Source organism: Coturnix japonica, chromosome 11 (genome assembly GCF_001577835.2).
Source record: "Coturnix japonica isolate 7356 chromosome 11, Coturnix japonica 2.1, whole genome shotgun sequence".
Classification (NCBI taxonomy): Eukaryota; Metazoa; Chordata; class Aves; order Galliformes; family Phasianidae; genus Coturnix; species Coturnix japonica.
Genome location: NC_029526.1, coordinates 13,569,688 through 13,632,084, shown reverse-complemented (window position 1 = coordinate 13,632,084; position 62,397 = coordinate 13,569,688). Strand labels below are relative to the sequence as shown.

Genomic DNA, 62,397 nt, shown 5'->3' with positions numbered 1-62,397 from the left:
CCAGGTAATCTAGGAGAAAGCAGATGCTGGTGCTGGGGAGCATTAAGCAGAGCAATGATAGAACAGGGAGAGGAATGTCTGAGTGCTGGGACTTATCCAAAGTGGCCATTGTCCCACGTCTGCTTCAACTTTCCAAAACAGGTTTATTTATAGTGATGAGAATTGTGGGGACATAAAAAGGAAGTAAAGACGAAGTGCATTATGATTACATCAGCTTTTGAGATGAAGCAGTGACTCAGTGCGTGCATTTAAATGTCAGCTTCTGCTCTCATTCAGTTGTTATCCCCACCTAACCAGGACGTGTGGTCTTTATCTATGAAGATGTAAGCTGTATGATGCACACGATTTTATCCAGGGATATCTGAGGGGTTACTCTGCGGCTGGGGGGGTTTGGATTGAAGTATACAGATGTATATACATTTTACTTTAAATATCAGGATCCAAAGAAACAATAATAACAAGAAAATGGAGTTGTAAGAGTTTACTTCAGTTCACGACCTTGTGAGTCTGCCTTCAGTGTGCCCTAATGGAGCTCAATACAATTTTATTAGGCAAGCATTAACAACCTTTCCAGACTCTGTGATTGGCTTTAAGGCTTTGGGAAAGTGTGGGAGCTAAAAAAAGCTCCAGTTAAGACTGCAGTGGAAAAGCAATAAATAAATGAATAAAATAAGAGACCTATCTTGTTCTTTGGAAGTGAAAAAGACCATTCAGTTCATAGTATTGAATAATGAGGCTGGAACCTCACAGAGGTGAAGGTTCCATCAGTTGTCAGCACTCCTTAGGCTCAATTTGTTTTGCTCATCACTTACACATACTGAAGAAAAGCTGCGTGACAGCAGTGTTGACCTGTCACAAATAAACACGTCAGAGACCAGATGAGTCTGTTCCAGCTTAGTGTAAAACTGAAAACCCACACAGAAGGGTTGTGAAAACTGTCCGCTCTACTTTTCAGATCAGAGCTCTTTCAGAAGACCAGATACCTGGATAGGAATGACATTTGCTTGTTATTTTGTTCTCAGAAGAAAACTCAAATAGCAGGCACTTTATTTGCATCAGCACAGAATATCTCCTCTACATTTTTCTCTTTGCAGTGCTCTGGGCTGCCTTAGATTTATCATTACTCTATGACCAGGTGTGTGGCTGGGATAGAACCGAACCACTCACCTGCTTTTGCCTGCAAAAAAAAGTCGAGCACTTTAAGGCAAACAAAGCTTCCAAGTGTCTGTTCTGTTTAGACATGTTGCCGCCTATTGACAGAAGTGCAGGTCAAGAAGCCAAGACCACAAAGTACCAGTCAAAACCAGACAACAAGTTAAGTGTAGATGCCACATTCAGTGATGCCACTTCAGGAGGGGATGTTGATCCATTCTAGCAAGTCTAATTGCTGTTCTACAATGTATGGCTTTAAAACGGTAATATGTAACAAAAAGGTTCACTCTGTTTAAACATAGCACAGTGAAAAGAAGAGCTTGTCAATAAAAGCCGACTGTATGTGGAACTGAGGAGCTGTGAACAATCCAGAAGCCATGAAGCAATAAAACCCCCAGCACTTGATGTGCTTGATCCACATGACTCTGAATCCTTGACTTCAAAATCTTCACAAATACTTCCACCTATGAAAGACGCCACTTCCAAGGACACTTCAGACCCCTCTTAGAAGGATAAAAAGGCATTATCTCTCAGAAGGTGCTCAGTGGTACTTCAGTTGAGATTGCTTCCCGCAGCCAGGATGCTAAATGAACAGAGCAGGATAAAAAGGGAGCTGACATCATGAATGATAAATGAGGGGAAATGCAGCAATTCATGAACTACCACAATTTTTCTCCAGTCATATAGAGGTCACATTCCTGCAAGAAGATCCTGAGCAGTTATCCTGGGACTGTGCTCTTACATCACACAGAAGCATAGAGGCCATTTCTAATCTTGTTGCCTCGAAAAGAAGCAGTCGTCCACCGTGCCTGCATGCAGATTCCACACAGAAAAATAACAGTACACAAAACAGGATATCCATGGATCTTTAGCTTACAATGTCAGGAATAGGTATGTTGAAGTCAAGGAAGGAAACACACCAGAAATACCGGTGGTTCCACTACCTCCTGGGCCATTACCTTCCTTAAAGCTTCACCACACTGCAAGAGCTGCACTACCATCTAGACTGCATGGACATTTCTATATTGCATTTTCATGTCTGTAGTTTTTAAAATACCACTAATAGCTTCATAAGCTGGTGAATGCCAGTTACTTTCACATAGGTTGCTTTTTCCTGATCATAAGATAGATCTATTTGAGCCTTAAACAGCTTATTCTGGGGATGAAATGCAGCCTCTTCATTCAGATTCACTTAGAACAACTGCCATAGCCTACTATGGGGATGAGGTATTTGATATTGCTGGTCACTGAATCAATGTCTAACTTAAAGCACATTCTGCTCCATGGTGCATTTAATAATACTCTGACCTTAAAGTCCTAGTGAGCTTCACAGACAAACACTGCTGGAAGAGCCTGCTAATAACTAACATAGCTCTACTGTTGTTTCACAGGTAGAAGGTTTGCACAGAGATGCCATCAGGTATGAACAAAGCACCCCCAAAATACAGCTGAGCAAACTGGTTTGGAGACTTGGACCAGTCAACCAAGTTTACAAGAAATGAATTAAAAACTGATTACAATTTAATTTCCAGCAAGTCTGCTGTAAGAAACCCATTTTCCAAGGAGGGGAACGTTTCTAGCTTACTAAAGCAAACCTTCCTTTGTGCTTCCTTCATGGAAGGTTTGAAAGAAAGGGATACTGGACAAAATAAATGTAAGAATATGCCAAGAAAGGAGGGAGGAAGGTTAACAGAAGGCACCCAGAAAGGCTGCCAAGTAAAGGCCTAGAACATAAAGATAAATTCACAGCATGTGATAAGGCCTAATTAAGTTATGTGACCTGGAAGACATTGGTTTTTTTCTGCCACAGGAAACAGCAGCTTTTGTTTACAATCAGATTCTCTGAGGAATAAAGCCATTACTGCCTAGGGAAAGGAAACAAACTTAAGTGCTAGATCAGTTGGAAGGGTTTCCTGTATTCAAGGTGCCAAAAACACCCAACAACCAAAACCCCCCCCCAAAAAACAAGCAAAAAGGAACTGAAAAACAAGCAAAAAAACCCCCGTTGTTAAGTGTAAAAATACAATGAGACAACACCTGAAAGTTAAATCAGCTCTTTATTATGATGTCCAAACCTCTCAAGGACTGATTCCACAGGACATATCAAATCCTGGAGCCAGAAAGAAAACTTGCCTCTCCTTTCAATTGTTTTGATGGAACACAGTCAGCTTGCCAAGATGCAATTTCTTTAGGCAAAGGAAATTCAGAATCTGAGTGCAAATGGGTCAGGGGTGCTTTCACTGCCAACAGAAGGAATAACAGTAAATTCTCATCAACACCAAACAAGAAAGCATTTAACAAATGGGTGGAGCTTTCCTGATTTCTAAACAGCCATAATCTTCCTCTCAAGCTTAAGAATCTGTCCTGCCTTGTAGACCATCCTGACACCTCTGAAAGCTGCATGAGGACAGACTGTTTGAAGTGTCTGACTGCTGTCTGCAGGGCAGACCTGCCCTGTCTGGTTTTGATTGTAAGATTCCTGCTGTAAGTTACAAAAACTTTACTAATTTAAAAGAGATCTGGCTTTCCAAAGATTAGATGTTACGGAGCAATGGGTGGTACCCACTAACAGGCACTGTATGCCCTACTTGTGCTTCTACAGAAGATCACAGCAGAAAACAGAAGGCAAAAATGGATTGAAATTCACTTTATTCCAAAATATGTATAATTTACAGGACTAAATAAGTGCTTCATTTGTGAACACAAGGCTTCAATGCTTGTGTGAATAACTTACTAGTAGCTCTGCATAACAGTTTAGTTTCCAACATAAGGAAATATGAATCAGTATTTTGGCACAGTTGTTTTTCCTGCATGCATTAACATACTTAAAATGTTTCACAATTGCTAGGACAACATTCTTTCTTTGGGATTGTCACTTGTAAAACAGGTATCAGAAACGAATACTTGCTTTTCTCTGCTTATTGCAAGTTTATTGGCTTAAATAGCGAGAATCAAACATGAACATCCTTTGAAAACCAGATTTGTCTGCTAGATCAAAATCCCACCAGTGATGAGAAGAATATTTTAAGGACATATCTCAGCTTTATTAACTCACACATGCTTTGGGAAAGGCTCACCCATGAGATGTATTCCTCATCATTCTAAATAGCTACAAGTTTAAACTAGGTCATTATAAGGTTTTGAATTCTGTAAGTTGAAAAAATATGGCTACTTTTATATTTAGCTTTATTTTTATCATAGATGCACTTGCAAATACCTTTAAAACAGTATTGTCAATCTAGCTCTGCATGCAAGTGCCTGAAGCATGCATGTAAAGCATTACTCATTGTGAAATGGATACGTCATGGCTGACTTCATCACAAGCCATCCACCATACTCCATTGCTAGTTATGTTGAAGATACTCCTGAAAAACCAGAATGAGAAGTGAAGGACTTGTGTTATTTTACTAGAGATCTGCAGCTCAGTCAGGAATTTCTGCTGTTTCAGGCTGTCTGATGACATTTTTTCAGTAAAGTGGAAGAGTCACACACATCAAGACAAACATCAACCTGTCTGCATGGCAACACAGAACTGAACAGTGTAGTTCCTTGATGCTGCTCACTGCGTAGCAATGGCACTTTAAACAAGAAAATGCAGTTATGCTCTAACCAGCAAACCCTTTTAGCACCCATTTGGATTCACGTGAACCACAGAAAGAAACAACAGATCAAATGAAAATCCATCACAAGAGGAGGAACAAAAGATGCGTGTTTGCATCATGCATTGAAGCAGCTTGCTGTTCAACAGCCCTATCCTCATAGTGTTCAAGTGAAATTGTTAAGGAGGTCTGTTTACAGTAGATCTATTATGAACACGAGCATAGCAGCACCTTCAACCAAACAGGAATGAAAAAGCTTACAACATAAAAAATATTTTGGTGTGAATGTATTTGAAACTGTAAATTGCACATAAAGATGATGTTAAAAAAAAAAATAAAGTAGCCAAAAGGAAGCTGTACAACCTGGTAATAAAGGCAAGAGAGTTTGGTTCAACTCTGAGTTGTCATTTCAGTAACATTTTGCAAGTCTAGCACCTTACTTTGATTCAATATGGTTCTATTGATCTTACTTATCCTGCATTTGAAAGGTTATTAAAAAAAAAAAGTCAAAATCAAACAACCAAAAAGCCCTGAGGACCCAAAGATCCCAATCCTGCCAATGCTTACATCTTGTACTCAGCCACACAGAAAGACCAGCCTGCATCTGACTCAGCACATGACTGTGTGTTACCAGGATAAAGACTCAGAACAGTGGAAGGCAGTCACTTTTCTTTGTTGCCTCTGCACTCTCAAGGTATAAGGCTAACAGGGAAATTGAACCTTTTGTTTTCAACTGAGAAAATGGGTGAGTCAGTCTTGGAATAAAATGTGGAGTGTTAGTTACATACATTAAGTTACAGACACTGACTTGTTTAAAGCTGGACTTTTTTTTACAGCTTTTAAAGTTAAACAGCTGCAAGTATTGTTTTCCTCAAGATTCCAGTCCTTTGGAAGTGAGAAGTTTCTAGACACAAACAGCTTTGCATAGCTAAGATTCCGGAGCATTAATACATTGACTTTAAACTAGCAAGATCTCTTAGGCCGCCATTAAGAGCCAGAGGAAAGATTCCCTCCTTTCCCAAAGCAGAAACAAGCTTTTACATCCATGGTTGTAGAAACAGACACAAACCTAACTCCAAATATAGAAGAAACTCCATCTATTGTCATACAAACACACATAGAAGGCAACAAGACATGATGTAAGACAGAACTCTATTTTTTTTTTCTCTTTTTTTTGAGGGCTGTTTTGTGCTTCTCACAGAACGTGTGTCCTACATTTACTTGTTTCCCTTGTTAAAATTTTCACATACCTTGAAAATGGAACACAGTTCACTTTTCTAACAGTGTTCTCTCAGAAGCCAAAAGTTTCAAGTACACTACTCAGCTTTGCCCACCCATGCACAATAACATCCAATGGGGGATAATATTTGTATTCTGTATTTTGACAATACGAAGGAAATGCACAAGTCTACCACTAATCAGACTAATTAAACTACTAATTGAGTTTTAGAATAATATTTACAGACTTCCAGATCAAGAGCTAGCAATGGCAGCGTAACTTAATGAAGCAGGAAAAGCAAAGAGAAAGCACAAGTAATATTAGTATCACTTCCAGATAAAAGTTTGTGCTATGAGGTTGTGGACAACCTGATGTTACTTCTCATATAGCGGCTCAAATGGCAGCGGAGGACACAGAGGAGAGAATTAACAAAACAGTAAGTCACTACTGACCAATACTTACAACAGAGTCAGTGCCTTGAAAATCAAATCAGAGACAAACTGCAGAAAAAGGGAGATAAGTATCATTTTAGTACTACCAAGAAATAGCTCTCAGAGAAGTTTATTTTGAAAACAATGCTCAAAATAGTCAATTACCCATTTAAAGTAAATTGTTTCACTTTTAAGAATAAGTAATATTGACTCATGATATTTCGGACCAGGTTTCAGTAGCTTTCCTGTGGGATCCAGCAACTATAAACAGCCTGATTGCAGCCTTTGCGTTTGCAGAAAAACATTTAATATATCCAAACTGAAAGACACAGGGCACCAGCGTAGGATTCTGATACCTATCAGATACTGTGTTGAATTAAGTATGGCAATTTAAAGAGGGGTGAGATGAGATAATAAAATCAAAAGGTATTGCTCATTTTCAAGACAACAAGCTAGTTGTGTTGGGTGAGTAACTGCACTCCCATATCCTCGAGCTGAGGATATGAAGCTGTGCACAAAGCATAGCAAGTCTTTGAAAACTACAGCTGAGACATCTGTTACTGGTGGGACGCCTAGTAAACACATAACCAGTACATCCAACAGCAGAGGAGTAAAGCCCGGGAATATGACATAAAGATGTTTCATTTTTCAGTTAACGTAATAGAAACTAAAACCTGTCCAGGACAAAACCAGAGGCCTACATTTCTGCAGGCACTACAACAAGATAAGAATCAGTTAAGGCCAAATTCCAGCATACATTCACAACCGGCTTTGTATTCTTCCATGTCAATACATCTGCTACAAGCACAATACGAAGGGTAAAATAAACATACAGAAATCCAAGAGGTCACATGTTTGTCTTTGACAGATCAGTCCCAGTTTTTGATTACAACTCAGAAAACTTTCCAAAAGCTGCAGGAAGCACCTGCTGCAGATCAATGTGCAAAAGCAAAATACATCTTTTCTGAAAGGGTTTTTGTGAGCACATCTTCCGGCCTTGTTGTATGCAGTTGAGTTTGCATCAGTTCTGGAAGCTGAAATCCAAGTATAGGTAAAGAATTCAGTTTCTCAACTTTGATGGTTTTTGTTAAGGTAGTGGAAATATAAACCATTGTGACATTTCCCAACTTACATCTTTGTGGAAACTAGGGGGATTTCAGAGAAAACAAACTATTCCAGTTTTTGAGGCACAAACATCGTAACATTTGTGTCTTACAGTAAGAAATAATTCAAGCAAATCCCTTCAAAGAGTTTAAATTACTTTAGTCCCATTTATGACACGAGCTAAAAGGACATCATAACAATTTTCCAAGTGATTATGCATTCTAAGCTCTTTTTCTACCCTTCAATGGGCATTAGTAGCATCTGGGAAGAACAGCTACTGCTTTCTACATATTTTGCAGATCATTGGTATTCCATAATTCAAGTCTACATGTATCTATGGCTGTTGGACGGGTGTTCAGAACACTGCAACTTAAACAGGAGAAAGAGCTGTGAAGGCATAAAGGAAAAAACAATACGGCTTATTATGTTCATACCAGACACTAAGCTCCTAAAAAACATCAACAGAAGTAGCTTACACTAAGAGAATTCAGGGAAGCATCTGAATTGGACAGGGCAGGTTTTGGTCTAGCACAGTGGAACCCTATACATAAGCCAGAAATAGATATACATGGAGATATACATGGGACACTTTCAAAAGGTTCTTCGGTTTAAATGAAGCAGTTTGTAAAGAAGATTGAGCAAAAAACATAGGCACCACAAACTGTTTTTTTAAGGTTCAAATGTACATTAACATGTTTTGTCCCCCTCCCAACCCCCCCCTTATGCACATATAACTTATATTGAAGTTACATTTTCAGTGAAGTACCTTCAGCATGAAAAGTCTTTTAGGCCAACCGCACACAATAACTACATTCAACAATGTGAAATGGGTTACTTGGTCGATGCATCTCTCCCACCCCAATAACTTAATTTCAAACCACAGGAAACAGTTCTGTTGCACAGCACTCAATGACTGGGCTTGTCAGAGCTCTGAAACAAGGAGCACAGCTCTTCACAGGTCTGTGTTTCTACTGAACTGAACTGGGACTCCATTGTATTCCAGGCTAAGTCAGCTAGAAGAAAGTCATCCATTGCTGTCTGCGTCTCGTTGCTGGTAAGGAATAAATTCCCAAGATTCTCAAAGCAGCTATCCATAGTCTGTGTTTCAGCACTACTGAGCTGGACTTTGCTTTCTATGTTCTGATTAGGTACGTTTTTAGTGGCAGGATATACTTCTGTCTGGGTTTCTGTATCTGATGAGTCAGTGCTCATGGAGAAACTAGACTGCTTCAGAATACTCCCTAAAGGCAGATGGGTATTGCTGTCCAAAAAGAAATTCAAGTCTGTCTGCGTCTGCGTATCAAACATCTCCAAGCCTAAGAAGTTAGAATTTCCTCTGCAGCTATATGATTGAGTGGCACTATCTGAAAATAAGAAATCAGTTTGAGTTTCGATGTCCAGTGACTCCAAAACTGGCTCAGAGGGCAGGGTACCAAGCTCACTCTCTTCAGTCTGAGTTTGGATATTGGATGCTGAAAAGAACTCTTCAATGTCAAAGTCTATTCCAGTGCTCTGTGATGAACCAGATGGCAGATGCGTGTCAGCATTAGAACTAGTCTCAGACAAAAGGCCACGATTATCCAGTGTCTGGCCAGACATGTTTCCTGAAAAGATATTTTCCAGATCACTTAGCAAGTCCATTGTCTGGGTTTGATTATCCATTGTATTTTGAGGTGGAAGTATATTAGCCTGGGTACTGAAGCCAATAAGAGATTCAGACTTCACTGTGTCTTGATTGAGGCTCTTGCAATTACTCCTTTGCAGCAAGGTTTGATCTATGTTTGTAGTCATTAAGTTATTTTCTGGAAGTTCAATTTGAGTAGCAACATTAAATGACGAATGAACATTTTCAAAGATGTCACTGCACATTACAGCCTGGTCCATTTGTGCTCGTCCATCAATAGAATCCTGCGTCCTACTGGTTTGAGTCTCTCTAGAAATGCCACATGTTGGAAAACAAGCCTGACTAAAATCATCAGTCTGAGCAGCTATGGATGAAGTCACTTTGGAAGCAGGCAGCAGCGTCTGTGTTTGTACACTGATGGGTAACGAAACCTGTGAACTAAATGACAGATCTGTCTGAGAACAAGAAGATACAGAAGAATCAGGAGTCCAGGCTGCAGCTGGTACAAAATTTTGAGAAATATAAGATAAGTCAGTCTGTACATTTATTGAAGAAATTTTATTCTTGTGACAAACATTCCCCAGCTCTTGTCCTGGGCTATTTGACGTAACCTTATCCAAGTCGACTTGTACACCAGTACTTACTGCTTCATTATCACCAGAATTTGTCACTTTTGAAACTGGCATAGTATCTTTAAATACAAGTGTTTCCGCCTCCAGTGCTGGAATCAGAATTCCCACAGATTGAGGCAATAAATGAACAGTACTTACAACTGAACCTTGATTATCAACAGCCACTACAACAGGCTTGACAGAAGAATCTGTTGCGGATACATACACAGGCAAGTGAGCAAACTGCATCACTGGAAGTTTAACCAAAGCCACCTTGGGCTTTGGCAAAAGCATCTTGGGTGTACATTTCGGGTGCACTTGCTTTGTGAAGTTAGAATTGCAGGAACCTTCAAAAGATGCCACTAGTTTCACTTCAGATGACTCCAGCTCCTGAGTCCCAGGGTTATTACTGTGTGTATCGACGAATGTTTTATTTCCTTTCTCTGCCAACTGCTGATTATGTACAGAGGTTTCCATTTTCCTTTTCTTACTAGGAGGATCCCTGTGAATATGAGATTGATAATTTATGTTCCCTTCAAGCACAACACATCTGCCTTCCTTTTTTTGAGTCACTGCATTGCAAATATAAACTCAAGTCCCAGATGAGGCTGTATAGGACTAATCCTGATTATAATAAAAAGATCTCCATGAACTCCTGTTTTGTAAAATTTCATGCCTTACTCTCCCATTAAAAAAAAAAAAAAAAAAAAAGGTTTCTGCTTTTATGAAGATCTATGTTCTAAATGGAGGTTGAGGCTTAGAGGTTTTCTCCCCTTTAGATGTTACACACTGATCTGAAGACAGTTAGTCCGTGATTTTGATGCTAGCTCAGACTGAGCACTGACAGGACAGGTTTACAAAACTATTGTCAAGTAAAGGTCTCTCACAGAAACCAAGGACATAATTAAGTTCTGTGTGAAGGAGCACTAATTTTGCAGCAGCTGAACCTCCAAGGAAGATAGGTTATGTCTCAGGAAACAGATTGTCCTTTATGAAATACAAGTACATCTTAAAACAACTATCAATCAAAACATGCATTAAAAAAACCCAAAAGAATCCGCTTAGTAGCAAAGTTGACTAGGCTATACAAGAAAAACTCAATTGCATTGCACACCACCATTACCAGCCATAAGCATTTCCAAATCATCTCTACTTCCACAGAACTGTAAAAGCAGTTCCAACAAGAACCACAAACATTTATGCCATGCAGCAAAGTGTCATCAGTAACTTGCTGATGGAACTTTTTGGTTTACGTACAGGGAAAACTGATGTTATTGATTAGACAACTGTCTTTGCCTGAAACAAAACAGAAACTGCTAAGAGCAACAGAACAAAGAAATGGCAAATTGCTTTATAGCTAAAACAATATCTGCTAATCTCAAACATTAACAGAAAAGAGACAGAAAGCCAGTATGTGGGGGACAGAGGGCTCAGGGAAGCATACGAGTAGCAGTACTTAATTGCTTAAATTTTACCTGTGTTCCGCAGGAATTTCATGTCCAGTTCTGTAAATATGAGACAGTAATGCCGGTCTGCTGGCATAGGGGCACCCACAAGTACACCGGAAAGTCTTGCCACAGTCCTCTATATGCCGTTTCAAATACCATTCTGTACCATAGGAGTTACTACATTTATCACATTTGTGCTTCTTTTCAGCATGCATCTTCATAAAGTGCTACGACACACAATGAAAAGTAAACATCAGCCTTCAGCTAAGCCATCTCTAGGGAAACAATATTTGTATATTTTTCTTTAGCTGTTGAATAGCACTGAAAAGCAGGATTAGAATCTTTTGAAATGTCTCAGTAGGAAGGGCTGCCCAAGATGGAGCGCAGGCAAGAAGTGGAATGTAACAATTAAAGAGTCTTTATTTGCACATACTTGGTGTGTACACAAAGTTCATGCTATGTTCAGCTCTCCAAACTACGAGAACGAACTACTGGGAGGCTCCTGATCATGTCAGCTCTCTATCAGCAGCTTCCACTACTTCAAAGTGCAGATACAAGTTTGTGTGTCCTGATAATATATGAATTTTCTTATAGTCCTTGTCTTACTGGCTAGAGAGGAATCTTGCCAAAGACTGTAGCAAGTCTATGTTGCAACACATAGATACTCCTGAGGATCTACTACTGAGCAAACAGTATCGAGTCAACAGGACGACTGCAGAGTAACCAGCAGAACTTCTGCTTTTCAGTTACGGCACCACATAGCATTCATCTCCTATGGTCCAGGCTTCCACAGGTGACAAACAGAAGTATGTTTTTTGATCTTTCACAAAGAAACACATCTTAAGTATTTTCTTAATCAGGTATCTAGTAAGCAAATGTATTTTGATAGTAAAACAGAGAGAAACTGTTAACCAACCATATACCCACGTGGAGCTTCTGCACATACAACCCCAAGTCCTATATACATGCTGTGGACTTGCTCCTATCTGAATGTGAAAGCATGCACTCTCTAGAGTAAAGCCAGTCAGGAACAAAGCGGTATGAGATTAATGCTGTGGGAAAAAGGAATACCTGTTTTACAAGAGAAAATTGGGAAAATGGCCTGTTTGGTCCTCTGGGGCAGCCTTCAATCGGGCAGCAGTAGAATTTCTGTGGAGTTTTCAAACCCTTCCTTATTGGTGCATTAAATTTTCCATCCTAAAAAACAATAAATTGAGAAGCTGACAACAATTTACAGGTTTATAATTAAAGGCAGCATTCGGAATACACCTCAACTTTGGCTCAATTATTTTATACACCTCAATGAGTTGAAAGTACTTCAATAAACATCTGGGAACTTATAATGGAATTTTCCACCTCTATGGATTCTATCTTCCAAATTCATCAGAATTACTGAGTGAAACCATAACAAGCTCCATGGAGTTCTAGTAATGTACTATCTACCTCCTCCAACATATTTGCTCGAGGCTGCAAGGTACACCCATCTATTGCATTATTTGAGCCAAAAACCTTTTCTCACAGGAAATCAGGTCACAGAACAAAATTCACCCAGTCTACAAAACTAACAACTGCCAATTCTGATATTCCAAACATGAACTTATCTGTGCAGTCCAATAGTATGATACATACAAAAATGCAATAAAAATGTATAATATACCTCACAAGAATTATCACGTGCACACAGCAGAAGAAAGAAACATTAAGTGACTCAAAGACAACTGCGAGTCTTCAAGCCTTCAGGAGGAATAAAAGATTTATCCCTTTAATCAAGGCTGCATTCTACTCTCCAAGTGCAGATGAAATCACTTAGTAAGCAGCAGTTTAAGTTATTTAGAAACACGTGAGAATTTATTCCAAGTGTACTACATTTAACATTACAATCTAATAAGTGACAGGGAAATATGTTCAGGCACTCAGCAGATATACCACAGCCAGGGTTAAGAAATGACTTCAGTACGAAGGTGCGGAATAATGCCAAGTGGCATCAAAACACGTAAACGTAAGTAAGATGTAACAGCTGGAACACAGGTTTTCCAGGTGCAGATCACAACAGATCTGCTGTGACAAGTCGAGAAATTCTGTATGCATACAAGCAACCCTAAGCAGACACCATCCTTGCTTTGACTTTCTTCAAAGCCCTCCTGGCTCTACCTGGTAAATCACATTTCAGGCATTCTCACAAGTCCTTTCTTTGTGTGTCTGATTTTATTCCTCGCATTTCCACAATGCCTACTGACACCGTTGCTGGAGGTACTTGTTGCACTGACACCTCACAGTACAGCCAGTTGCACTGCAAGGAACACAAACACCTGGGGCTTGTACCAACATTAAGGAGGAGCAGACAGCACCAGGCTGTGCTACAGATTTAGCCAATGTGATCTCTGTGATGTCTGGCTTCCCTGCAGCAGGTTTACTCTGTCTGCTGGGTTAACTTAAAACGGTACTTTACATTAGACTATAGGCAACCTCTCATAACATCCCTGGGAGTAGGAGGTGGTAGCACTGAGGAAAGAAATCCACTTTGCCTTACTATAAGAACTACTGTGGCTGTGTCACATTCGCATTAGGTCACTTACCCAGAGGACAAGCTGCACACTGCAGTCCAGCACTGACTGCAGACTCCTTGCTACCACAGGAACCTATGAATCCTCTCCCTTACATTAATTCCTCTAGACTCAAATTTAAACTGTGCAGAAGCCTTCCTCTTCTCCCATAAAACAACACAGACAAAAGATATTAATATTCAAAAGTTTTCAAGCCTAATATATTAAAGTGCCGGTTTCTAAATTAAATGCCACTGTTCTCATGTTCTCACTGGCTCAGTTAAGCCAAGAAGCAGAAAACACACAGCTAGAAATTCTCTCTTAAAGGGAAAAAGGCCTGTATTAATTCAATTCCATCTCCTTCTGGAGACACATAGTAACAAACTTACATTTCCATCTTACTTTAGTACCTTCATTCTCCCATTCAAGACACATACTGAAGACACACATAACACTGAATATGTTTTACCTAAAAGACAACACGGAAAATTTGATCTCCCTTTAGCCTTGGTAATATTCACCTTCAATTACGGTGTTCCTGAGAAGCTACATGCAACCATGTTTCATATGGTTGAGGATCAAGCTAGACTTAGTGGAAGGGTGCAGGAAACACATCACAGTTACACAGGGCACGAGGAAGTCAGCTCAGAACTGCTTAAAGGGAAGCATTTCCTCGCTCACCTTACCTGTATAACACACTGCTGCTGTGCTCACAGCATCAGGGGCTGCTGCAAACACTCAGAGCAAGTTCAAAACTGCCTGCTGAACCTGTAGGACCACTTTGAACTACTTTTGTGCCTCTACCATACACATATATATGCAAGGTGTAATGTACATCTAAGACAAAAGTTGTTAGCGCATATTGTGTTTCTATTCAGTTTTTGCATTTTTTGTTTTTTACTGTTTTCAAACGGGAATCGTAATGCTGAAATTCACAGCAAACACTAACGAGCACAATTAAGGTGAATATAAAAACAACACAACTAAAGATTGCAAGTATCCTCCAGACCGTTTCCTCCTCACAAACGATGGGCTGAAACGTGCTGCTGTTGATTCCGTCCTTCACCATTTCCATAAACAACAGTTAATTGTTCACCCACTGTGGCTGCTCCTTGCAGCCAAGAACTCTGTGCTCAGAGCTCTCCACAAATGCCATTCTCACCCACACCCCCTGCACAGTGACTTGGAGAAAAATAAGAGCAACTTGCAGCCAGGCCATCCCCAACCACAAGGCTGCTCAGCTGCGGCTCCACCCGCCCTCCTCCCCACACACACACAATCACAGAATGACCCGGGTTGGAAGGAGCCTCAAGGATCATGTAGTTCCAACCCCCCTGCCTGGCAGGGCACCAAACATACACCTTTACTAGATCAGGTTGCCCAGATCACAGGTTGCTCACACACACACGCTGCATTTTCTCTGTAGTGCTGTAGTAACGAAAGCTTCTCTCCAAAATGGCACCCACAGCTTTTTGTTGTCGTCGCTCAATGATATTACCAAGAATTAAAACAGCTGGAGGACCCAGCAGTAGCCGGGCACGGAGCGGCCTGTCAGCTGCTGAACCTCCCAAGCGATAGAAAAACAAGCGATACACTGAAGGGAAGAACAGAAATCGAGTCCTAAACTTTGTCCCAGCACAGCTGCGATGCACAGCGGCACATAAAGGACAATATTCCACACACAGGTGTGGTGCGATCCCCCCGACCTGCGCACGGTTCTTCATGTGGATTTAACGACCCACCCCGTCATATTCTCCCCCTCACAGCCCCGAGGACACCCCCCAACCCAGCAGCTCCGACTACGGGCCGAAGCCGGGCGCCCAACGGGTCATCACCGGGGACAGGGCGGTACCTGGAGCCGGTGGGCCTTGCTGAGGTGCATGTTGAGGGCCGGGCTGTTGGGCAGCACCTTCCCGCAGCCGGGCACGGTGCACAGGATGTTGGTCCTCACTTGGGACAGCTCCGTTACCGAGGGCCGCACTAGTTCGCGAGCGGGCGGCGGGTCCCCCACGGGTGGTGGTGGCTGCCCCGGGCCCACAGCGCGCCGCCCCGCCGCCGCCATGTTGATGTCAGGTGCTCGGGCTGCGCTTCCGGGGGTGGGGACATGGAGGGGACGTCACGGAGCGGCCCGGCCTATAGACTATATTGTGTGCACCAAAATGGGCTGGATCAGGGAAATCAGGACAAAATTCTGTAAGATGTCTTAATTTACACGTTTATTTACAGTTTTGATATACGATAGAATTCCCACACAGCTTCCCCAAAGAGCTTTGCCACTAAGCTTGTCTCTATCAGCATACCATACACACACACAATATGCTTCCAGGTAGCAGAGTTAAGAATTAAGTACTTGTTTGAGTCTTCAGTGCAAATTAATCTCATAAAATAAGAATAATGCAGGCAGTTACACAGAAATATCTACATAATTAGTTACTATTATTTACTATTTCCCAGCCCTAAAGAGCTCCACTGCAGAGCTGCCATTGGCACAAGTGGATGTTGCTGTCTTGCTCCTGCAACCCTTGTGTCCCCAGGCTCATGAGACAGACATTATAAAACACAGACTATTGTGTCCCTGTGAGCTGCTATTTCATAGATACTAAGAGCAGGAGATGGGATTTTAAAAGATTATCATATTTATTACTGGCTGCCACAGATAGTGAGTGAGAACTGAACAGCCTGCAATGCTGCATGGAAATTTCTTACTGCTGCCTATCAGAGTCTCCCCTACACCCTGCCATGGTCTTTGAATGTAATCTGTATCTATAAAGACAATAGCACACCTGGCTTGAAGTGGTAGTTCCACTTATTTCAATGGGGCTATTCACATGTTCAGGGTGTGTGTTGTGTTTCATCGCTGTCCTGCAGCTGAAATCAGGCCACCTCCAGTTATGACAATGAACTGATGTCTTACCATCCATACCAGGCTTTAGCACCTGACAGATACAAGCAGTCATCTCATTTAAACATTAAATACTCGTGATTGCTGTTTAAAATCCACAAACAGTGACGTTTTAGTTTTTAAGGGCTAACCCAAAAGCCAGGAATAAAAATAAAGGGGGTTTACCAAAGAATGAGGTTGTTTTTAAGATCTGTTTTAAAGGTGATTATGGATTAAGACCAGTAATAAACGCATCGTGTATTTTGATATAGAAACATTTCTATTTAAGTTAAGGGCTCACAAAGCTTCCTGGAAGTAAAGACTTCTTCTCTCTAATTTTAAAGTAATTCCTGGCTTTTTGTGGAATGCATGTAAGTAGTGGGGAAAGCGGTGCATCAGCCAGACCTGTAGAGACAAACAGGTAATTACAGCTTAACTCGGGCAGCCTTCACCTTTCACCATTGCCATTTAATTGAAAACAGAGTTTGAATATCTGCTATTGAAAATAAACAGGTACGTATTTACACATTACGTTTTAGAGGTAACGATTTCATTCTATTTATTTCTATGTATTTCCCAACCGTGCAGGTTCTTCTATGCAATACATAAGCTGAATGTAAAGCGATTTAAATGTTTAACCACAGATTTCTCATCTCTTTTGACAGAGCTGGAATACTCACCTGCTGGTGCCAAGGATTTCAGTGATTCTAAAAGATGTGGACTAGAAAACTTGACCAAGCATCGGAATGGCTCTTTTTTCTCCAAAACATCCCATTTAGGATCACTTTTAAACATCGTCTCAAGCTGTTAAGATACAATTACCAGGCATTATAAGCTATGCATGCATTTTATGTATTTATTATTCAAGTTAATGTGTAAAACTAGAGAATCGTTTAGGTTGGAAATGAAATTGCATTTGCTCTGTGCCATGATACATCCTAGAAGAGCTTTACAGCCATGTGCCAAATAGCTTGTAGAACAATGAGGGCAGTTCCAGCTGCAATGTTTCTTTATATGGACATTTATACATACACACATATAGATACAGATATTGTTTAAAATAATCTCCCAACAACTAACTTACGTTTAAGCTCAAAATGTTCTGGCTGATTAAAGTTGAACGTGGAACTAACCGTTGTTTTGAATGTTAGAATATTTTCAAACAAGCCTGACTTAACTTGAGTTCCTTCTTCAAACTGTTTGAGTATAGAACAAAAGGCATTTGTAGCCAACCTGGTAATAAAAACTTATTTTACAAGTTCCAGCACAGCAGGTGTTTATGGGTCTGCTGTTATCTCTGAAATGATCAGTTAGGTCTGAACAGGCAAATTGTAATGTAGTAGAAGAATCACTTTTTTATTCCTTAGTATTAATGTGATTCTAGTTGGAGGAATATCCCGTTAATAAAATCAGAGGGTGCCACCATGTGGTAAACAGTCCTCTGGTGAAAGAGGCAGCCAGTTCAGTTATGTAGTAAATCATTACGAGAATCCCAGATACATCTGCTCATTAGAAAAGAAAATTGGTGCGTCATTAAATTCTTGTGCTGTATGTGACATGATCTTCAAATGTACCTCAAGCAACCCTGAGTTCTGGTGCTGGTTTAAGTCTAACAGTTAAGCCTAAAGCAGTGCTGGTTTAAGTCTAACTTTGTTACAAAACTAAGTCCACATGTTGGGCTCCTAAGCACAAAGGACTGAAATAAGATCTGACCAAATCTCAGTGCAAACAGGCTTCTTAAAACTACTCTTATCCCACTTAAAATGTCCTCCCTAAAGTTTGAAAAAATGCCATCTTTTTACATGCGAGTTTATGTAGCTGTAACTCGATTAAAATTATAGGAAAAAGCAAAACAAAACTTGTTGCATTCACTACCTTATATTGTGCAAAGTCGAGTTTGGGTTGGGGACCAGCACCAAAGCTTTCCTGATTCAGTCTGTGTATTCTTTCTTTCTCACTTCTGTTTTCATCACATATCTTTAAATCCACTGCAGGGTAGGGAGAAAAAAAAAAAGGAAAAAAAAAGACAACTCTCAGCGAGTACAAATGTTGCATTTGTTGATCAGGTGAATGCTCAAAAAATTATGGAAATAGTAATTTTTAAACGATTCATCACTATCTGTGTTTGATAATTGGTTGCATGACATACACTTTCAGTTCTTACCAAGAAAGGAAACAAGTTGATATGACAGAAGACACTGATCTTTACTTATTTTTAGTTTCATAAATGCATGGAAGGTCACGAGGAAGCGTTCATATCTCCTAGTGACATCTATATTATCCATGGGTGGATAATACATCAATATAACACATGCATTTCCTATTATGAATCTCATTTCATAAGGCAGAAATATACAGATACACATTTTAAAGCACAATTCTTCCAAGTGAGGACATTCACGCTTCCATTTAATTTAAAAACACACATACCATTTTCTGTGAGTACATTCCTTTCTTGTAGTGGATAGTTGGTTTGGAAGTTCTAAACGAGAAAAAAATGAAAAGGAAAGAATATATAGTTGTGTTTTTAGAGCCTTTAGCTGCAAACAGTTTTCTAGATTTCATTTTGCGTTCTGAAAGTGAGTGGTCACATTTTTGATAAGTACTAGACTACAAAGCCCAGCTTTATGGTGAGAAAACACCCCCCATCCTATGATACATTATGCGGATGAACAGAGTTAAGTGTCCATTCTAATACCTCCCCCAATTATTACTCTAAGAAACAGTGCCAAGAAGTCCCAGGAGTGAATTGGTCAGCCACACAGACTAAGTTTAACCATCCAGAAATAATAGCAAACAGTAAGTGGCATATCAAGTAATTACATCACCACTGTAATGTTACCTTAAGGAAAAGTTATCCAAGCCAGTGGTTCAGTGCTATTGTAACTTGATGATCTCTTGAAAGAGTGGAGTTTCCCCCTGGCAGGGGGCCTGAAATAGAAGCAAGACTCATCTTTGGATGTACTTGTGAAGTGGCTCACCTGGCTGTACTTCTTAAACACAATATCTTTTAGGGAGTTTAAACAATGACCTCGAAGCTCCATTTCAGAGATGTCGTGGTAATTGGAAGCAACAACCATTGCCTTCAAATAAAAATTGAAATTGTTTTAGCATGAATGTTAATAATCACTGTGGGTATAATAAAGACACAGTATTTATAGACTTTGAGATGTTTTGTTTCATAGGAAGCAGCTGCTTTTTAACTAGCAGGGTTTTCATGTTGCAGAGAATTATTAAGGCTTGGTTAACATACAGAGCCTTCCCAGGATTTAGTGAATAATCATACAGCCTTATCAGTGCCAAAACCACAAAGTAAACAGATTAATAGGATCATGAAACTACTATTATGACTATCTATGAAACAGACACAAATAAAAGACTACCAACACTGATCACCACAATTCTGTAGAAAAAGCGAATTAATAGCATTGCTTGCTGAGCTCATACATTTAGTTAACAGCACCATTTTAATGTTCCTCAGCTTCTCTGAGTCAGTTTAGTTGATATTGCCTAACATTTGCTTGAGGAATTAGAATAATTAGAGATCAACAAAACTCCTAATAAAATGGATTTATTTTTGATGTGACATTCACAAAGATTGGGTTTTGCAACCCCCGGCTTTTTAATTTTAAATAAAAAATAAGCAGGAGCTAAGAGGAAAAAAAATTAAGTTAAATTAGAAAACTGCATTAAGAGATTCATCGTTACAAATCCTCTTCAAAGCCAAGAGAATTAAAAATCCAAAAGACTGTAATAGTAATAGTAATAGTCTCATGCGGGTTGGAAGGGACCTTAGAGATCATTGTGATGAGGTCATGGCCTGTGCAGTTTAGTTTTCTACCTGACACAGCAGAGGTAAGTTGCTCCTAAGGACAGAGGCAGAGATGAAGACATAAGGAGTCTGTGAGTGGTACACAACGTAACTGGTCTTGTACTGGTTTGGTTTTGTATATGGCGTTCCCCAGGCAATTCTAATCCAGATTGCATTATCTTCATATTCCTTAAAATTGATGGTGACCTGAATGGAAAAAGGAAAGCTTTGCTTTAAACACACATTCCTGTGTCCAGACAAATTAAAACATGCCCTAACCCTGTGTTCACAAGACCAAACATGATACTGCTTGAACAAGAAATGAATGAATCTAATTTCCACAGGAAAACGACAACCTCACCAAATGAATGTTCTGAACTCTGATGTGATTTTTATTTTTCCACTTCCGAAGCATGTTGAGTTTAACTTTTTATTTTCCTATTTTCCACATAGTTCTCACCATTCCCAAGTTAAATCTATTCTGGTTTTGATGCAGATTGTAAGCAAAAAATGTCTTGCTAAACGTATGGAAAAATCTATTGACACCCAAACCCAACACATCCAGACATTCTTACATTTATCAAAGCTGATTGAATTCGCCTTCTGAATTTTTTTTTGAACTCTCTGAGGTCAAAGAAGTCTGTTTCTTCCCCTGTTAAACAAGAAAATAAAGAATTGACTGAGTTCTATTCACAAGAACTGGTTCAACGATGGTTTTAGTTTCACTGAAACAATATTAAGAAGAAAAGAGGCTGGCACTGCATAGCATTTTTAGGAAAGCTGGATATTAAATTTGAGTCTCATTATTGCTATGTGTATATTAATATATAAATGACAATTAGAAATTATTAGTTTCTAATAGTTGCCAAAAGAGTTAATCCAAAGTACTTGAAAAACATTAAAAATAAATCTATACTCAGTAAATTGCTGAGAGTTATGGCAGTGAGACTACAGAAAGGAAAGGAACTTTACCTGTTTTGTTCATATAGTAGACAGTCCATGCTCTTTTGTTTGCATAGATGTGGTTGTCTAGGGAAAACAGGAATTGCTCAATAACGATTGAATACTATCAGAAGGTAATTAAAAATCATTTTACTACTTTTATAACCACATTATTTAAAGATCACTTCTGACAATGCAGTATAACTTATTCAGCAAACCTAAAAGCAGAGCAGTTTTTACTAAAGGAGAGATGCTTAATTAGATCACAAAAGATCTTCATAACAAAGGATATCTCTGAGGTTCAGTGTTTGAAGAAGCGCTTTAGCTAAAACAACTGTCAGTCTAAATTCACGTCGTGAATTAATATTGGAACTAAATTTCCACCTGGAGTACTTGCAGGCAGCTTTTCCCTATGCCACTTCTCATCACAGCAAGATGTTAGGGCTCAGAATATACCGCAGATGAATCTCTCTCTCTACATGTATAATTGTGCTCTGGATGTGACTTACTAAAGTTGACGGCTATCTGGAATTCTAAAGAAACTAACACTCTCATGTTGATGAAGAGCTTTTAAAAAGAAAACATAATTTGTCAGATACAATGGGATTAATATAAAATGTAATCTATGTACATTAAGTGCATCCCTGCGGCACTAGGGTCATTGCTATGTAATTAGAGGAGTTACTAAGTTACTCAGAAAAAAAACACAAACGAAAATCGCAAAGATGTTATATTCATTCATTTTTACTTACAGATGATGTCTAGGAGGGCTGCTTGCTTTATGTCTGCAGAACTTTCCTGGAAGGAAAAATGACAGTGCATGGTGAGGATCAATCACACATAGAACAGAATCATTGAATATCCCAAGCTGGAAAAGGACCCATAAGGATCATCGAGTCCAACTTCTGGCTCTGCACAGGACCACCCAAAAATGAGACCATATATCCAACAGCAATATCCAGATGCTTCTTGAACTCTGACAGCTCAGTGCTGTCACAGAATCACAGAATGACCCGGGTTGGAAGGGACCTCAAGGATCATGTAGTTCCAACCCCCCTGCCTGGCAGGGCCACCAAACATACACCTTTACTACATCAGGTTGCCCAGGGCCCCGTCCAACCTGGTCTTGAACACCTCCAAGGACGGGGCATCCACAACCTCTCTGGGCAGCCTGTTCCAGGGCTATGCCCACCAGTGAAGCTGCTCCACTGCCTGATCTGAACACAGTGTTCAATAAGATCCCAGGACAGGCAGCTTCAATGCAAGGCACTGAAGTCCAACTGGGAGATGCCGAGGACAGAATTACCTCGCAGAGCTGAGCCACGCTGTAAGAGATGCTCTCTTTGGTCTGACGGAAGTTGATAGTTTGTAGCTGCGCCTCTGAGAGAAAGCCCCACTTCTGCAGCACCGCCATGATTTCATCACGGGGGATTTTGAGCACAGTTCTTCGGATATATTCGATAATGACTTCATCCATAGCGAGGACACCTATAAACGGTGAGATATTAAAGAAGTCACACCAACACATAGGCCATCTGCGGTGTAGAAAAGTGCTGATTGAGGCCTTAGGGACAGCTGGAAGAACAGCAGCAGTGTGGCTCCATGTCTCCATAGCCCTCATCCTGCACACAAGAAAGCAATCTCGCCCATATCCCATATCCTATATCCCATATCCTATATCCCATATCCTATATCCCATATCCTATATCCCATATCCTATATCCCATATCCCATATCCTATATCCCATATCGTTCAGAGCACAGCCCCGCACTCACCCCCACACCTCAGGCGGCCACCACAGCACCAACCTCACAACGCGCCGCGCCAACCGCCTCCCGCCTTTCGAAGCGTCCAATCAGGAGCCGCCCGGTGCCAGAAAGAACCAATCACATCAGGCCCTGCCCTCTTATTCCCGCCCCTTCTCTCTGTGGAGGCTTCCGGCCGAGCTCGTCCGTTCACTTCCTCTCTCCCGGTGCTGTGGTTGTGGTTGTCTCCCTCAGCTCCTGTCACGTCGGGCTGGCTTCGTCCTTTAGGAACAGAAAAATATGTGAATAAAAGCAAGAAGAGTCCCCGAACACAGCTGGAGCCGTGCTACAACGGTATCACTTTAATTAGTGTGCAAAAGAAGTGGATCTGTAGCTCTCTGCTTTGCTTCAAATAATCTGTTTTGTCTTTAAATCCTAGCAAGGTGATGATTTGCTGTCTTTATTTTAGCTTAAAGCATTACTAAAAAGAAAGGAAACCAATAGCCTGTTCTATTCCTTTTCATGCTTTTATTACCCTTTCATCTGTCCATCAGTTCCCTCTGGCAAAAATATATTAACCTCCTCTGATCATTTATAGACTATATATTATATTTATAGCCTCATCTGGCTATATAAATACAGAATTTACACTGATAACACTATTCTGTCATGAGCTTCTATAGTACCTGAAGGCTCCAGTCCATCCCCCAGTGACCATTGTAGGATGTTTTGCTACTTTGTAATCAAACATTTTCTTTTTTTAATGTTTGTTAATTCATTGTAGCCTGTGTGAAGTGTGTGCCACGTTAGGTAACTCAGTTTGCAAGATTTTAATACTGGTGTTATATGAAAATGAATTCAAGTGGTCGTAGAGCTGGTAGAGCCCATTTGTCCTGGTATGAACTGGACTTCTTCCCTCTCTGGTACAATGATTTTTCCACAACAAGAAATCCTTATTTCAGCCATTATTATATGAAAGTTTCATCCTTTTTTTGACAAAAGATCTTGAAAATGGCTTATGGGAATGTTTTCCTTTTTAAGTGAGACGTTATATAATATATATATATATATATATATAATGAAATTTGCTCGTGCCCCATAGAGCTGTACGGAAGAGCACCTGGGGGTCCTGGTTGACATTGCAGTTAAACATGATTTAGCAGTGCACCCTTGCGGCAATAAAGGCTAACAGCATACTGAGATGTATTTGTAAGTGGAGTTAAGTTGTTACTGTTGTTCCCCTCTTCTTGAGGTCACATCTGGTTCTTAAAGCATCACCAAAGCTTTGGATCATGATTTATCAATAAGCACGTAGATAACTAAAAAATACCAGTCCTTAGAGTGTTGTAATGAAATATCAGGGTGCTTCCTGTTCCTCTCCACCTGTCTATAGAGAGTAGAAAGAATAAAAATATATATTCTAGAATAAATACATATATATAGTAGTTATCCCATATCTATTGGTTATATTGACAGGAACTAGGTGATCTTAAAGGTCCCTTCCAACCTGAAACATTTTATGATTCTATATATGCTATAATAAATAATACATGTGCTAGAATGGACGTTGAAATAGGAGGATGAGAAGATAATTTGCAGTTCAAGAAAGGTTAGTTCTCCTATTGTCCCTTAAAAGGAAAATCCCAAATGTATCCTTAATGTCCATGATCACAAAGAATTTAAGCTCATAGTTAATGTTTGAGCTCTACAGATAAGGAAGAGGCATATACTAGTTCTAATTACCTTCAGTGCGTTATATAAACCATACATATTATGTTGCATTTTGATTCAAAATGCTATTATAAAAACATTAATACCATGTAATAATTTCTTAAGTGATCAACTTGAACTTTTATTTAAACATTCATGTTTTAATGTTGGCAGGTGGAACTCAGATTCTTTTACTGCTAAAATCATCACTACTTAAGATGCATCCAGACCTGTCTCCTCACCTGCACACTGAAGAATGTAACCTCATTATCAGTCTGCTCAAGAAGTGTCACAAGGAGGTAAGGAGTTCTGAGCAGAGAAAAGAGTGGGTGGGCTGGGGAAATGAGTGTCAGAATTGGTGCGATTATCATGCGATCATAAAAAGTCTCCAGTAGGCAGAGCAGCTGCAAAACAGAGCTGCTATGTTTTCACTGATAAAGTTGAAAGCAGCACTGACAGCTGTATGTAAAGCTTGGCCAGTGATTTTATTAGGATATAAAATTTCTTGTGTTGGAGCTTTACAATGGTGGGTCTATATTAAAAACTGAAATAATTTCTGAGTGTTTTAGTCTGCATGCAACAAAGTTGCTCACAGGATTCCTGTATACCAGCTGCCTGCAGGCCAGATATGCTAGTAGTATACATGCACATATGCTGCTGTGCCTTACACTCCATGTTTGGAGAGCAAGTGGGAATTAACATTTGAATATTCTTAGTAGTCATGTACAAAGGGATGTATTATACCTAATAGTCTTCAAGGAGCTCAAAGCTCTTCATTGATGTGGTACAGAAACTTTATCTCACTCATTCAGAAGCTATTTTTAATTCATTCTAGAGTTTTAACACTAAATGTTAGTATAAATGAGTATACTGTCCCAGGCTCATTCAGTACATTTTATTTGTTAGATAGTACTACAATGTTTGGAAATGTATGAAAAGTGGAATTGGTCAGTGACATCTCGTGGTGTTTTTCATACTGTTGTCTGCTTGTTCCTATGCACTGTGTAGATATCATGAACCTAAGATGCACGGTTCTGTGTAGAACAGAACATCACCAACCTGAACTGTAACTTGTTTGACTACCTTGAGTTTAGCAGAGAATTAGAACTGAAGGTTGTACTTGATTTCTATAGAACCTATTCAAAGTAATCTATTGCACGTTTGACTTACAAAGACTCCAGGAGCAGCAGTAATACATTCATGCATAGGGTTATATTCTTTCATTTTGGTTTGGAGTTGGTCCTTTTATGTGAAGAGGAGCTCGTTTTATCAGTCTTAAGCTTACCTTTGAGTGTATGTTTGTGCTCCTCAGAACAGAGTGAAGGTTACTTTCACATTCGTTTAAAAGGAGCAATTATCTTTGTTTAAAATTGAAGGTAGATGTACTGAAATTGAAATCACTGAAATGTGAAGAGTTTGTGATCTTAACTATAGTTATTACTGACTATCTGCTGTCTCGTAGAAATGCCAGAAGGGCCTAAGAACCTTCATATGTTTTAAATTAATACTGATGGCTAAAAATCCTTATCTTGAATTCTGAGTCCTGTATTTGTGTTTTAATAAAATTCAGTTTATTTTATTTCTGATCTAGAACCTGCTGGTTATATTAAGTCGTATACCTAGTGGAGAGAGGTTAATTCCTATTTGATATCATTATTTCAATTTTTTTTTTTTACAGCTCTGCTCTCGTGCCATACACATGTCTTATTTTTATAGACAGCTGCATATTGTCTCACAGTCGTATTGCTGTAATGGGGATAACTTCTGTTTTTTGGAAGACTGATTCCTTTTTCCTAATAATGTGAGTTATAAACAGTTGACAGTTCAGGAGTCTGGTTAAATAAAAGTAGATTCTTCTCACTGTATATACTAGTAAGAGTAGACTTAGTTTGGAATGAGGAGCGCTCACCTTGAAATCAGGCATGTTGGTATAAGAATAGAATAAAAGGTTAAGTCTGTATTAGCTAAAATAGAAATGTTTTGAAAGCAGATTCAGCTTTCAGTAAAGCAGCCATTTATCCCGTGCAACTGCTTCAGTGTCATCTGATGCCCTTTATAAAGCAGAGAGATATAAACAAGTTAATTATAGCACTGCCATAGTTAAAGATTATGACAGACTTTTATTAACACGCTCCTAAGTCAAGCCATGTTCTGCTAGCTGACATCTACCTTGCCTACTACTTGAACTCTTAATAGTGTTCAGCATACCTCTAATCCATCTAGCTGCTCATCAGCAACAGAAACGTGCATTGGTTTCCCTGATGAAAACTGGGTAACGCTTATGTATGCATCTAGCGTACAGCTGAGCCGTATTACAAAGGTGGTGATGTATATTCTTGAGGCTTGGAGAAATTTTACTCCTTCTCCTCATGTTAGTTCTAACATTTCAGTCATTTATGTCCATTGGATGCATCTTCTGGACCTACAACACCTCACACTTTTCACATATCTGGGATAATGAAGTCCTTTGCCTGTAGATCTTCCCACATCTTTCTAAATTGCAAATGAGTTCAGAATGCAAAGATTCGTATGTTAGTGAAGCAAGTGATAAGTGAAATTTATAGAACTGATTCCTCAGTCACCAAAGTGCATGTTCTACATCTAGACTCGATGACACCAGTGTAGGTAATCATATTTCAGTCTGATTTTACAATATGGGGAGTACCTTAAACTTTCTGCAAGATTGAGGTCATTCAAATGAGAAGTAGCTCTAGCTCCTGGCTACTCAGCAGAAAAGTTAAGGCAATTTTCACAAAAGGAGAAGTGAAAAAACCAGCTGGGTTTTTTTGCAGAATGCGAGCGGCTTTTAAGAAATGTGGAACATTGGAGGAAGAATTTCTTGAATTGTTTTGGTTTTTTTTCCTTTCCCCAAATTATTAGCACAACGTTCTGAGGTTTTTTGGCCACTGCAATGATATTGATCGTGAGATGCGGAAGTGCTTAAAGAAAGAGGTAAGAAATAAATTTAACTCATTAAATAACTAATAAAATGATGAAATTGCTAAAAGTTCATCGTTGTATTCTGAATAATATATAAATATTAGTGAAAAACAAAGATAAGCAATATGGCATGGGAAAAAAAGTAAGCATTCTGTTAACATTAAGTTATGTTTCATGCCTCTCAGTTGTAAAAATAGTCAGTACAATGAATGAAAAACTGCAAACCCTTTCCAAAATCCATCTGCTTAGTAGTCTATTACATTATGTAGGGAATTGTGTCTTTGTAATTTCCTTAGTCTTTCATACTTGTTTGTTAAATGTTTTAAATGATACATCAAGAGTTATTTGCTTCTCATGACATACATACCAAATCTGTAAGGATTTTTTTTTCCCCTGCTTCTTTTTAGCCCATAGGAATGTTTCATTTTTTGGCTGTAATGAAAGATTCTTCAGTCTTCAAACTTTTAATAATGCAGGGACATACTTCAAAGATGGGTTTCACATTTGAGATACACACATGAATGCTTTCTTGATTTTGTTCACAGTGGAGTCCCATTTCTTCTATTAAATAAATTACCCTAATTCAACCCATATTTGCCCTTGTTCCTTTCATTTCTGTATACTGCCTTATCTGTGCATATAATTAATGACCGGGATCAAAAATAGACCAAGTCTGTGATGACAAATTCATATTTCAGAAGGCAGGCACACATGTTAATCTGTATCTTTTAAAAGAAGAAGAGCCTGACCGGTGCTTTAGAACAGCATGAATGCCACTTGTTCTAGTCTGTGTGGCTGTCAGACTTAAGATGGATACGTAATTAACTTCCTTCTCAAGATTAATGGAACCTTCTCTATTAGAATGATCTAATACTCTTTAGCTTAATAACCTCTAACTTAGAAACATGTATTTTAATAAAATAAATGTTAATTTCAAAGTAAAAATGAATGGGTATATAGATATGGGGAATACAGCTAACACTGGTCAAAGATAATGTTTCTGATCCTGAGTAATAAAGGTTATAAGTGATTACAATTTTGATGTATTTGTTTGATAGTAATAGCTGATCTAATAATTCCCTCCTCTGTCTTCCAGTATGAAGAAAAAAGGGCCAGGAACCGGGAGGTGCGTCGGAAAATAATTGATGCTCACAAAAACTTTGAGAAGTGAGCTGTATCATACAGGGACAATTGTATCTCAATAGGGACACTCGCTTGAAAGCTGACACAATATCTCTTTCAAGCTGCCAACGTTCAACCTGTGGTTTGTGAAATAGTGGAAAAAATAAATGTACCCAACATGTACTAATTTCCAGAAAGGTAAACTGAATAATGGGAAAAATAAAATGATTGCTCACAAGTTAATATTTGGCCTCTAAAGGACACCTGTTGTGACAACTCTTTGTTCTGTCATAGTTTTGTTATGACTGTTAACTAACGATGCATCAATGTGTGTGGAGTATCGTGCATTCAAAGCTGCGACATTCCCAATCTTGTGTTCAGTTGCATTTATCCCTTCACAGTTAGTAGCTTCTCTTTCATCTTTTTCTCCTTGCAAATGCTGAATGATTTATCACGTTACGAAAAGTGAATGAAAACACTCTTTAAATGGATTACTAGAAATGAATTTCAAACCAGTGTGGCTTGAAATTGGAGATGGCCTATCAAGCAATTAGTGGAGTTCTAGTATTTTCCATTGACAACACTAAGGATCCTTCCTGCCAACTGTAAGTACAGAATAGACTGCTGTAAGTTAACTTGTTTATCATACGTGATGCAAATTGCTTTAGAAATTCAGAATGGGACTTTTTCAGGGATTCTAAAGCACAGCTTTGATTTATACTGAGTACAACCATTATCTGCTGCCAGAAAATACGAGCTAAGTTGTTCCTACATACGTTAGTACAAAGGGGACGTCACATCATGATTATTGCTATTGAAGAAAAACTCTGGTTAGAAGATGCATCTTGCCTTTCAGTTGCTCAAATCAATAAGCAGTGTGCTAATCAAACTGCCTCATTAGTTACAAGTGTTGTTCATTTGCTGTCTGACTGTAGGAAGTTCTGAACAGGTTTCTGAATGCCAAGAATTTGATATGAGGGTGCTGTTGGTTTATACAGCAATGGAGCTGCTTTGCTGCATGTCTCTTGGATTCCCCTTCTGTTATTTTAAGTGACTTTTCTGTTTTGCTTAGCAAAAAGACTATATAAATTAAATTGCATTGAAATAAATATAATCTCTTGAAGCCTTTTGAGGAAAGAGTGCCTACTGTCAATAAATTCAACACTGTGTGTATCAATGGTAGTTCTTTTAATGGTCTTAAATCCAGTTCTTGCATCTGTTTTGGAACAAAGCTGTATTTTAAAAGATTAGTTAGAAGTATTTGATATACTTATTAGGTTGAGAGGCTGATACCTGAGTGTACAAGCATTGAAGCTTTCTTTTATCCTTTTACCAAGTTCTTCTTTCACTGAATAGCAATAAAATAAGAACTGAAGAGATACATAACACTGTGAGTACACAGTCATATTTCCAAGGGTCGGTGCATCTAACAAATGAAGGCCCAAGTGTATTTTCTCTTGCTGGGAAATCAAATGCTGACATCTTTTCAGGAGAAGGAAAGCCTGCTGAACAGCATAATGTATGTATGTACAGCAGGGCTACCTCTTGCTCGAGTGTTAAACTCTGACTGTGAAGATCATTGTACTGGTGCTCAATTCTACTAGGAGTAGCTTGGAACATTAGTTACCCGTCAGGGGAAATTAACATGAGTTATATTGCAGTGAGTGCTCGGTGGCCAGCTTGTTGTAAATTAACTCAGCACACCCTTCATCTGCAGCGATTGCTGTGGTGCAGCACAGCTTGCTGTGCCTCACAAGTGTAATACTGGAGCATAAGCGGCACCTATTGCTTATGTGTTTGTAGCTCCATGCTGTTACAGAGATAAGAATTCAGAGCATCTCTGTCTACCTTCATCCAGTTTAACCACTGTCTTTCTCCCAGCTGATACCCTAACTGTATGAATACCCAGTTTAACTGCTCACAAACAGCACTGAGTGGAAATTGGGGTGTACTAAAAACAGTCCCATAAGAAAATGCAGTCTTGATAAACCCTGCACAGGAATGATTAATAAAAATAGCTGTATAACCAAAGTATGCGGCTGAAAAGTTAGAATTATGCATGGTGTGAATCACTGTAATGAGTATTTCTGATGTTATTTATATAAAGCTTTAGGCAGGAATAGTGATTTAACAGGCATTTCTTAGTGCTGGCACTGCCCATGTTTTAAAGGAAGGCATGGCATCTAATATGAAATGATATATGTGGAGACGTTTATAGAATACCCAAACTGATGTGAGCAATGTGAATGAGATGTCACAATCTGATGGTTTGGAGTTAATAATTAACTCTTGTTCTCAAGCTCTGCTCGCACCAATTATCATTAACACTCACTAAGGTGAAATACGGAAAATCTTGGTTGTCCCATGAGATGTATCTTATAGAAGCTTTTGCTTATAACTTGCTAATTCAGATTCTACCGGGTACCAAAGAACCGGGTCTCTGTGGCCGGGCTGTTGATACGCAGCACCAGCAGGGTCAGCTCCGGCCGCTCCGTGCTGCAGTTCCACCCGCCGTGCTGTGCCAAAGCCGTGCCAGTTCAGCGCTGTGCTGGGGGCCGGGCAGCATCTTTCAGAGCTCCGCGGGCCGTTCAGTTCGGGGCTGTCCGGCACCGAGGGGTTTGTCGGTGCCATCCCCGCCCCGACCTCCATCCCGCTCCGCTCCGCTCCGCTCCTGTGGCGGCCTCGCTGCACAGCGCCGCCCAGCAGGGGCCGCCATCTTGTGGTGCCCCGCTGCGGCCTCAGGTACATCCTGAGGTTCCCTCAGTGGCCTTTCAGGTGTTCCGTCCCTTGGAGCAGTTCTGTGGCCCTTTGGATGTGCTCCAACAGTTCTCCTCCTGTTCTGAGGACTCCACACATGGACACAGTTCTCCAGCTGAGGTCTCTCAGTAGAAGGAAGGCTCATCTTCCTCGCCCCACTGGCTGCCCCTCTTTTGATGCAGCATAGCTGCTGATGTCCATCCAGAAGCACTCCAGGTACTTCCTAGCAGGGCTGTGCTCTGTCCTTTTGTCCCGTATCTTGTAGAGGTTGCCATGATTCAAGTGCAAGACCTTACACTTGTTATTTGCTGAACCTCATTTGTTGCGCTTTTCCTGCAGCTTTCACAGATACGTATTTGTGTAGATCATTTTGTCATATCCTGCTTTGCTTTGTATTTCAACACTGCAAGTAACGAACATTTAAAGTATTGTGTGTGTAAGTGATGTTAGTTTGTGAGGCAGCTGTGGTTACAAGCAGCCCATGTAATCATATTCAATCAGTGTTAAGTATGTTCTACCTAATGGTTGTCTTTGGGATGCTTATGTTCCCAATTTAATTTAAGCTTCGCCCCACTGGGGCTTCCAGAAACCTCAGAGGAAAACAAAAATCAAATCCCCAAATGAGTAATACTGAATGGAATAACAGATCATTCCTAATTGTGCCTTCATTGAGGTGAATGTACAGGTGTGTGTGGTGTGTGGCAGCAGGCAGTGCAAAACCATGTACAGCTTATGGAGGGCACTCCTGGAGGGTGGATTTTGAGATATGAGTCATTTTTGTGAGCGGAGATTTCTCTTATTTTAACCAGGAACACAGGGGAGGCTGGTTGATTATTACATTTGGTGTGAGAAAAAAGGTTGGAATACTAAAAGGTTTTCTGGAAAGGCTGTTTGCCCCGCTGAGATGCTGCTGTTGGTTCTGTTTTGCAGAATGGCCAAGAATAGATAGTGTGAAGGCTAGAAAGAAGTAGCAGCAAGGAAACCTGAAACTCCTCTCTGCAGCTTGGTGTGCAAAATGGAAACTCTTAAATCATCTTGTAGCTGTAATGAGTTTTTCAATGCTGGGCTTGTTCAAGAGTTCCCATTTCTGTGCTTGAGGCTGCATTCGTTGTGAGGGGGAAGATCATGTAGTTGAAATCTAGTTGGGAAGTTGCATATTGATGCAGAAAGTCATGCATTAGGTGGAAACCAGTTGCAGTATCCAATACTCACTGAAAACGTTTTAATGTCTCCTCGTGTTAGAAGATGCTGCATACAGTATTACTAGTTATAATGGGGAAGAAGAAAGGATGTGCCTGCAAGAGGAGTGGGAATTGTCTCTTTTAAGCAGGACAGCAGATGGGGAGCATTGTCCATAATTATCTTCATTGGATCAGGTTTGAGTATCTGGGGAAGAACTTCAGAAGTTCTTTATCGGGACTTACTAGTGGCTTGATGGGGTTGGTTACATATTGTTATGCTGTTCAGTTGAAGCTTCCTGAAGTTCTTACACAAAAAATGATAGTGATTTAAGTTTTGCCTGGCAAGTGTAGGTCGCATAAGCCTTCATTTATGCTGTGCCCTTTCCTTGGTTGTGTTGCCTTCCATTTGCAGCCAAGAGACTGTATAGCAGTTGTTGTTTTATGTGGGCTATTAGGAAAAGAGGGAAAAGTAAAGGCAATGCTGCAGGCTTTCTGAAATTATTGGTGGTTGTGGCCCAAAGTCGTGTTTGAAGTTGGATTGTGTGTGTCTGCTTATATATGTATATTTGTATGTATAAAAATAGGTGCAGCAGTAGAAGAAAGGAAATGGCAAACTTAGCCAGCATTTCAACACTTCTTAAAAATAACAATTTTTTATCATAAATACCCATATTTCAACTTGACTAGCAATGACAAGTAATGCAAGTTATTTTTGTTGTTGCCTTAAACACTTCGAAGTAATTATGGCTTACTCTCCAAAGTTAAATCACCGTATTCTCATCTTCGTTTCAGCTTCCTCTGGAAGTGGTGATGAATAAATGCTTTGACATAGCCCCTTGGGGTCTGTGGTGCATTATGGAGAGGCAGCATCTAGTAGACACAGACAAAAATAGCCTGGAGAAACCTCAAGTCTATCAAGACTTTTAGCTAGTGATGGATCTGAAGCAAAGCCATGGACTTGCACATCTGTGAACTTAAGTTCAGATTCAGATCTGTTTTTATTTTACAGCTTCCTCTTATCTGTGTAAGAAGAACCAAAACCATCGTTTCGAGCTTCTCATCCCGAGGATGAGATCCGTGGGCTTGAAACTAACCCCAAATTTAGATGTGTGCTGGTTTTAACTTCTTTAAAGAAGCAATAGATGAACACCATTTTAGCAGCTGGCCATTTAGTTTTTTATCACAGCTAAATTAGGATTCTTAATTTAAATGTAAAATTGGTGGTTAGGAAAGGGAAAATCACAAGATGCTTCCCTGAGACAGTTGGCAGGTGGCAAGTTTGCACGCTCTTTTCCTGGAAACTTCCACTGAGTCCCTTGATTCTGACTTGAATCCTGGTACTGGAAGGGTAATGTATTATTGCTGTGGAGCAGAGACTGCTTACAACATAGGATAACAGTTACATAGAAAGCTCACGATGGAATCAGGCTAGATACACTAGTCATTTTCTGTTATAACAAAGTATGTATAGGGAGATTCTAATTGTAGCCGGTTTTCTGCAGGACTTGTATTCTGTTGCATTCTTTTCACAGCAACGTGTGAGATTTCTTTCAATTAGATACTTCTGAAATTGGTTTAACAAGCAATGTTCTTTTTATTTCACAAGCAGACAGTGGAGCCTGGTTAGTGGTTTTGTTTTGCATGCTTGTGGGGAATTATTTCTCCATTCTGAGTCCACTTTTCCTAGGTCAGCAGCTAGCAGTGAGGAACATTAAGTAAAAATAAAGCCCCTATTTTTAGTTCAGCTACATAATGTTCTATTTATAATACTGAAATTTCATCTAGTACCTGGCCCCTTTCAGTTCAATGAACTCAACTCCTCTGTTAGCCTTCCTTACTCTTTTTTTCCACACCTGCCCCACTTGATTCTTTTGCAGTTACTTTGTAGGTCTGGGGATGCTTTTCCAGGAGGGCTCTTAACTCCTCACAGTGCTGACAGCTATCAGTTCAAGTGATTTGGCTGCAAGGAAAGGCAAGTAGGAGCTAGCAGGGGAGACTCAGAATTTGGCATCATCCATTTGGCCAAATTTAACACTGGAAAAAAAGAGACAAAGAAACAGACAGACAAAACAATAAATCCTGCAGCCGTAATGATGTATGAGCCTCTGCAACATCAAAATATGTTTTTCTTTCTTGTTTCTGTCCCTCATGGCTTGTGAAAGTAAGATACTTTAACTTCATTTTCCTCAGGGTGGTACATGATGGTCATTTTCTTTTTTTCCCCTTTTATTCTGTATTAATCTTTACGCAGCTCACAATACTAACAAGAGACCAGCGAGAAGGAAACAATCATAGAATGGCTTAGGCTGGAAGGATCCTTAAGGATCATCCACTTCCAACCCCCGTGCCGTGGCCAGGGTTGCCTTTCAATAGATTACGCTGTGCAGGGCCACATCCAATTGTCATCTGCAGCTTAATGAGGGTGCACTCATCCAGATCATCAATAAAGGTATTAAACAGATACATAAACCAGCCCCAATATTGATCTCTGGGAAACAGCACTCGTGACCAGTTGCCAGCTGGGTATAACTCCATTCATCACCACTGTCTGCCAGTTTTTACCCAGCAAGGAGATCGCCTGTCTAAGCCAGCTTCTCTAGGAGAATGCACTGGGAGACAGTGCATTCAAAGGATGAGGGGAATGGCTTTAAACAAAATGAGAGGTGGTTTAGGGTAAGTGTTCGGAAGAAAATCTACCGTTTAGAAGAGACATCGATAAAAATGAGTTGAAAACCTAAGAGTCTAGCTGAGCTCTCTGGGGTTTTGCCAAGTAAAAGCTGGCCCTCAGCATAAGACCTTAGGAAAAATGCATTTGTGCAAAGGCAGTTTTTAGCCTGTCCATGGTCTTGTAGATAAGGCTGTCACTGTAACAACTGGAATAGTTCCAAAATACGTTTGTCAGCTTGAAGAGTTAGAAGGAAATATTAACCTGCTACTGGGGGTTCTGCTGCCTTCAGAGAAGGCTGTGTTTGGAAATACCACTCTGGTTAAGCCAAAACTAATGCAGAAAAATTTCCATTTAGAAGAAACCTATGAAGACAGATAGACCCTATAATTCACCAGCGACCTAGAACCAAAAACGATAATAAAATAAAAACATTTTTATTGATTTCCTCTGTACGATGTATCTTGCTTAGAAGAAATGAAATTACTTGTAAACCTACTGCTTTTCGTCTGGGTTGAGTCATGCTAGAGACTGATGAGGAGTTGGATGTGGGCGGCGGAGGAGGGAATGCAATTCTGGTAATGTGAAGACCTTGTCATTGCGCGGCAGAGTTTGGATTTTAAGAGCCATCATTTGTGCTTCAGAGGAATTTTTGCGCAGTGTGTATGATATGTGGTGCCAGATGTACTGCACTGGGTTGAGTTGTGCTGGAAGTGGAATAGATTGAGCAAGGAGTTTGTCAGGCATGGTTGGCTTGTTCTAATTGAGGTGGCAAAGCGTGATAGCTGGAAACGTCTGTGCTTGGGGAAAGCTGGGGGCAAAATAATATAAACCTATAACCTCAACAAATGGACAATGAACCCTGTAGCCCATGCTGCTTTATAAAATGTGGTGGTAGGGGTACAGAACACTTCTTATAACTAGAATCCATTTATTAATAGCTCCATATTGCAATGAAGTGCCATGTATCTTCAGAACAACAGCAAAAGGTAATGTTTCTGGTTGCTCCATTTCATCTCCTAATTTGAATATGGATCCAAAGAGAATTTCTTCTCAGAGAGCTCTGTGCTATGGGTTCATTTATTTATTTATTCATTCATTAATTCTTTAATATGCATTTTTTAATACCAGAAGCAGTGATAAATGAAAAATAAATGAGGTATAAATAGAGGAAAAAGTACAAATCTTACAGCTTCATTTCTAGACCTTTATCAGTGGTTGGGCAAAACATTCCTTTCCGGAGAGAAGGGCATTGGTTGGAAGGAGGTTAGATGGCATGAGCCCTGTTGGAAATGGCCACTGTGCATGAAGGGAGGAGGAGAAGGAGCAAATCATAGCTGAATATAGGTCTGGATAGGACCCATCAGGTGTAGAGAGCGCAGTTTACTGAGGGATGGGCACTTTGTAATATCAGAGATGATGATGATGGAGCTTTGTAAGAGACAAGAGGATGCTGAGACATGAATGTAAAAAGGCCATCAGTGATGCCTGTGATGGCTGTGTCAGCAGGAAGATGTATTTCTGTAGACCCAAGGTGGAGACTGTGATGAGCTTACAACAGCTTGACGAGCAAAGAAATTTCCATTTTTAACTTCCTTTGCCTTTAAAAAGTTCTGATCCTTTCATGTCTTGCAACAAACATCCTCCAAATTATTCATTAAATGACTAATATTCTTGCGCTTTATACAGTCATAAATAACATGTGGTATATGTGACAATTCCTGGCAGAGCTCCAAACTCTCTTTCTGCACATAAGCATTTGTTTGCCTTTTACTTAATAATAACAATCCAGGGATGAAGATACCGCTATAGCATTTCTTCACATACTTTCAGTCTTTGCTCCAACTCATTGCCTTTTCCCAGCTTTCTTTTCTAACGACAAACACCATCCTCCTCCCTGGTCTCCCATCCTCCCTTCACTTTTCACTCTGAGCAGAATCTTTCCCAAAGCATTGAGTGGATCTGACGCAAGTACAATTTTGTTACATTTTGCCATTGTTCTGTTTTTCCTGAAGATTTTTTTTTCCCCTTTGTTTAATCCGAACCTGTTTGATATTTACCTGGACGCTAATGGAATAGGTTGGTTTTGTTCCATGTGAAAAGGGGCTGGTGCACATTGGTTGCATTGCATTAACCAATGTACCAATTAATGCTCCAGGTGAAGTTCCACCAGGGAGGCAGCTGACACTCTGCTGTTGGTTTATGTGGTGAATGTAACTGGCACTCAGCTTCAGGTTTTTTTTGTGTTTAAAAATCTTGATATATATTTTTTTTTAATTAGTGNAGATACAAGAGAAATAGAAATTCTATTAGATATTTGAATATGTATGAGGAAAAGAAAACTCTATTAGGAGCCAGCTGCAAATAAGAGTCTTATTCACTGGAAATTAGGAGCACAGTTCAAAGAGTAGATTTAAGACAGTCAGCAGCTAGAAAAAAAATGTGTGGTGAGCAAATACTGTGCTAATAATGAACAGAAATACAACCCTGCTGCAGCCAGTAATAACAGGGACCACTTCTTCCTCTGAGATGGAGATACTGAAGCAGAGGTGGTGCAGAACTTAAGCTTGGAGTACAAACCGAGAGGAATTCATAGAGGAATGCAGAACAAGTACATTACAAAGTGTGAGCCGTCAGTGTACAGCCTCTCCCTTGGAGGTGTTTGTTAAAACAAACAAAGAAACCCCACTGAATTAATTGTGGTGAAAACTGTTCTTCATATTTTGTCTTAAAATTGGAAATCTCAAAAAAATATTTCCCATTCTAGGCAGATCTTAGATTTCTAAACTTCCTTGTTTTCTAGATGAGCCGATAAGCATAAGATTGTCTTGAAAATGCAATAAAAACCCTGACTTTTTTAGTGCGGGCTAGGGAGGTGTTTTGGAATCAGCACTTTTGTCTTGCAGAGGTAGAAATCCCACCTGCTGAACCAGAAAGTGGTTCAGAAAAGGAGGAGACCCTAAAAGATAGAACTACAGTAATATGAGGCAGAGCACATGGAGCTGGAGGTGGTGCTTTGCAAAAGGCACCGGGAACAACAGGTTTGCAATATACATTGCTGTTGCTGCTTTTGAGCTTCAAGGACTATTGTAAAGTAAGAGAACTCTTTTGGTAACTGCCAGCCCTTCTGGGTGTTCTTGAAGGTCCCGGTGAGCTGGGCTGGCTGTGTGCAGTGAGGGAGCAGAGGCTGCTCAGCTCCAAACGTTTCTAGTGGTGCATAAACACACTGACAGGAGAGAATTTAGATGAGTGCTGTAAAGACCTCATAACTCACAGTAATGCTGATTTGAGAAGCAGCTTGGATCTGGAACCAGTGAAATTAGCGCAGCTGATTTGAGCTAGCAGTTTATTGATGTAGAACAGCTCATTAACTCAGTAATCGTTGAAGTATGGAAACTTTGAGCACTTTACGTATCCACCAACCAAGTTCCTTCGGTATCCTGATGCCTGCTGCTATCTCTCTTGAAAAAACCCTCAAGGAAATGCAATGGTTGGCAGCTGTCATTGTGCTTGAAGTGCAATGCAAGCTACAAACCGAGCATTTCCATGCCTGTCCTGCCTGACCTGGGAGCAGCCTTGAAGCATGAAGGCACTGATGGGTTCGTTGGTGATGCAGGTAGTTTTCAGAACTTCTCAACTCATACTTTGATCTCATAAGGTAATGAAGTGCTGCTCCAGAAGAACATGCAGTGGGATAAGCAGGCTATTTAGCTCAACAGTTCTGCTCAATCTGGGATGTTTCTGCTGACCCTTTGCCACTAATTCATGTTTTGTGTTTTTGACAGTACCATTTAGCTGTTCTCATGCTGGATGTTCCTTTTTGCTTTTCCCCTTAGTTAGGTAAGTAGAGAAAAGCAATAAAATTAATAGGTGTGTATGCTTCCTTTAATTCAGCTGTGGAAAAATCCAGTTGCTCCATCAATTTGAGTGACAGCTTTGGACAGGAAATTATCATGTTTATTTTCCTCCCATTAATCTTGCTCATTGTTAAAGGAGAGGTGAGTAGATGCTATTTCTCTGCTGCTCATGTTCACAGTGGCACAGAAGATTAGCTCTAAGTAGGTGCATTTTTGAAGTGAAGTTTTTTTCAGGCCCCGTCAGGGATTGGAATCTGTTGGCTGTTGTGTTGGTTATGTCTCAAGAATCAACCTGTGGTTCATCAACAGGTGCTCTGCATGTTTTGCACGCTGAAGATGAATGCAGAAATAGTATTTACATACAAACTCCTATTTGTCGTGCTTTTTGGTTTGAAGTGAGAACTGACCATTGGTTCCAAAAATTGCTGTCCTGTTCCAAAAGCAGTTAAGCTGAATTGTGCAATTTAGTCCACACAGACATAAAATATTTAAAGTAGATGAAGATCCTCTTCACCTCCTGCTCCTGTCAAATTCTCTGTTAATGGTGGCACATTAGGAAGAGATTAGCATGCTACTCATTACATCTTTACTGCTAACATAAAGCTGTTACCCTTGATTAGGATTTACATAAAGCGTTTCTAGGGAATTATTCCTGATTTGATATTTGGTACCTTGAATGTGTTATTTTCAGGAGTTCTCATGAGTTTGATCCTTTTCTAAGCTCTTCTAGTTTTGTCCCTTTCCATGTATGTACCAAGCTGGCTAAGCTGTTTTCCTTGGGTGGTTGTACACGATGCTTATTTTTTCCCTACTTCTCCCTGAGCTGGCAGTGATTCCAAAAGGCAACAAAGCAGCTCATTGACTGTCATCCAGAAAGAATTGCTTTGTTTTCTTTATTAAACTGTGAGTTTTTAAGACAGAGACTAGAATGGGCTTAGTTCTAGTAAGTTAGAATAGCCTGGAGGGCTTTTTGTGCTGTACCAGCAATCTCCTGTGTACCAGTGGTAAGCATCCCTACTGCAGTGTAAATCGCTTGGTAGCTCAGCGTACCTTTTATTTAGCTGCATATAAATAAACAGCAGGATACTTGAAAGAAATAACACTCCAGGGAAAACACAATCCTGGTGCAATTAGAGCATTTCTATTTAGATAATTGAACTGAAATTATAAGCTTGGATCTAATCCTCAAAGGATACAAAAAATTGGCAGTTCTAGGATGATCTGCTTCTTTCATTCTCTTTTTCCTCCTCAGTACATACATATCTTTGTTTATCCCTAAATGCTGATGTCTGTTTTTTTGGTCTTTTTTACTATTATTGTGAGAATGATACTGAAAATTTCAGAATAGCAAACGATGCCCTAGAGATGATCTAATCTTCGAGAGAATCTATGGAGAGGAGTGATAACAAGCATGGTAATATACTGCTGCTTGAAAGGAAAACATGACCTCATGCAGTTACTGAGGGGCTTACCCTAATTGTGAGTGCAGGCAGGGTGGTCACTGGGGAGCTGGTGAGACAGGCAGTAATCTCTACAAACAAGTTTTTACCTCAATGAGATTGTTCTTAACCTCTTTCTTATAAAACCGTGCTTAATGTGAATAGTTTTTTATGTTTCTAAGTGTAGCTTGATGCTAAGATAAGGAGCTAGAAATAAGGTTTTTGTTCCTGACTCTGCCATTGGTTTCAGATATGAGTTTGGGGAGTCTGACTCTTATTTGTTCGCATCTTTTCTCACATCTATATAGTGATTATTACCAGCCATGAGTGGAGTATGTTGAGCTACTTTATTGTGGTTTCTTTCTTTCCTTCTCTATAAATACATATATTTGTAATCCTTCCAGTTTGTGTTAAACTGAGACCCTCAAAAACTAGAAAATTGGAACTGCAAAGAGACTTCCCTGTTAGGCGACTCATGTGAGCGTCTGAGCCAGGAAGAGAATGTTTTCAAATACCTGTGCGTAAAGAAAATCTTCCCATAATCCATTTTACTGCTTTGTTTGGTTGTGTTTTCTTAAACGTTTCCTCAATTCCCTGTTTGCAAACCATTTTATGAGACATTTTACACTTGCAGTTTATAGAAACGCTGTCTTGAACATCTGCCAAAAAAGTAGATTTGTAAGGATGGAGCTGGAGTAAAGGACTTAGAGCACGTTGCAGTTCATTAGATTAAAATCAGAAGTTTTAAAAACAACATTTCAACACAGATTATTTATTGAAAACAGTTAAGTTTATTGACAAAGCAAAATGTGAAGCCAGTAAAGCAGCAGATGAAATGCTCTTGCTGTTATTGGAAACTACCTCTGTATTTGTGTAAGGAGATTCCAAATCAGAAAAGTCAAATGTTGCTTTGTATATGACTTAGAAATACTTACTGGCTAGAGTAGTAAAATATGCCTTGAAATTATTATTATTTTTGGCATGTGCTGTTTTTTTCTGTATACTCCAGAGCTCAGAGTTCTTTCAGAAACACATGGGAAAATGGGTATGTATCCATGTGCAGTTTCTGTGCACTGGGCCTCTTCCTCAGCTCTTTTAACACTTAAGGAAAGGAAAAAAGAATGGGTGTGAAAGTACGGGGGCAGTTTGAGAAGGTGTTTTTTCCTTAGTGTTGGATTGTGTCATTCTGTCTCATAAATCACATCCTCAAAACATCATTTACTTCTTAGTTTTACTTTTGAACAATGAATATTCATTTAATCTCTTTTTGGTTCTCCATCTCATTCCCACCACTGAACGACATCTTTCCAGAGCTTCACAATGGCAGTACGGACTTTGCACCATTCCAGGACCACAGTGGCTGAGATCCTCAGGGGTTTCCTCACCTGGGTTGTACAAGCCTCCAAGTGCTGGGTGAAGGAGGAAGAGATGGAACTGCTTCTTCTCCTTTCTACCTCAGAGTGTGATGACATGTCATTCTTAGCCTGGCTAAAGCTGATACAGATCAAGTTTTTATTGATCCGGTATTGGTAAAGCACAGCAACAGCCTGCTCAGTATTCTCCCCATTCATGGTCTGTTAGACACTTCCAAATGGGCACAGAGTAAAAGCCACAACAATTGAGGATTATTCTGAGCTGAGGAAATGCTTGTTGACAAATTTCCGTGATTTTACTTTTGAATCATGCTGTTAGATCAAGGCACAGCAGACTCAATGGCTGATGAAGTCATTCATGTTTCTCTTTGTTGCTTGTGGTCTGCTGAATGTTCCTTTATGTTACTTCAGGATGCAAGTTTATGAAGTTAATGTGTTATTATCAAAGCCTTTTACTGTGGCCATTATACACCTCTTTTTTTTCCCCTCCTTTTTAGCAGTCAGCCATCTGCAAGAACTGTTTATTGTATCCAAATGATTGTGAGAGTGCTCAGCTGGGGTACAAACAATAGTAGAGCTGGTTTCAGTAGCAAAGAGCATCCCAGATCAATGGCCGTGTCTGATTCCTTCATGGCTAAACTTGTGTCAGTACAGTTCACGTAGAAGGTTTAAAGTGGATAACTTCTGATTTGCATGAGCTCAAGTGGAAGCAGAGAGAGGTCCATAGGCTGATACAATTCGTGTTAATGGGAAACTGTTTATGGTACTGCCAAACTTTTTTTGTTGTTACTGTGGCAGTGAGTAGAAACAAGAGTAAATAATAAATTTCAGTATGTACAGTAGGTGAGAAATTGAGAAATCTTATAATAGCAGCCCTAAATTAATACTCAACTGTCAATTATCTTCATTGTTTTCTACAGAGGCTGGCTGAACGTTTCTAATACACACAGTTATATATGCACATTGGTTAGAAAATATTGTTCACTTTCTCACTTAAAACACTCTTCACTGTTTGTCCCACAGAGCAATAAAAGGGGCTCCCATGTAAAATTCTCCTTCCTGTAGCTTTTCAAAGAGTATCTAAAACAGCAAATCTCATGAATCTGAGTTTAGATTGCTGCATTTCTGCAGGGAGGGCTCCACAGATGAAGCAGGTGTTCCTGTGGGGTTTGTGCCTCATTACCTGAGGAAGTTAATTGGTAGCAAAAACACCACAGAAGCATTAACTTCATCTGCAGACACAAGATACCTGAGCTGTCCAGAACAGCCTCATTTGCTGGTCTGAAAGAGGAAAAAAGAGAAGAGACTTGTGTGTTTCCCTGGTATGAATTTACTAGGGTGTGTCATTTGCTGAAGCAAATGATTCTACCTTGTGCAATAATGAATGCTGGCAGGAATCACATCTACTGTGTCACCTGGGGCTGCACTACCCATCTGCTTTGTGGCTTTTAGCCTGGGCACTGCTTGGAGCAGGGTGGCATTGAGGAGCACGAGTATGGAGTGCTGCATGTCACCAAGACCAGCAGCAGGATGCTGTGTGCCATTACACTCCTTCAAATGCCTGTTGAAGACAAAGGGGCTGGAAGGACACATGGTAGTCTCAAAGCCATATTCCATTTAGTGCTTCTCACTGCAGCATTAAAAGTATCTAGCTTCTGCCTTGAAGAGTTTACAAGGAAGTATGTGTGTAAAGGAGGTACCTTCCCTTCTCAGTTCACGTCTGTGCTGCATACATCAAACTTTATGTGTTCTCCTTTATTTGCCATTACAAAGTAGGTCAGTCTGGCTTTATCTTCTAATAATAATTCTTAATAAAATAATAATAATAATAATCTTGGACTGTTCTGCACAGTTTTAGGAAATGGTTTTAGTTCATCCTTGCAAGACTTCCTCAGAATGCATTAAAACTTTTGTTACTTTTACAAATGAAGAGCAATGCGAGTTGGTGAGATTGTTATCTGCAGCGGGCAGGAGGAAATTGAAGAGCTCGGAAGGTTTTGGTCTGAGCTTGTTGCCTTTGTGTTGCAGAAATGCAGTTGCCATAGGTGAGGTGTAATTAGCTTAAGGATAAGAGTAGTTTTGAATTAGTGTTCCTAATGCGTACAGCAGCTCTGCTGTTTGGTTTTTTGTTTCCATAAAGAAGACACTGCATTAATAAATGCTTTTACATACACCAAGCCTGCATTAGAACACGCAGCATTAATTGCAGGACAAATGTAGTTACCATATGCATAAGCAATAAGAGTAATTTTGAACATGACGGTATTATCTGTTGTTCTCCAGTTCAGAGAAACTACGTATATTTTCTACACTGACAGAAGCAATAGTAGAAGTTAAAACATCATTTCTGAAGTTCTATAAACCAAACTGACTGATGTGCTGTCTGCTGAAATACACATTGCCTCCAAATTGATGTTGCTGTTGGTTTTCTTTTTGTATGTCTGAACTTTTAGTCATCTGTCTTCCTCAAAGGCAGAGAAGAGGTCGGGGGGAAGAGATTCCCAGCATCTGCCCATAATGAAGGATTCTTTTTATTCTATATTTCAAATATTTCTTGATCAAAACCATGCCATTCTCTGAATTGCTTCTTAAGGAGGAAAAATAGTTTTCAGCTTTGAAGGCAAGAACTAAGCAGCTTGCCCCAGAGGGCTTTAAAAACTAATAGCAAGGGTGAACATGCTTTTAATTATTCACTCTGGTGTTTTAGGTTTGGAAATTGCAACGCAATCTGAATGTCTTCCTAAATTGCTGCATGGTAAAAGGTTTTCTTGTTGTGAGAAGGTTTCTCCGCAAACCTAGTGGAGAAGATGACCTGGGATGGTTTAAAACTATCTTGCCATAGAGTTACTTTATTCCTTTCCAGACCATTCTTCTGTGTGGAGGACAGAAGGACGTGTAATATTTCTCATTAAGTGAAATAAATTTGCCTTTCTTGTCTCTACCTCTTATACATGAAGCTACGAAGCCATAGCTTCTTGATTACACTAATGCAGGATAAGCCAAGATTGCAGTTTAAGAGGGTGTTCCCCTGCTTTTCCCCTTCCCCAGTTTTTGCCTGTTCAATACAAAGTCATTTATTTACCTGTTCAGCATCCAGTGGTAGTGAAAGGGGTCATTTAAGTGCTGCTTACTGCATGAGGGGGAGGAAAAGCGGGTTGGAGGGGTGAGGGCAGGGGACACCTTTCCAACTTTGATTCATCTGGATTTTTCTGACTGTGTTCAGAGGAAGGTCTATGCTAATCTTGTTTGTTTTGCCTGAAGTGGTTTTCATACTGTTTAAAGGGAGCAGCTGAGAGCTGCTTTGTAAGGCAGTAACCTCTGCAGCTGAACAGGTGATAAACATTGGGATAAACCTTTTCCACCAGAACGAGCCTTTGCAAAGTGGGTGTTTATCTGTACCTTTAATTCCTTCTCTCTGCAGGGCTGAACTAAAAATCTAATCAAATAGGTGCCTGCCTACAACAGCCTTAGATATCACTTGGTGTTCAAAGCTTTTGCATATTCATTTCTTTGTTTTTCTTATCTTTTTGTATTTGGCAGAATCTGTATTTTAGATTATTGGGATACAGAGCACAGGGAGGTGGTAGTATGGCATGTCTCAGGAAAGTATACTAGCTCTTGAATGCACTGTTGGTTGAAGGATTAGCAAAGTTCTTATTTCATAGTTGCAAGAAAGTATTGGCAAGATACTGTTTGTACAATATTTCATGCCACTGATATTTATATCCTTCTTACAGCCTAGCTAAACAACGAGCAGATATCTACGCAAAAACAAAAGGTAATTTAAAAATATGTTACAAATATACATCCCACCAGAACGGTGATGTTTGAACAGTATGTGGGAGAAGAAATAACCACGCTGAGTATTGTGTTTGGGCACCTGCATGGCACTGGCTGTGAAAATAAGGGAAGTTTTCACCTGAGTCATGTATTGGTTTTAAAACTGAGAAGCTTGGTTTGGGAAATTATGTGATCTCAGCTTCCTGCTGTGTTCGCTCACACCTGTAGGGGAGAATATTGAGTGTCAGTACGCTCGGATACATCCATGTAGATTTTGGCAGTTGATAGAGACTGGTAAAATCCTAGTAGTGTTTCTTATAAATCAGTAAGAAATGATCTGCTGTCATTCTCATCTGCCCCACCTACCAACTTCTGGAGTAAAAAGTAAAGGGTGAATTAAGTAAATATGCCAGCAGAGCTGCATTTCTGACCTTGTAAATGCTCTGAACGTCTCAGATTCCTCTCTGTGTATCAGTTTGAATGTTAGTGCCTCCTGGCAGATCCAATGGAGTGCAACTGACTAGAACATGAGGATTGGAATTCATAGTGAATACTGCTGAAAGACCAAGAGATCAGAATGCAGGAAGTGTTGGGCTGTGTCAGCAAGGAGAGCTTATGTACATGGAGAATAAGGAGAGAAGAAATATAGTCTGAATTCTATCCATGGTTATAGGATTTGCTGCAGTAGTTGTTGCACATGAATGCATGCATTCACAGCTGGTTTTTAACATACATAAGCAGTGCACATACTTTTTCCGTTTTACATTATGCTTCTTCCTCCTCTTCTCAGCAGCAGTGGAAACCATTCTTGCAGTTGCTGGTAATGGCCATGTATGGAGGCAGTAGCTCGGAAGCCAGGCTTTCAGTAATGAATGCACGCTTATCCGGCAGTGTGTGTTTTCCAAAGTGCTTAGAGTTCAAAAAGAGTAAGTTATTTTTGGAGTTTTCAGTGTTGTTTCATGGTTAATTCCTTTTCTGTAACAGCAAGAATTCATCTGTAGTTCTTTCTCCGCATGGAGCTGAATGAGGGGGATCTCCACTAATAATCTCCATTAGGGAAAATTGTTTTGTAGAGGAAGATCTGCTGCGTAACGTATCCTGCAATGCTTGGAAGATACATGAATCTGAGTATGTTCTGCCTCCATCAAGAAGCTGAAGCTTGTGTTGCTTCTTTGCAGTTTGTTTTAAACTTGTATGTCAGCTGAGTTTAATCTTGAGCGCAATATCCCTTGTATAAATCTTCTGTGCAAATTGTTGAAAGAACATTGTCAAATTGCAAGAGAGAGATTTGTAAATGAACTCCCTGTATGTTAAATGGCCAGCAACTTGGCTTTTTTTTCCAGTGACTTATGCACAGTGTTCACACTGAGCCGTGTAGACAAGCTGATTAATTCCTTCAGAGGCTTTCTGCTCTGCTGTGTTTGTTTTCTAATCATCATTTCTTTTCAAAATGGTCCAAAAAAATGTGTGAGTACTATTCCCATTTTACAGGTAATGAGCTGAAGCAAAGCAAACCTAATGACAGTTTAAAGTAGCTCTGGTTGCCTATAAACAGAGACTCCTAGGACCTGAATTATGTTTTTTCCACCACCACGTGGTATGTCATATGATCAGGGACTGGCTCCCATTGCAGCTGGTCAGCATTCAGAAATGTCCTACAAGGATCTCCACTCAGAAGCTCTGGAATCATGGAACGAGTCTGATTCTAAAGATTTTCCATCTGTGAGGAAAGAAAGCAGAGGGTGGGGGTGAAATCCATTTCCACTATGCAACATTCATGTGTCCTAACATAGACTTCCCTTTTTTCTTGCTATTCTCTTCCCACTGCCACCCATCACATTTCAGATGAGCTTGCAGACTTCAGCAATGACATGGGAGGAATCTGCCTTTTTCTCCAAACAGACTAAGCCCTGTGTGTAATTGTCCTGAGCAACAGGGAAAGAGTAATATGGAATTGCATCATCCAGGGCTGAGTTATACTACGTACTGGCTTCCCAAATACTTGTTCTGCTGGCACCGTGCATAGTGTTTCCCAGGTTCTCTGTGTTCCCTCCCTCTTGTGTAGTCTTATCTTGCCAAATGTGCTTTAATTCTCTTCCCTGCTTATCTGCTGTTCTCCTCCATCTAGACAGACTACTGGCATGGATGTTTCAAGTCTGGCAAAGACATTATCATCTGAAAACAGAGCTGCTGTGCTATGCTTTACCTTGTTGGGGCTGCAAAGCCAGCAGGATTTCTGTAGCATAGCTATAGCTTACTGAGCTGCTGCTGTGCAATACCCAAACATGTTTTTGTGAGAGAGGCTTTGTTGGGCTTCATGTGTAATGATTTGTTGACTTAAAGTATAAAGCAAATAATCAGGCCGAGAGCCCTTCCTAAATGGGACCAGAGTAACCTTGTGTAACCTCTCACTACTTTCTCTGATAAAAACTCTGCAATATACAAGCTTGCTCTGTGAGCTCATAGCTCAGTCTGGTGGCTGGCCCTGGAACAAGAGCATTTAACCACTTCAACAAAGCTGCTCTTAGCTTAGAGCGCGGAAGACAAGTTTGGTTTTTGTTTCAAGGTTTGAAAAATCCAGTATTCACTGAGTTACATCTGAGAGTCTCATGCCAGTAGGTTGACTCTATGCGTATAAAATAAGACAGTTTAGTTCGAGCTTTCACTATATTTATATCCCTCTATTTTCTTGAGTGCATAAGAACAGCCAAGCATCCTATCTTTTATTATTTAATAGCACCTATGCAGAGGTTTTACTGTGTCATTTATATCAAAATTTGCAGAAACAAAGTCCACGTATATGTGGCCACTGTACAGCACACACCTGAATACTGCAGCCTTATTGGGTGAATTTATTTTATATAAATGTCCTTTGGCAATTACTACTGACAGAGGTAACAACAGAAAATAGTATTACTGTAGTGGATGTTAATATTTCAAATCTATTGACTATATTGTGGCATAGTTACGGTGCATTAAGCAGGAATTGTTTTGTGTTTATTTTAAAATTCTTAGGAAAGACAGAGCACAATAGAAAAGAAACTTGTCCGTGATCTGTGGTTTCATTTGCAGTATATGCAAAAGACTGTAGTCTGTAGCTTGTGTTTCCCTTTCCTGGAACAGGCTGCCTTTCATTGTGCACTTGCAAAATATGCAAGTACAGCTGTCTGTAGTCTTAGGTTTTAGTTTGCAGACATTTCTGTTTGTATGTGTAAACTAGGAGCTGTGTTCTGTAACTCAGAGATTTGAGTGCCCCATTTTAAAGACATACAGTTTTTATGGTATCGCCTGTCTCTCTTAAAGGTGACAGAAAGGAGAGAGATGACTTGAAATGCTGAGTTATTGAAAGGAGTTATTGGAAGGGTAGAAATGTTGAAGAATGTTAATAGCATAACTTTTCTTCCCCAATGTGAACAATGCATTTTGTAATATAAGACCACGTGTATGCTGGAAAGAATGAGTAATTGAATGAACTGTCACATCTCTCCCACTCATCTACTTGTGGAACTGTGGTTGGAGACACTGCAGTGACCTCAGCTGTGGGGCAGTAGATGTGAAGCTCACAGCTAATCTAGGATACTCACAGTTAAAAATGTCTGCTGCTTGTTTCAAAAGGCATCACTGTGAACTCTCACACTAGGATTCCGGTAGACCTCATAAAAAGTTACTGTTTGTATATGGGCAAACACAGGAGGCTCAATAAATAAAGCTGCATTTGAGTCTTGCAAGTAGTTCTAGAGATACTCAGCCTTTGATTTATGCAGCTGATATTGTCAGGTGTATTCTTCTCAAGCATAGCTTCCATCGTAGGTCATACTAAAAAAGCTGTCGTTATTCAGTATGAGAGTTTAAATAGCTCAATCTGCAAGGAAGGTTTGAGGTTTAAAATGACAGTCTGGTTGGAGTAAGTAATTTCTAAAAGTAATTCTCCCTGGGTATGATGTATTTTAAAGTGTGTTTGGTAATGAATGCTATGGTTAAATTAAGACTTGCATGGTAATCTTGTTTTATAAACTCATTTCTATTCAGCAGACTTTTTCTCATCTTAGGAGATGATCTTGTATGATTTTAGATTTTGAACAAGACTGGTGAAATCTTTCCTTTCATCTGTCCAAGCTCCTTATCAACATTCAGCCCAAACAGTATTTTCTGAGTGTTTTTAATGTTCCTCAGGGTCACAAGCCAAACCACATCACTGATCTCTTTGGACATTCTGTTCTCCTGAGCTTCGCCCCCTCTCATTCTTGTGGCCTCCTTCCTTGTCCCTGCATTCGCTGATGTTTCCCAGGGAGGCCTCTCTGCTTTGGATACGTTTCTTCTGAACTGGGAACTGGTTTTGCCCTTCTGCAAAAGAAAATCTGTATTTCCTGATAATAGAGGTTGCACTATTTACAACTAATGGAGTCACCATCGAGTGAGGAAAAAATATTGCTTTTGTGTGTGTCAAATGAGCGCATCGTTCCTACATTTGGGGCAATGTCCCTTTTACATCTGAGCTTTTAAAAAATCTGTTTTTATTGTCTCTTTTCTGCCCTGATCAGTTGAGCACAGCTTTGAAGCTTAGCATGAGAATCTGGATGGAATGGGAAACTCATGGCAGGGTTGTTGCATAGTTGGTACAATTTGCCTTAGATGTTTTTCAGTGACAATACCTAAATATCTTCGCAGTTTGAGTCTAAAACCGGTTCATATGTCACCCCACACTTTTTGCTGGAGGGAAGAATTGAACCTGAATTGCAGCCTTCCACCATCACAGCTCATTTGCATTCCATCGTTCCTTGGGGTTTTAGAACTACTTCCAGTATTTTCAGAAGAGGTTGTTGGCTAAAGGTGAGGAGCCATCCTTTTTCTGAGATGAAATCTCTTTGGCTTGAGGTCCCTGATTTATTTGTCTTCCTGCTGGTCACAGAACAGTATCTTTATATTTTTGGAATCAAATGTTCATAACAGTGAACTGAAAAATCAATCACACGGTACCACTAACTGCTCTTCTGCTTGTTAAAGTCATTGTGCGCTTTGCGAACACTCAATTTTCAGTATCCTTACGTGGCTGTGGTTATTTTACCCAGTATTATCTTCTGACTTTGGAGTACTTTGCAAACTAATCAGTGTTTTACTATCTCCCTCATGTTTAAGCAGGGTCCTTCTTCACCTGTAATACCTTTCACTATGTATCCTGGCCAGGGATCCATAGACACAGTGAGTAACTCAACAGTGCAATTTTGATAGTAACATTATATTTCCCCTAATTATCTACATAAAAAACACACTCAGTTGTCCTCATTGTGTAATAAAGCCCCATTTCTGAAGTCATCGTTTTATTGCTTTGCACTGTTAGTTCCTAACTGCTTTGTTGGTGAAGTTGTTTAACAGTTCTCTAGTAGCTATAATGATTTGCACTGTTAACCCGAGGTTCTTTCTATTTAGCTGTTGTCTCCTTGTCTCTTAATCCTCAGCCTCAAAACCTATTTTTAAATCTGATACAAACATATTTTGTCTCCTTCTGCTTCGTATTGATCTCAAAGACCTCCCTCCACCGTGATGATTGAAATAAATGAGTCTGTGTGAATGCTAGGTATATTCTGATAAGCAAAACTGGTGTACCTCCTGTCTCTGGGCTTGATGCTATTTTCACTCAAGTTGGTTTAAAAAAAACAACAAACCTCATTGATTTTAGTAGAGCAATGTCAATATTACATTTCCATGTATCTGTATGTACAGCTGTGCATTTCTGATAGTCGATTTTCCTTTTTATGCAACAGGATCTCCATTATTTGTCTGTGTTACCACAGCATCTCGCATAAATGAGCCAGGTCTTAGACTGGGATCAAGCCTGTGGCACTGCATGGTGTTGTTGTGACCAAAGTGCAGGACTTGATGTTGTTGGACGTCATGCCTTTGGCCTCAGCCCATTGATCCAACCTATTCAGGTCTTTCTGTAGGGCCCTCCTACCCTTAGGCAGATCAACACTTCCCCCCAACTTGATGTCATCTGCAGACTTACTGAGGATGCACTTAATTCCCTCATCCAAATCGTTAATAAAGACTTTAACCAGGATGGGCCCCAATACCAACTATTCAACTTATCAGTGAGAGATGAGGCTGTGACTGTGTGTAGGGCACTTGCCTGGGAGGGCAAGGAGGAAATGAGCTTCATGCTGTGCTGTGGCAAGGCAACGCTGCTGTGTGTACTGGTACATCTGAAAGTAAGCTGCAGTGTGTGTTGTGCAAAGGGAGGGCTGGACAGTATGGTGGCTGACTGCAGATGGATTTGGGCAAAGCAAGGTGCAGAGCTGAGCAGCAGCAGATGCAATCTAATCTTTATTTCTTGGCTGGTGCTGCTGCTCAGCGGTCTCCTTGATGACTCAGTTACATGGTGAAATCAGCTTTCTGAATCCAAAGGAAAAATTGGCTTTTATGGCAAGGGAAGGTTCTTTCTGGTAATCTGTTCACAAAGTGGAACATTAACCTGCTGCAAATCACGCTCCTGTAATATAAATGTCATCTTCCTTAATGTTCAAAGTGCAGATTTTACACAGTAAAAACATGGAATTCTTGCAGAATAGAATTGTTCCCATTTCAGGAGCATTAATTGAGTTATAGAGCGAGCACCTCATGGCAAGCATGAGGGCTTGGCGTAATGTTCTTTGTTGGCTGTAATCCCTTTTATATCTGTTGAAGATGACCTATTTTTCTAATGTTTCAGGTAAGGTTTGTATCTCCATAAGGTGCACCACTCTTCTTATCAAATGAAAGAGGCCTTCCTCCTATTTTAAGAATATAATTATTTCTATGCATACATAGCCTATGGGCCACTGCATTCATTAGAAACCAAAACCGATCTGTGATGTGGTGTTTTTATAGATCGTTTGCCTGAGCACTGTGTAAGATATCTGCTGTCATAATAGTTCTGTGAACATTACTTAGTATTTGATTTAAGAACAGCACCTTTCCTGGAAGCTGGGCTCACCTTCACTGCACCCTGTTGTTAATTAGTCTTAAAGACACAAACAAGCAGCTCTTAGCATGGCATATGAAGGTTGTGTGAGCAGCTCTGTCATGCATTATGGTTGTGGGTATTTATTGCATTTCTACCACAAGTGGCAAACTCCTGTCAGCAGAAAGAGGAGCTGACAGGAAATCAGAATTTCTCCCTCCTCCTTATTGCTGGTTGTTATCTTCTGAAGATAATAATGTAAGTACATTATCAACATGTTTCACTCTGGTACATTTTATTTAATTCCTGCTATGGTTGCAGTTTTGTGGGACAGCATTTCAACTTCATTCTTACGCTGTTTTTTTCTTTTTTTTCCCTCTGACCTTTTTATCTTCATTGACGTAGTTTTCAGTTATAACTATTAGCCATTTCTTGGGGTTTCTTTTGCTTACTGCACGTTTTGCTTACACACGGTGTTCTACCTCCCTAACCATATCTAGCCGCGGCAAAGCGTTTTGGTGCCTCTGCTGCCTCGTCCACCTTTCTGTTTTTAAATGGATTTGCATAACACATGAAAACAAAACATAATTCATTGCAGAATGTTTTTGCACTTTTTTTTTGTAATTACATATAATTATGGCATTATTTAAATACAACCTAAGATTTGAATAGTACTTTATTCTTCATTAACAACTGTTGCTGAAAAGTCTCTGCACTGAGATTCATTTTCACTTAAGCATCCATCCTGATGAAATGAATCTCCCCATTTGAAGGAATAAATGACATTCTGAGGAATGTTTTTTCTTGGTTGTTTCTCGAAAGTGAGCTGCTTATTTAGTGCTGAGAACCTGAAGTTATTTAAAGCAGGCTGTGCTTTTGTTTTCTGCATAAAAATCACAGAGGCATATAAATGAAATTCTCACCAATAACTCACAATCTTATCTGGGTGAAGAGCCTGTAAAGAACAAGTTTCCAAGTTGTAAAGTGTTTGGATTCTTCTGCTGCTAAGTCAGCAATTGTGGTGCCACTTTTTGAGCCGTCTCTTTCTGTCTTGATTTATTCAGTGTGTTGCAAGCAGTGAACTGGTATAACCTATAGGCGTTGTAATTTCGCAAAGTGAGGTATGCACGCAGAGAAGTTGTTTGGGGATAGGAGTACAAGAATGGACAAATAGTTTTCCATTTGTAATTTTTTCTTAAGACTTTGTTTGATGGACGAGTGCTGGTATGTCAGAGAGTGCTCTGGAGAGTTCTGTAGCTGCAGGATTTCTTGGAGTTATTGCTGGGGTGACGCTGGGAGATTACTCAGGGCTTTCTGCACACGGGAAAGATGCGTCATGATTTCCTTCCATAAACTGCGAGCATAATTCTGCAAGCTGACGATCCTCTACATTCCTCTTCCCTTACGAGTTTCTCATGGAGGAGTTTATCACAATCCACTGAAGTTTTGCTTTCAGAACTGAAGATCTGTGGGATTCATTTCTGTTGTCACAGTCGTATGAGCTAAACGTGAGTCGTGAAAGAATCTTCCATAGCAAATGACATTGGTTTGGCTCATTGGATCCACTAAATCATCTACTAAATGGATGTTACTGGCTGTGAGTTGAATTCCCATACAAGATGGCTCAGACCATGGAGTTCAGCAATGCAGTGTGTGAAAAAGTTCCTCATTTGAGTAAGATGGAGCAGCACGAGGTATGGCACAGCTAGCTGTTCTCAGCCTCTATCTGGAGGCCATCTCTGTTCATTAATGGGTTAGCTGGAAGTTCACAGCCAGCCTATAATTACCCTCAGCTAACACTGTGAAGGTAATAACTAGAGGCTTTTTTCTTCTCTTCCACTCCCCTCCTCCCCAGGTGTCCACTGTGGTTATTTACACCTGTGGAAAGTGAGTAAGAAAGTAGGTATAAAATGCTGCCATTCTGGTTTGGCAGAGTTTTACAGCATTGTAAATGAGTGTTCAGATTTGCAGGTGGAGGACTGGATCCTCTTTCAAGTCTTTTTCATGTTTTTAATCCTCAATCTTTGTATTCTTCTTTTTATTCTCCTGAACAGTGTATCTGGGGTGACGTTGCAAAGTGATGCTTCAGTGGGGAATTTCTTAAGAAGGATTAATTTAAAAATGATTTAGGAAATCTCATGATTTCATCAAACGCTTCACAGGAATACTGTGAAGGAGAGCAGTGAGCACAGATTCTCCTTTGGGAATATGACAGATCAGCTGAACTGTGTTTTCATTAGGAAAATGCACTCCTTTTAATGTCTGTGTATGTTTTTGGTACTATAGGTTACAATGCCCTCATAAAAATCTTCTGAACTCAGCCTTGCAGGGCTGTCAGTGGCAGCTCTATCAGAGGAAGGGCTGTAGGGTTGGTCTGATACATGTTCATGGACCTCTTTTCCATCCCTTTGCTGATTGCTGTTTTCTTAAGCATTTTGTCTAAATTAAAATTGCTTCTGTAAGTTGGAAGAAAGATGAAATGTTTGCCTGCGCTAGTGGAAAAAAAAATCTTTTTTTCTTTTAAATGAGGTGTTTTCACTCTTATCTTATACAAAGTGCTCTCTGGAGCGAAGGTTAAATGCATCCTCGACACTTGATTCCCTCCCCTGGCTGCTGACTCATCATTTCGTTGGCACACGGCCACCCTGCAGTTGTGCTCTGTGCTTACCCAGTGCTTGAGTTGTGAATGGAGCACTGTTGGATTTTCTCATACCTAGCTGGAACGGTTGGGATAGCTCTAGCCTTTCAAATCAGTCATAGAGCAACCTATTTCTTTCATGTTTGGTTTAGTCTTTCAGTAGGTTGCACCAGAAATGGTTTTACTTAAGCTCCATTACGAATTGAGGACCTGTGTCTTTGTATTCCAGCTGCTCTCAGCCATGGATGGAAGATGAATCCTTTCAGGTCTGCTGTGTGTTGAGGTATTTCCTTCCAATAGGCATCACATTAACATCCAGGAAGATTTGTCTGTCTTTTTATCCTTGTATATGTAAATACATGAGAAGTCCCGTTTTTCTGGTCTGATTAAGCGAGGCACAGCTTGGTGCTGGAGGTGGTACACGTGTTATGATCACCTTGTCCATTGCTCTTTTCAGATGAGCCTGGTCACCGGCATAAGAAACTTGCAGGTTGCTCTACAGTTAATAAATTGCATGTCATTCCAGGAGCAGCCATGCGCCAAGGAGTGATGAAAAGTCATTATGGCAGGAAATCCCACAGTGGGCCAGACCACCGATATCATTAAGGATTGCTTTAAGGAATAAAGGCAGGATTAGGGTACAGCGGTTGTTGAGTGCAGACCCACACTGCAGACAGTGGGCACGCTGCTGCCTATCAGCACAGCTCATTTGACCTCTACCCTTGGAACAGCAGGGGATCCCTTGGCAGCTCTGCTGGCAGGAGGTTTGAGTTGTTGCTCATTATGAGCCTAATGGGCAAAAAGTGGACTTGGAGGGAATTGCTTGCCAGAGTCTGAGTCCCTGATAAACAACTCACTGCAGCTGCATACAAAATAAACAAATGAGAGGCTAAGATAATGCAGATCTTGAATAATTAGGCATGGGAAGAGTTTTATGTGAATGCCTTTATCCATTTAATGAACCTCTTGTACAAAGTGCGTACCCTGGAGCCCTGCAGGCAGCATAGGTAATCACCAGCCAGGAGGCTGACAGGACAGCAGTTGGAATTGCTGATTTTTGTTTGGGAGCATTAGAAATTGTAGCACTTATTTACAGACACGTCAGAAACACATTTCTGGATGACTGTGAATAACTTACTTCTAGATGATAGTAATTAACTTAATCCTAACGAGTCAAGATTGCAGCTTAGTGTTTAAATCATTTTTCATTATAGAAACTCTGCTGTTAGATGCGGCAGTTCAAAAGCCTGTTTCAGACACGACTCGTAATTGCAAAGAGCATTTTCATTTCTATAACTGTACACAAATGTATTTCCATGGCCAGTGAAGTAAGTTGCACAGACATTACATGGTCATCTGGAACCCACATTGATAAAAGGGGCAGGAGAGTTGAAGAAGGTTAAAACATAGAGTACGATGTCTGTCAGTTGTAGATGAAGGCTGCATCTATTACATGAAAATTTGCTGAAGGACAGGTGGGATTGTGATTGCTGGGATTGTGATTGCTGGGCTTGTTGACTCATTAAGTAGTGCTATTATTTTTACACCAAGATGGCATTCAGTAAATGTTGTCGTGTTAAAAACTTTTGTAGACTTTAAGAAAATTAACCCTCTCACCTTCCCCCGTTACCTCAAAATTAGCACCACTTTCCAGTAACACACAGCTGGAGATGATGCGTGTGTTTAGATATTCCCAAGTAACCATATAGAAGCAGAAGCCATGTTCTTATGCTAGGACATACTTTGCACAAAGGCTTTAATTCTTTCTTCTGCATTTCTGGTCTTTGCTTCGTGCTCTGTGTTAATTCAGTTATTCCCTACTAAGTGATAAACACTTTCTTCTTTCTGAAATGAAAATTCCCTTCTTTCTCCTGTGGTACTTTTTGACAGTTTCAGGTGAAAATTACCACGTCGGGCCAGATGGGCTTAGTAATTGGTATCCAGCACAGCTCTGAAGGGTCCCATTTTTATTTTACATCTGTAATGAGCAAATTCTGTGAAACTAAGGGAAGAGTATAAATGGAAGCCAAGTGCTATAGCACGATTTAACTGGTTTGAGTTCTGGAGTATGTTGTTGCTCTGGTTTTCTTAGAAACTTGAAACACTCTCCATACTATGAGAGCAGATTCTCTGAGTCCCAGCTTACTCTGAATGCCGCCCACATTAAAATGGCATTCTGGTTTTCGTATCACCTTTCACTTGCTGTTTGTTCTTCTTTCCATTTGCAGTGTTGACCTTATCTGTTACCAGTGCCCAGAATGAGAAGTGCTGTGTTTTAGATCATGTTTTGAGCTGTTTGAATACTTTCTAGATCTTGAAGTAGATTGATATCTACCCGTTCCTTTTTATGTGCAATTCATAAACTGTTTGCTTAACTTTATGCACCTTCTTTGTATGTACTTTCTAACTGGGATCCTATTTTGTGTAGTTGGTCGGCACATAAATTCACAACCACAAGCATCAGCACTTACCTTGCTAAAACAAAACCCGAGCTCATAATATTTGTGTAGATTTTCTTAACTTTGTGTAGATTGTTTTAATTTTGAAGAATTTACTTTACTTTAAAAATGACTTGTTTAAAAAGAAGATGTTGGCCATCTGTGTTAAAAACAAAGCCTTGTCAATGATGTATTTAGACAAGGAAGGTGTTGTGCTCCTCTTGTTATGTGCTTACAGTTTAGCGTAAATTCCAATAAATTAATTTCTGACAAGTCATTGTCATAATTAATTGGGTTTGTTGATGGTGAAGTGAGGCTGAATTGCTCAATCCTCTGCTCCAAGTAGCTGACCACAGCTATTGCTCCCACTGTTTGTTGTGTTAGAGCTAACCAATGTAATTGCTGGAACATTACTGTTGTTCTTTTAATGAAGTGTATGTCACGGTTTGAAGTCTTGCTGTGTAGGTGGTTTGGATAACATCGGCTCCCTGTAAGAATACCCTTCCTTGTCTGCCCCAGGAAGAAGTTTCTTAGTTACTTTTCCAGTCCTGGGAGATGCCTGTTGGGATCAGTGCTCAGGGCTGTGTACAGGCAAAACAAGGGGTTCTGGGCTGGATCCAGGCCTCCCTTGCAGAAGGCACTTCAGAATCAAATCCTCTTTCTCTGGGGCCAAAACACTCTATGCAGCAGCTGGTTCAGAGGAGAGATGTTTTAGGAGATGTCTGCGTGTCATACAGTGGAATTGGTAATAGTGTAGGTGTCCTAGAAATGTACTTCTAGGTCAGTCCTTGAAGGTTTTCTTGGGTTTCATCATGAAATGATAAATCGGATTCATGGTGATGAATGATTGCGGAGATTGCTTATTGCAGCAGCTTCCACTGCCCTGGTTTGTGCCAGTAAAAATAGTTGTAAGTTTCATTGCTCTTTTAAGCAGCCTGCTGTATGCCTGCTTTGTTTGAAAAGGCAGAAGTCCATGAATAGCTTTATCCTATCTAATAGAAGATCGTGTATAATGTTGGTCTGTGGCTGCTGCTTACCATATTCATTCTGATTATGTAAAAATGAAAACCACTGCATTGAAATGAAGTTTCAATGTTTTTATTCAAAGCAGCTTCTCACAATGTATAAATACTGCATATTAACACACATGAAAAATACAACTTCTAAGGCACCCAGAAATGTGTCCATACACTAGTTACAGGACCATCAACAAATAAATTGTGTACAATTTGATCTAGACAGTCAATATTTGATATATCAGAAGATACAAGTCCCTCAGTACTGTACCAGTTTCAGAAAATATTTACAACACTGTGATATAGGGGTGCCTGTACCCTTATAATATTATAATATGTACTCATCATTACAAATATTAGAAACTGTTTTAGTCTGTTCCATGGCGTTCTGACAAAATAACTTAAGGGTCTAATTTGGGGAGTTCTACAATTAATTACTTGTGCAAGTTGTGAAAATAAATTTACATTGACATAATTTGTGAATTTTTGGTTCTTTGCTTCATCTCAGAGGTTTGGTAATAAGCCTTACCAATAGACATGCCATCCTAGCTGAACATCACTCCTTTCCCAATCGGTCAGTGGACACGTCTTTTCCCCTTACACTTGACATAGATGAGAATGCAGTGTTTGTAGCAGAAAGAGACTATTTGATCTTCAGTACAAACGTCATGTGAGTTCATTGGCTGCGGAACTAACGCTTGGTTAGAATAATGCAGTTCTTTGGTCCTTTGTTTTTATGGAAGGCATAATATTTTTATTCTCTAAAAATTGAAGTCCTGTCTGTGAGTAAGCAAGCTAGTGAATGACTTTCAGTGTAGTATTTAAAGTAGCAGTAAAGAGATTTAATATGGCTTAAAACATACGGTTAATTGGGCGGACACAGATAACACATCTAGGATACCGAGTACCCAAATGTACTATGATTAAGATTGTCTATAAGTCTCTTATGTAAACTTCTTTAGTGTCTCCTAAAGAGTGGTGGCTTTAGCCAGATTTGACTTTTATAGACCCAGCCACACAAAGCCTGAGATTAAACTACTGTGGTTGGGAGCTCAAATGCACGGTTTATATATAACAAAGCCCATGCTGACAAGTCCATGTATGTTGTTCGAAAGAAACAACCCGTATTATCCTTTTCACAAGAAAAACTTAAGGCCCTGTACTCTGATTTGCTAACTTTCTTACAGCAATTAGTTGGGGAAGTCCTTAGTACTACATAAGCCATTATGTAGCTTTAAAGATTTCTTGTACCTAATGGTAAGGCTTATTCACAAATGCAATACATTTATAAATTACATTTAAAACTTTAAAGGCTGGCAAAATAATTAAAAAAACAAACAAACAAACAAAAAACAAACCAACAAAATGAAACAAACCCCAAACAAAATTGTCTGTTCATCCCTAATGTTAAAAGAGCCTTTTTTTTTTTTTCTAATTAAAAACTATTGGCACAAAACCATTATATTATAGATTAAAAGAACAGTTAATAGTAGTGAAAAAGATTGCCTAAAACGCATACCCTAACCTACCACAGAAATATAAAAGTTTATATTCTGAAAATATATACTGTATTAAAGTTTGTAAGCTTATTCATTTAAACAGAAATGTACTGAAATAGTAAACTGAGCAACACTTATCTACAGCAAAAATATACATGCAGGACAACACAAAATAAATTGCTTACCTTTAATATCTACAAATGCAAAACTGTAGATTTTTAAAGATTGTACAAAACAATTTACACAAGAATAAAATAACATACTTAACAACAAATTGCATTTATCATCTTAAATACTGTGAATATTAGTACAGGTACCCGGACTAATATGTACAGTACATCGAAATGTCTGGATACCTCGTAAGGACAGAGCGAATCAATTCTGATCTTTAAATACTGGAAAAGAAGCTTTAGACATTATTATTATTCTTTTCTTGAAGGGAAAATAGATTTCACAAAAACTAGACTGTAACTGTATAGATACGAGTAATTAAAAATGTTAACTATGGTTAGCACTTGCTTTAATGGAAAAATAATTGTAGAAAATGTATTTCAACTATTCCTTTGTTGTAAAAAAAGGTAAGCTGCGGATATTTGGAAACTCAGATGAAATGATGCAGTTTAAAGGTCTAACAGCTTATCACTCTTCTTCGTTTGAAAATCTCATATAGAAAGCACGCCTTCACATTGCTGAGCAATTCCTCTATACTTATCTACAAAAACCAAGCACAGTATCGAAATAAACTTCCTAATATCTTATTGACACGTGACTAGGAGTTATGGCTCTCTGGATGGGAGGAAAGGAAATAAAGGAAATTGAGGAATCGTGGTATTTTCATTGCTTATAGAAGGTTTATTATTTTGTTAAAGTTCTGTAGTCATCCGCTGGAGGCCTGATTGTGCAAACAAACACTTGTGAGTGCGAGTGGTTCTCACTTGGGTAACCCCCCATCTGGTGCAGTGCGGGTGACTCCGTGCACAGACTGCACAGCAGGAGTTGTTGGTTTTGAGGGGATTTCTTGCAACACGAAATCAGGCTTATTAGAAGCCTTGTCTTTTTAATGAAGAACTTCCACTAGAACATCTGCCTTTAGGGTGATCATCTCCTTAAAACTCGGTGGTACAATTAGGCCATAGAAACAGTGCTTCTAATTAGTTGTGGAACAAGAAATGTTATAGAAATGTGTTGAAGGGTTGTTGTAATCACCTGTTAGATCACTTTGCAAAGGCTTTGTGGAACCCTTTGTGGAAAGGCTGCGAGGGAGGAATCCTCCCTGCCTTGTTTGCAGAGGTTTAAACCATGAGCTCAAGGATGGAGAGCAAGTGCACAAACTGCAAAACAAAACTATGTGCAAAGCTTCTGCTTCAAGAGGCGGTAATTTGGGCACGCTAAAATGGCAGCTGGAGTCACAGAGCATGCTTAAGTCATTTCCATATTAATTGCCTTACTAGCGGGAAAGAAACGAGGTCGATCCAGTGTTCAGAAGTCAGTCAGTGTCACTGAAAAGTACTAGGATCACATTCTGGAATAGCAGATTGGACTGTTGTTATGTGTGGACTGCTTTATGGATAGCCGTACATTCTGGGGGCCAGATGGTAGGGGTGGCCAGATGTGGAGGGCCGGGAAAAGCAACCCGAAACTTCTCCCTCCGCTTAGCTCAATGCCTAGCACCTTGTATAAACTGTTGGCCCGCGCCCAAAGGCCTCCAGAGCAGAAATTATCTCACACCTGAGGAATCAGGCAACTAGACTAAGGCTCGTAAGGGTTTGCTTCCAGACTTCAGACCAACAAGGGATGTTTAAACCTGAAGAACAGTAAGGTGCCATGGAGTGGCACCGCTCACCCTGTCACTCACATCCAGCTAACAGGACAATCGTAAACTTAAATAAAGCTTCTTGTTGGCAAGCCCTTCAGTGCTCCTCCAGAAGGCAGGA

General features: G+C 39.8%; 4 protein-coding genes across 8 annotated transcripts in view; 1 reads left to right on the top strand and 3 right to left on the bottom strand.

Moving 5' to 3' along the window:
- Positions 1-3,190: 3,190 nt before the first annotated feature.
- On the bottom strand, positions 3,191-15,843 carry ATMIN (ATM interactor). 3 transcript variants are annotated; one of them, XR_001557797.2, is made up of 5 exons: positions 15,584-15,843; positions 12,260-12,385; positions 11,216-11,415; positions 6,433-10,242; positions 3,191-4,517 (listed from the first exon to the last, which is right to left on the bottom strand). XR_001557797.2 is itself a non-coding variant. In XM_015874127.2 (4 exons), the coding sequence occupies exons 1-4, from the start codon at positions 15,791-15,793 to the stop codon at positions 8,412-8,414; spliced, it is 2,367 nt and encodes a 788-aa protein (XP_015729613.1). In that variant the 5' UTR covers positions 15,794-15,843; the 3' UTR covers positions 3,191-8,411. The 3 variants fall into 3 exon arrangements, 1 of the variants encoding a protein (XP_015729613.1); XR_001557798.2 differs by having other exon boundaries at positions 3,191-3,392; XM_015874127.2 differs by having other exon boundaries at positions 3,191-10,242.
- Positions 15,844-15,925: 82 nt separating this feature from the next.
- Positions 15,926-23,238, bottom strand: CENPN (centromere protein N). Of its 2 annotated transcripts, none has more exons than XM_015874131.2 (11): positions 23,175-23,238; positions 22,672-22,853; positions 22,118-22,163; positions 21,396-21,452; positions 20,999-21,075; positions 20,454-20,630; positions 19,594-19,695; positions 19,043-19,094; positions 18,488-18,600; positions 17,293-17,416; positions 15,926-17,017 (listed from the first exon to the last, which is right to left on the bottom strand). In XM_015874131.2, exons 2-11 carry the CDS (start codon positions 22,840-22,842, stop codon positions 16,902-16,904), a joined length of 1,035 nt encoding a protein of 344 aa, XP_015729617.1. In that variant the 5' UTR covers positions 22,843-22,853; positions 23,175-23,238; the 3' UTR covers positions 15,926-16,901. The 2 variants fall into 2 exon arrangements, with proteins under 2 accessions (XP_015729617.1, XP_015729616.1); XM_015874130.2 differs by having other exon boundaries at positions 23,142-23,216.
- A 64-nt stretch (positions 23,239-23,302) lies between these two features.
- Positions 23,303-30,060, top strand: CMC2 (C-X9-C motif containing 2). Of its 2 annotated transcripts, none has more exons than XM_015874136.2 (4): positions 23,303-23,465; positions 24,996-25,120; positions 27,702-27,773; positions 28,858-30,060. In XM_015874136.2, exons 2-4 carry the CDS (start codon positions 25,040-25,042, stop codon positions 28,930-28,932), a joined length of 228 nt encoding a protein of 75 aa, XP_015729622.1. In that variant the 5' UTR covers positions 23,303-23,465; positions 24,996-25,039; the 3' UTR covers positions 28,933-30,060. The 2 variants fall into 2 exon arrangements, with proteins under 2 accessions (XP_015729622.1, XP_015729621.1); XM_015874135.2 differs by having other exon boundaries at positions 23,444-23,554.
- A 28,969-nt stretch (positions 30,061-59,029) lies between these two features.
- Positions 59,030-62,397, bottom strand: part of CDYL2 (chromodomain Y like 2) — a 52,356-nt gene continuing 48,988 nt past the window's right edge. Inside the window, exon 7 of the mRNA XM_015874117.2 lies at positions 59,030-62,397. This exon is cut by the window's right edge and continues 1,047 nt beyond it. The gene's annotated coding sequence lies outside the window, so the exon portion shown is untranslated.

Bases quoted from the DNA above. Each gene is read 5' to 3' on its own strand.
- ATMIN (XM_015874127.2), bottom strand. From the start codon at position 15,793: ATGGCGGCGGCGGGGCGGCGCGCTGTGGGCCCGGGGCAGCCACCACCA. The intron at 12,386-15,583 runs GTACCGCCCTGT...ATTGTTTTTTAG, and splicing joins GCAAGGCCCACCGGCTCCAG to GATGGAAAATTTAATGCACC. The intron at 10,243-11,215 runs GTAAAATTTAAG...TCATATTCACAG, and splicing joins GAAATTCCTGCGGAACACAG to GGATCCTCCTAGTAAGAAAA.
- CENPN (XM_015874131.2), bottom strand. From the start codon at position 22,842: ATGGATGAAGTCATTATCGAATATATCCGAAGAACTGTGCTCAAAATC. The intron at 21,076-21,395 runs GTAAAGTTCCTT...CTTGTTTAACAG, and splicing joins CTACTATATGAACAAAACAG to GGGAAGAAACAGACTTCTTT. The intron at 18,601-19,042 runs GTATGTGTGTTT...CCTACCCTGCAG, and splicing joins GAATGTACTCACAGAAAATG to TGGATTTAAAGATATGTGAT.
- CMC2 (XM_015874136.2), top strand. From the start codon at position 25,040: ATGCATCCAGACCTGTCTCCTCACCTGCACACTGAAGAATGTAACCTC. The intron at 25,121-27,701 runs GTAAGGAGTTCT...CCAAATTATTAG, and splicing joins TCAAGAAGTGTCACAAGGAG to CACAACGTTCTGAGGTTTTT. The intron at 27,774-28,857 runs GTAAGAAATAAA...TCTGTCTTCCAG, and splicing joins GGAAGTGCTTAAAGAAAGAG to TATGAAGAAAAAAGGGCCAG.